This window comes from Mesocricetus auratus, unplaced genomic scaffold (assembly GCF_017639785.1).
Source record: "Mesocricetus auratus isolate SY011 unplaced genomic scaffold, BCM_Maur_2.0 Super-Scaffold_100045, whole genome shotgun sequence".
In the NCBI taxonomy this organism is placed as follows: domain Eukaryota; kingdom Metazoa; phylum Chordata; class Mammalia; order Rodentia; family Cricetidae; genus Mesocricetus; species Mesocricetus auratus.
Genome location: NW_024429222.1, coordinates 8,679,834 through 8,751,922, shown reverse-complemented (window position 1 = coordinate 8,751,922; position 72,089 = coordinate 8,679,834). Strand labels below are relative to the sequence as shown.

At 41.6% G+C, this 72,089-nt stretch overlaps 1 protein-coding gene across 1 annotated transcript; it reads right to left on the bottom strand.

Annotated features, from left to right (window-relative positions):
* Window positions 1-43,725: 43,725 nt before the first annotated feature.
* On the bottom strand, window positions 43,726-71,601 carry LOC101831681 (carboxylesterase 1F). The gene is made up of 14 exons (XM_040735305.1): window positions 71,488-71,601; window positions 69,141-69,345; window positions 66,790-66,934; window positions 64,372-64,505; window positions 62,057-62,210; window positions 60,152-60,256; window positions 59,406-59,510; window positions 56,486-56,524; window positions 54,097-54,237; window positions 52,756-52,836; window positions 52,414-52,561; window positions 44,506-44,637; window positions 44,327-44,399; window positions 43,726-44,081 (listed from the first exon to the last, which is right to left on the bottom strand). The coding sequence occupies exons 1-14, from the start codon at window positions 71,537-71,539 to the stop codon at window positions 43,910-43,912; spliced, it is 1,686 nt and encodes a 561-aa protein (XP_040591239.1). The 5' UTR covers window positions 71,540-71,601; the 3' UTR covers window positions 43,726-43,909.
* Window positions 71,602-72,089: the final 488 nt, after the last annotated feature.

Here is a 72,089-nt window from a genome sequence, read left to right as displayed (position 1 = left end):
AAGACTCTATTTCACTAAAACTAAAACTTGAGTCACACTGGTGAACCCACAACACACATGGATAGTAACATAACCCCAAAGGTCTGGATTGATGCTTTGACCTGGTCCCTCCCACCAGGCCACAAGACACTGGGATAGGTGTAAAGAAGGGAGACCAGGTAGACTGGATTCAGCCATTGCAGGTTTGGGACATCAAGGTCCAGTGGAGGATGAGGCAGCTTACGAGGGACCAACAGAAGGTGATGTAAAGTGCTCAGAGTTCTCCAGAAGAGAGAAAGTTGTGTTATGTATGCACCTGCCCCGACCTGCACCTGATCAAGGACTGTTTTATTGTCCTATTGAGAGGGCTAAGACACAGGCAGTCATAGACTCTGCATATACAGAAGGCTCATTTGTACAGTGAAATATAGGAAACCAAATGACTATGACTTTCACTTAACACATTTAAAATGTACTGTCATTTGAAGGGAAATTACAGACAATTTGATATTTCTCAAAGCCTCACTGTTTGTGACTTGGTTCTAAAACTGAAGTGTCTTGGTAAATGAAGGCCCTTCCTATGTTTCCCAGTTATAGGACACTTCTCCTTCTGGTCCATACACAGCCTGGTGTTTGTGGAGTAAACCTTTATATTTAAGTAACACTTGGTATGTGCCTTTTTGTTTTCATCCTTGAACTGAGGGTTTTCCAGTCAGAGGTGTGAGTGAGAAATCACTTGGGTAATTTCCTCAGGGATCACATTACTCAATGTAAATAATAAATCTCAGTAAATAACCTATGTCAGTTTCTTTTGACTCTTCACCATTGCAAAGAGAAAAACTTGGAATAATGTTAGTGTATTTGGAGTGAGCGCGCGGGTGGGTTTGAATGCAGAGTGTCTTGCACGATAGGCATGCACTCTACCACAGCATTATACATCTAGCCCTTTGTTATCATTGTGAAATGAATAATTTCACATTAAATAGAGCATTCCCAACAAAGATTTTACAATCTTATTCAATGGATCAAAATTTAGTAATCACTTCACCTGTGAACTTCTCACTGTCCAGCAGGGAACAGTATAACAATAGGTGAAATGCACTTTGTGACCTGCTCCAGGTCTGCTGTCTCTATCTTTTCCTTAATATCTTTACCTTCCCTTTCTCAGTCAACACCCACCCCCTTTCAGGGACGAATCAGACAAGTCGTCTAGATCCGACTGAAGTCCTACAAATATGTGTTACTAAACATTAGCCGTTTATCCTCATTGTTACTTTTCCTTAGCCCCTGGCACCCAGGATGACATTTTTATTTTGCCATTCATCTGAGATAGTTCCACTTTGGGGATATTACATATAACAGTGTTATTTTATAGAAGTTTTTGTATGGCTGGCATTTTTAATTATCTTGAATACATGCCTAGGTCTGGAGTGTTTGTACCCTGTGGTAAAAGACTACACTGAGCTTTTGAAGAACTACCAGACTGTGTCCCAAAGCAAACACCATCATCTATGACTTGCATTTTCCCTTCATGATACAACAAATCTGTATTTCCATGCCAGTACCTAGAGACTCTCATCTCAACTTTGAGTGAAAACTCCGGTGTACCAGACTATTTGAAATAAATCCCTCTGGTAGGGCATTTAGAAACATCATGAAAGAGGATTTGAACCACTTCCCTCAATCATAGTCACCCTGTAAAGGAGACCCTCTCAAGTGCACCCTCACACTGTACCCCTCTAGGGTGGAGCTCTAACACATATTTCAGTATCTGTCTTCTGTTCAGAGGGTTGTTTGAGAAAATGGTCTGTGTCTTGGAATCATCTTCCCATTCACAAACAGCTCTCATTTTGATAACTGTTTGTAATGTACATGAAATAATGGATAGACAGACAATTAGAGCCAAGGATTTGGGAAAATGCATACCATTTGCTGTAAAGAAATTAATTCTATATATAATGCTTGCTCTGTAACCTAGTGAGTTCCCTGACACTGGTTGTGTTTGTCACCAGGTGGATCCACTTGACCTAAATATGGAAAGCTTATTTAGACTTCATTAAGGAGTCTGGACTGAAATTAAGATCACTACCACACTTGAGAAGCTCTGAAAATATCAGGTTACAGAACTAAGAGGTGTGTTCTAAACTCTGTGACAAGCAGCTCTGGGATTGTGATGGACTCTAAGGATTCCTAACCTATTGTGGGGACTTCCAACAAAGCATTTACTCTTTTGAAGGCATTGGCCAGGCTTCTGGAAGCCCACAGAGCACTGAGGTGAGAGCATTGCAGGGAGAAATGTGTGAATAAAGAGTTGCTGGAAGAATTTCTGGCCCTGTAGAATCTGAGAGTTGGGTTGTGACTATTCAAATAAAAGAGAACAAACTGGAGGTGTGTGGATAGCCAATTTAATCAGAGTAAACAAGAGGTGTAGTTTAGAGATCTCACAGAGAGCCCTGGGAGCCTCTTAGAAGAGGGAGGAATTTTCTGTAAGCAAGGATTTTGTAATTGTGCTAAACAGCCAAGATTTCTGGGGGAGTCTGCAACACAGCAGTGGGACCTGTACTCCAGTACAGTCTCCTTTATTACAGACCAGGGTTGAAGACTTCACTGGATTGCAAGCCTGTTTTTCCAAGATGTGCCTTTGTGCTCTGATTCTGGTGTCTCTATCAGCCTCCGTGGCATTGGGTGAGTTCTTTTAAATACAAGGCAAGATATTAGCTACAGGTTGTGGTAGACCAAGATGTGTGTATATGAAAGGAAGACAGATCTAATTTGGGCAGGATTTTCACTCTCTCACCCTGTGTTCCCTTATGGAGTGACCCAGACCTGAGTTGGCCCTTGGCTGGGCACAGTGAGATTAGGAGAGTGTAATAACTCTGAGACCCAATAGCACCCGATGGTGCAGAAAGGCAAGGAGTCAAGTCCATGCCTCACAAAGAGGGACAAGAACATCTCATTTTTAATGGACTGTAGGGCAGATAAGATACATGTTTTTTAAAGTGTGTAGCATGGTGGTTGATGATAAAAGTATAAGAAATGCATGGATAAGTGGCTGGAGAGATGCTCAGAGGTTAAGAGCGCTATCTGTTCTTCCAGGGGTCCTGAGTTCAATTCCTAGCAACCACATGGTGGCTCACAGCCATCTGTAATGCAGCCTGGTGCCCTCTTCTGGCCTGGGCAGAACACTGTATACATAATAAATAAATAATTATTAAAAAGGAAAGTTCTAGCTACAGCAATAAGACAACAAAAGGAGATAAAGGGGATACAAATAGGAAAAGAAGAAGTCAAACTTTCACTATTTGCAGGTGATATGATAGTTTACATAAGTGACCCAAAAAACTCCGCAAGGTTACTCCTAGAGCGGGTAAACACCTTCAGCAATGTAGCAGGATACAAGGTAAACTAAAAAAAATCAGTGGCCCTATTATATACAGATGATGAAGTGACTGAAAAATAAATCAGAGAAACATCACCCTTACAATAGACATAAACAGCATCAAATATCTGGGGATAATGTTAACCAAGGAAGTGAAAGACCTGTATATCAAGAACTTTGTGTCTTTAAAGAAAGAAATCAAAGAAGATACCAGAAAATGGAAAGATCTCCCATGCTCTTGGATTGGTAGGATCAACATAATAAAAATGGCAATCTTGCCAAAAACAGTCTATGGCAATCTTGCCAAAAGCTGTCTACAGATTCAATGCAATCCTTATCAAAATTCCATCACAATTCTTCAAGGACCTGGAAAGAACATTAATCAACTTTATATGGAAAAACAAAAGGTCCAAGATAGCCAAAACAACCCTATACAATAAAGGAACTTCAGGAGGCATCACCATACCTGACTTCAAGCTCTATTATAGAGCTATAGTCCTGAAAACAGCTTGGTATTGGCACAAAAATAGGCAGGTAGACCAATGGAACTGAATGGAAAACCCTGATTTTAACCCACACACCTATGAACACTTGATTTTTGACAAAGAAGCTAAAACTGTACAATGGAAAAAAGAAAGCATCTTCAACAAATGGTGCTGGCATAACTGGGTACTGGCATGCAGAAGACTGCAGATAGATCCATGTTTATTGCCTTGTACAAAACTTTAGTCCAAATGGATCAAAGATCTCAACATAAATCCAGCCACACTGAAACTTTTAGAAGAGAAAGTGGGAGATACTCTTCAACGAGTTGGTACAAGAGACCACTTCCTAAACATAACACCAGTGGCACAGGCACTGAGATCGACAATTAACAAATGGGACCTTCTGAAACTAAAAAGTTTCTGTAAGGCAAAGGACACAGTCAACAAGACAAAAAGGCAGGCCACAGAATGGGAAAAGATATTCACTAACCCTACATCTGACAGAGGGCTAATCTCCAAAATTTACAAAGAACTCAAGAAACAAGTCTCCAAAACACCAAAGGATCCAATTAAAAGGTGGGCTACAGAACTAAATAGAGAATTCTCAATAGAGGAGGCTAAAATGGCCAAGAGACACTTAAGAAAGTGCTCAACATCCTTAGCCATCAGGGAAATGCAAATCAAAACAACTCTGAGACACCATCTTACTCCTGTCAGAATGGCTAAAATCAAAAACACCAAAGACAATTTATGCTGCAGAGGATATAGAGAGAGGGGAACACTCCTCCACTGCTGGTGGGAGTGCCGACTCATACAGCCTTTTTGGAAATCAGTATGGAGGTTCCTCAGGAAAATGGGAATTAATCTACCACTAGACCCAGCAATTCCACTCTTAGGCATATATCCAAATGAGGCAAATTCATACAACCAGGGCATCTGCTCCACTATGTTCTTAGCAGCATTATTTGTAACAGCCAGAACCTGGAAGCAACCTAGATGCCCCTCAACTGAAGGGTGGCTAGAGAAAATGTGGTACATTTATACAATGGAGTATTACTCAGCAGAAAAAAACAATGGAATCTTGAAATTCGCAGGTAAATGGATAGCACTGGAAGAAACCATCCTGAGTGAGGTAACCCAGTGGCAAAAAGACAAACATGGTATGTACTCACTCATATATGGATTTTAGACATGGATCAGGATAGTGCCAGTCTGCACTTCCACTGATAGAGAGTCTGGGAAACAGGAAAGAACCTAAAAGATATGCATATATGCATAGTACCCAAGAGAAGAGGATTGAGACAAGATCCTCTGAATGGATGGGGAACACGGCAAGGGGTGGGGGGGGAGTGGGAGCTGGGAAGAAGAGAGGGGGTGAAGAGGAAGAGAGTTGGTCATGGGGGAACAGGAAGTTGAGTGGGTGGGGGTAGAATACGGGGAAGAGGGAATAATAGGATAGAAGACAGATCAGGCACCAGAGTGACCTCGAGTGATCTAAAGGGATAACACCAATTGGCAAGCTAAGCAATAGTGGAGAGACCACCTCGAATGCCCATTCCTGATAATGAACTTGATGTCTATAACCATCCGGGAACCTTCATCTAGTGATTAATGGAAGCAGAGGCAAACACACAATCACTGAACTGAACCCAAGGAACCCAGTGACAGAGAGAGGAGTGATGGCAAATTGGCAAAGAATGGGCTGGCAAAACCAGCAGAGACAGCTGATCTGAACAGGGGAGAGCTCTTGGACCCCAGACCGACAATGGGGAGGCCAGCCTGGGACTGATCTGGACCCCCCAAATGTGAGTGTCAGCGAGAAGGCCTGAGCAACCTATGGGGCCCTGAGCTGTGGATCAGTGTCTATCCCTGGAATACAAACAGTCATGTTGTGCCTATAGCACAAAGAGGGATGCTGTCTCAGCCTGGATGCTTAGGGGAGTGCCTGGACCCTACCCAGAGTGAAATGACAGACTCTAGATATCTCCTATGTGGAAGGATTTGGCAATAGGGTGGGAAGGTGGGGGGAAGGGAAGTGCGGGAGGAGGGGAGGGAGAGGGAACTGGGATTGACATGTAAAACAAGCTATTTAAAATTAAAATAAAAATGATAAAAAAGAAATGCATGGATAAATAAGGATAGATGCCAAATTGAGTGGATTAAAAGAAAAGATATGATCAGTTCAACGCACCAGGATCTAATGACCATTGGAAAGACATTTGTTTTTAGGAGTTCTTATGGGAAGGTGTACAGAACTGGGTGAAGGGCAAAGGGAAAAATCAGGTAGGGAGTCTTGGCAAATTGCTCTTTAGGATCTCTTCTGAATGTAGAGGCGAAGCAGTGTAAGTAGGTGTAGGATTTGTTTGAATAGCAAGGGAAAGTAGGGAATGCTGGTTGCTTTGATTGTGTTGTGCAATATTCTAGGGGATGAAGTCAAAATAAGTGGTCCTTGCTATGAGGTCGGGATAAAGGAAATGCCAAGGATATTGACACTAGATTACATAGATGCTATGAATGACAGTTCCTACAGGGTAATGGGGTCCTAAAAGGGAAAGCATCAGATATACGAATTACATTTAAATTTAATATATGGTGTAGCATTGAGTCTCAATATACAGTCCTTCCATTTCATCAGCTGAGAATTTAGACTCACAAGAACATATACTCTCCCCAGAGTTATCTAGAAATTCATGATCTGATCTACCTCTGACCCATGAATCCAGCCTCATCTTTTTTTTAGTCATGAACTTCTCCACTTTTATTAATGTACATTAATTGTGCAAAACAAAGGGTTTCATTGTGACATTGTCATTCATCCGTACAATGTGATTTAACCAAACTCATCCCTATACCCTCTCTTATCACCACTAACCCTTCTTGTTGACCATTTTTCCAAATATTCTCCACTTTTTTGGGGGGCAGAAAAGTGTTTATTTCATTCACAGTTCCATGTACTGGTTCATCATAGAAATCAGTGAAGGCAAGGACTCAAGCTGGGCAGGAACCTGGAGGCAGGAGCTGATGCAGAGACCACAGAAGAATGCTGCTTACTAGCTGTGCATAATGCCATGTTCAGTCTGCTTTCTTTTTCCATATATTTTATTTAACTTTTTACACATGTCACTTTCAGTTCCCTCTCCCTCCCCTACTCCCCCATCCCCAATCCTCTCAACCCATCACCCCCACTCCATCACCTCCTCTGCTCCCCAGGGAGGGCAAGGGCCTCCATAAGGGATTTTCAGGGTCTGTCACATCATCCCGGGAAGGGACCAGGTTCTTCCTCATGTGTCCAGGCTGAGACAGCATCCCTCAACATGGTATGGGTTCCCAGAGTTCTTCTGTATGCCAGAAATAAATACTGCTCCACTCTCCCAGGTCCTACAGATTGCCAAGGCCTCCTCTCTGTCACCCAGGTTCAGTGGGAGAGTGTCTGGATCAGTCCCATGCTGGCCCCTCAGTCATCAGTCTGGGGTCCATGTGTTCCCCCTTGTTTAGGTCAGCTGCCTCTGTGGGTTTGCCAGCCTGACCTTGATTCCTTTGGCCATCGCTCTTCTTTGCAACTGGGTTCCAGGAGTTCAATTCAGCTCACAGCTGTGGGTGTCTGCCTCTGCCTCCATCAGCCACTGGATGAGAGTTCTAGAATGGCATATAAGGTAGTCATCATTCTCATTATCATGGGAGGCCATTTAAGGTAGCCTTAATGCCAGTTGGTGTCATTCTTGTAGATCTGTGAAGATCTCATTAGTGTCAGATCTCTCCTCCAAATTACACTGGCTCTCTCTTTTCTGGTATCTCCCATCCTTTTCTCCTCTATTCTTACCTTAGCTCAATATTCCTGCTTTCACATGTTCTCCTATCCCCTCCTCTTTTCTCCCTCTCTTTCTCCCATCTCCTTGTATCCTCTCCTTCACCCCCCCAATACAATTAGGAGATTGCATCCCCTAACCCTTCTCCAGATTACCATGCATATCTCTCTTAGGGTCCTCCCGCACTCCAGACTCTCTGGCAGTGGGTTTGTGGACTGGCAATGGCCTGCTCCATGTCTAAAATCCATATATGAGTGAGTACATTCCATGCTTGTCTTTTTGTGACTGGGTTACCTCACTCAGGGTGGTTTCTTCCAGTGCCATCCATTTGCCTATAAATTTCAAGATTCCATTTTTTTCTACTGAGTAGTACTCCATTATGCAAATGTACCACATTTTCTCTATCCACTCTTCAGTTGAGGGGCATCTAGGTTCTTTCCAGGTTCTGGAAATTAAAAATAATGCTGCTATGAACATAGTTGAGCAGATGTCCTTATTGTATGAGGGTACATCTTTTGGGTATATGCCTAAGAGTGGAATTGCTGGATCTTGTGGCAGACTGATTTCCATTTTTCTGAGGAATCTCCTTACTGATCTCTAAAGTGGCTGCAATAGTTGGCATTTTCACCAGCAGTGGAGGAGTGTTCTCCTTTCTCCACATCCTCTCCCGCATAAACTGTCATTAGTGTTCTTGATTTTAGCCATTCTGACAGGAGTGAGTTTGTATCTCAGAGTTGTTTTGATTTGCATTTCCCTAATGGCTAAAGATGTTGAGCACTTTCCCAAGTGTCTCTTGGCCATTTTGATTTCCTCTATTGAGAATTCTATATTTAGTTCTGTACCTCACTTTTGAATTGGATCCTTTGGTATTCTGGAGTCTTGTTTCTTGAGTTCTTTGTAAATTTTGGAGATCAGTCCTCTGTCAGATGTGGGGTTTGTGAATAACTTTTCCCATTCTGTGGACTGTCGTTTTGTCTTGTTGACAGTGTCCTTTGCCCTGCAGAAGCTCCTCAGCTTCAGGAAGTTCCATTTATTAATTGTTGATCTCAGTGTCTGTTCTACTGGTGTTATGTTCAGGAAGCAGTCTCCTGTACCAATTCATTCAAGGGTACTTCCCACTTTCTCCTCTAAGAGATTCAGTGTGGCTGGATTTATGTTGAGATCTTTGATCCATTTGGACTTAAGTTTTGTACACGGCAATAAACATGGATCTATCTGCAGTCTTCTGCATACCAGTACCCAGTTATGCCAGCACCATTTGTTGAAGATGCTTTCTTTTTTCCATTGTATGGTTTTAGCTTCTTTGTCAAGTATCAGGTTTTCAAAGGTGTGTGGGTTGATATCAGGGTCTTCGATTAGATTCCATTGGTCTACCTTTGTGCTTTTGTACCAATACCAAACTGTTTTCAGGACTACACCTCTATAATAGAGGTTGAAGTCAGGGATGGTGATGCCTCCAGAGGTTCCTTTATTGTACAGGGTTGTTTTGGCTATCATGGGTTTTTTGTTTTTCCATATGAAGTTAAGGATTGTCCTTTCAAGGTCAGTGAAAAATTGTGCTGGTATTTTGATAGGGATTGCATTGAATCTGTAGATTGCTTTTGGTAAGATTGCCATTTTTACTACATTGATCCTACCTATCCAAGAGCATGGGAGATCTTTTCATTTTCTGGTATCTTCTTTAATTTCTTTTTTTAAGACTCAAAGTTCTTGTTATACAGGTCTTTCACTTGTTTGGTTAGAGTTACCTATTGTAAAGGGTGATGTTTCTCTGATTTCTTTCTCATCCCCTTTATTGTCTATATATAGTAGGGCTACTGATTTTTTTTGAGTTAATTTTGCATCCTGCCACTTTGCTGAAGGTGTTTATCAGCTGTAGGAGTTCCCTGGTAGAATTCTTTGGTTCACTTACACAGACTATAATATCACCTGCAAATAGTGAAAGTTTGACTTCTTCCTTTCCAATTTGTATCCCCTTGATCTCCTTTTGTTGTCTTATTGCTCTAGCTAGAACTTCAAGTACAATATTGAAGAGATATGGAGAGTGGGCATCCTTGATTTTAGAGGAATTGCCTTTAGTTTCTCTTGATTTAGCTTGATGCTGGCTGTTGGTTTGCTGTATACAGCTTTTGTTATGTTTATGTATATTACTGTTATCCCTGATCTCTCCAAGGCCTTTATCATGACAGGTGTTCGATTTTGTCAAAGGCTTTTTCAGCATCTAGTAAGATGATCATGTGGTTGTTCTTTTTCAGATTGTTTATATGGTGGATTACATTGATGGACTTTCCTATGTTGAATCATCCCTGCATTCCTGGGATGAAGCCTACTTGATCATGGTGTGTGATTTTTCTGATGTGTTCTTGGATTCGATTTGCCAGTATTTTATTGAGTATTTTTGCATCAATGTTCATGAGTTGGTCTGTGATTCCCTATCTTGCTTGTGTCTTTGAGTGGTTTGGCTACTAATGTAATTGTAACCTCCTAAAAAGAATTTGGCAGTGATCCTTCTGCTTCTATTGTGTGGAAAAATTTGAAGAGTATTGGTATTAGTGCTTCCTGAATTTTTGGTAGAATTCTGCACTACAACCATCTGGCCCTGGACTTATCATGGTTGGAAGACTTTTTATGGCTGCTTCTATTTCTTGAGGGGATACAGATCTGTTTAAATTGTTTATCTCGAGGAAAGACATCAGCCCTTCCAAGCCCCAAACCCCAGCAAGTCCAGCATCAGGTGGAATTGGGTCTCCGGCGGGGACCCCCCCCGCCCAACACCCATCCCCTCGATCTTCCGGGGACACTCCTGGCATCCAGAAGACACGCCCACACAGGAAAGACATCAGCCCTTCCAGGACCCCAAACTCCAGGAGCCCAGCTTCAGGAAAGACATCAGCCCTTCCAGGCCCCAACCCCTGGCAACCCCAGCTTCATCTTAAGCTTCAGTGTGAGGTTCCCCATCTTCAGCTTCAGGAATGAAGGATACCAGTGGAAAGAGAAAGACCCCACCAGCACCCACTGGAAGAAGAGATGGGAAGAAGACAGAATAAGAGCTCACTCAGCAATAGAAAGACCAACATGACCCCACCAGAATCTAGGGATCCAACACCAGCAAGACCTGAAAAGCACTACATAGACAAAGCAGAGGAGGCAGGCCTTAAAAATTATTTCATGAAGATGCTAGAGACCCTCAAAGAAGAAACAAGGAAATTCCTTAAAGAAATAAAAGAAAAAACAAAAAAAATCCATGAAATGGGGGAAAAATTCAAGAAATAAACAAATCTCTCAAAGAATCTAAAGAGCACCAAGAAAAAACAACCAAAAAAATGAAGGAAACAACTCAAACAGTTGAAGTATTGAAAGCTGAAATAGAAACGATAAAGAAAACACAGAAGGAAGGGATGCTGGAAATAGAAAAGCTGGGTAAACAATCAGGAACTACAGATGCAAGTACAACCAATAGAATACAAGACATAGAAGAGAGAATCTCAGGTGTTGAAGACTCATTAGAGGATATAGAGTCATCAACCAAAGAAAATCTCAAAATCAACAAATCCTCAACACAAAATATCCAGGAAATATGGGACACCGTGAAGAAGCCAAACCTGAGAATAATAGGTATAGAAGAAGGTGAAGAAATACAACTCAAAGGTACAGAAAACATATTCAACAAAATCATAGAAGAAAACTTCCCTAACCTAAAGAAGGATATGCCTATGAAAATACAACAATCTTGCAGAACACCAAATAGGCTGGACCAGAAAAAGAAGTCACCTTGCCATATAATAATCAAAACATCAAACCTACAGAGTAAAGAGAAAATATTAACAGCAGCTAAAGAAAAAGGCCAAGTAACATACAAAGGCAGACCTATCCGAATTACACCTGACTTCTCAATGGAAACAGAGAAAGCCAGAAGATCCTGGACAGATGTCCTACAAACGCTAAGAGAACAAGGATGCCAGCCCAGACTACTATATCCAGCAAAGCTCTCAATTACCATAGATGGAGAAAACAAAATATTCCATGACAAAGCCAGATTTAAACAATATGTATCCATGAATCCAGCTCTGCAGAAAGTGCTAGAAGGAAAACCTAGGTCCAAGGAAGATAACTACACTCACAAAGACACAGGCAATATATAATCCCAATTTACAAAACACCAAAAGAAAAAGGGAGGAGAAACTACACAAAATAACTTCACTAACAATAAATCAAGGACAAACAAGAATCATCAATCAATGGTCATTAATATCCCTCAATATCAACAGCCTTAACTTGCCTGTAAAAAGACACAGACTAGCAGAATGGATACAAAGACAGAACCCTTCCTTCTGCTGTATACAAGAAACACATCTCAACATCAAAGACAGACGTTACCTTAGAGTAAAGGGTTGGGAAAAGATCTTCCAATCAAACGGTCCCAAGAAACAAGTGGGTGTAGCAATCCTAATATCTAACAAATTAGACTTCAAATTAAAATCAATCAAAAGAGATGAAGAATGACACTTCATATTCAACAAAGGAAAAGTACATCAAGATGAAGTCTCAATTTTAAACATCTACGCCCCAAATACAAAGGCACCTACATTCGTGAAAGAAACATTACTAAAGCTCAAAATGCACATAAAATCTCACACACTAATAGTAGGAGACTTCAACACTTTGCTCTCACCGCTAGATAGGACCTGCAGACAGAAACTTAACAAAGAAACAAAAGAACTAATAGAAGTTATGACCCAACTGGGTTTAACAGACATCTATAGAACATTCCACCCAAACACAAAGAGATAAACCTTCTTCTCGGTGCCACATGGAACCTTCTCTAAAATTGACCGCATAATAGGAAACATAGCAAATCTCCACAGACACAAAAAACTTGGAATAACCCCCTGTATCTTATCAGACCACCATGCATTAAAATTAGAATTCAACAATAGCACAAATCACAGAAACCCTACAAACTCATGGAAATTGAACAACGCACAATTGCACCATCCCTGGGTAAAGGAAGAAATAAAAAAGAAATTAAGACTTCCTCGAATTCAATGAGAATGGAGACACAACATACACATCTTATTGGACACTTTGAAAGCAGTGCTGAGAGGAAAGTTTATAGCACTAAGTGCCCATATTAAAAAACTGGAGAACAGTCATACTAGAGAATTAATAGCACAGCCCAATGTTCTAGAACAAAAAGAAGCAAACTCACCCAGGAGGCGCAGACGCCAGGAAATAATCAAATTGAGGGCTGAAATCAATCAAGTAGAAACCAGGAAAACACTGAGAAGAATCAATGAAACAAAGAGTTGGTTCTTTGAGAAAATCAACAAGATAGACAAACCTCTGTCCAACCTAACCAAAAGACAGAGAGAGAGTGTGCTAATTAACAAAATCAGAAATGAAAAAGGGGACATAACAACATACTGAGGAAATCCAGAGAATCATCAGGGCATACTTTGAAAATCTGTACTCCACAAAATTCGAAAAATTAAAGGAAATGGACAATTTCCTGGATAGATATCACTTGCCAAAACTAAATCAAGAACAGATAAACAATCTAAACAGACCTATAACCCTAATGAAATAGAAGTAGTCATCAAAAGTCTCCCAAACAAAAAAAGCCCAGGCCCAGATGGCTTCAGTGCAGAATTCTACCAGATTCAAAGAAGAGCTAATTCCAATACTCCTCAAAGTATTCCACACAATAGAAGCAGGAGGCTCACTGCCAAACTCTTTTTACGAGGCTCCAATTACCTTGATACCCAAGCCATACAAAGATACAACTAAGAAAGAGAACTATAGACCAATTTCCCTCATGAACATCGATGCAAAAATACTCAATAAAATACTAGCAAACAGGATTCAAGAACACATCAGAAAAATCATCCACCATGATCAAGTAGGCTTCATCCCAGGAATGCAGGGATGGTTCAACATTAGAAAATCTATCAATGTAATCCACCATATAAAAAAACTGTGAAAGAAAAACCACTTGATCATCTCACTAGATGCTGAAAAAGCCTTTGACAAAATCCAGCACCCTTTCATGATAAAGGTCCTAGAGAGATCAGGGGTAACAGGAACATACCTGAATATAATAAAAGCAATATACAGTAAACCAACAGGTAACATCAAACTAAATGGAGAGAAACTCAAAGCAATTCCTCTAAAATCAGGAACAAGACAAGGCTGTCCACTCTCTCAATATCTCTTCAATATTGTACTTGAAGTTCTAGCTACAGCAATAAGACAATAAAAGGAGATAAAGGGGATACAAATAGGAAAAGAAGAAGCCAAACTTTCACTATTTGCAGATGATATGATAGTTTACATAAGTGACCCAAAAAACTCCGCAAGGGAACTCCTAGAGCACATAAACACCTTCAGCAATGTGGCAGGATACAAGGGAAAGTCAAAAAAAATCAGTGGCCCTATTATATACAGATGACGAAGTGACTGAGAAAGAAATCAGAGAAACATCACCCTTTACAATAGACATAAACAGCATCAAATATCTGGGGATAATGTTTTTCTTTTTTCTTTCTTTTTTTTTTTTACAAGACAGGGTTTCTCTGTATTGTTTTGGAGGCTATCGGTCCAGCCTGGCCTCGAACACACAGAGATCTGCCTGCCTCTGCCTCCCGAGTGCTGGGATTAAAGGCGTATGCCACCACCGCCCGGCTCTGGGGATAATGTTAACCAAGGAAGTGAAAGACCTGTATATCAAGAACTTTGAGTCTTTAAAGAAACAAATCAAAGAAGATACCAGAAAATGGAAAGATCTCCCATGCTCTTGGATTGGTAGAATCAACATAATAAAAATGGCAATCTTGCCAAAAGCAGTCTACAGATTCAATGCAATCCCTATCAAAATTCCATCAAAATTCATCAAGGACCTGGAAAGAACATTAATCAACTTTATATGGAAAAACAAAAGGTCCAGGATAGCCAAAACAACCCTATACAATAAAGGAACTTCAGGAGGCATCACCATACCTGACTTCAAGCTCTATTATAGAGCTATAGTCCTGAAAACAGCTTGGTATTGGCACAAAAATAGGCAGGTAGACCAATGGAACTGAATGGAAAACCCTGATTTTAACCCACACACCTATGAACACTTGATTTTTGACAAAGAAGCTAAAACTGTACAATGGAAAAAAGAAAGCATCTTCAACAAATGGTGCTGGCATAACTGGGTACTGGTATGCAGAAGACTGCAGATAGATCCATGTTTATCGCCTTGTACAAAACTTATGTCCAAATGGATCAAAGATCTCAACATAAATCCAGCCACACTGAAACTTTTAGAAGAGAAAGTGGGAGATACTCTTCAACGAGTTGGTACAGGAGACCACTTCCTAAACATAACACCAGTGGCACAGGCACTGAGATCGACAATTAACAAATGGGACCTTCTGAAACTTAAAAGCTTCTGTAAGGCAAAGGACACATTCAACAAGACAAAAGGGCAGTCCACAGAATGGGAAAAGATATTCACTAACCCCATATCTGACAGAGAGCTAATCTCCAAAATTTACAAAGAACTCAAGAAACAAGTCTCCAAAACACCAAAGGATCCAATTAAAAGGTGGGCTACAGAACTAAATAGGGAATTCTCAATAGAGAGGCTAAAATGGCCAAGAGACACTTAAGAAAGTGCTCAACATCCTTAGCCATCAGGGAAATGCAAATCAAAACAACTCTGAGATAACATCTTACTATTGTCAGAATGGCTAAAATCAAAAACACCAATGACAATTTATGCTGCAGAGGATGTAGAGAGGGGGGAACACTCCTCCACTGCTGGTGGGAGTGCCAACTCATACAGCCTCTTTGGAAATCAGTATGGAGATTCCTCAGGAAAATGGGAATTAATCTACCACAAGACCCAGCAATTCCACTCTTAGGCATATATCCAAATGAGGCAAATTCATACAACAAGGGCATCTGCTCCACTATGTTCATAGCAGCATTATTTGTAATAGCCAGAACCTGGAAGCAATCTAGATGCCCCTCAACTGAAGGGTGGCTAGAGAAAATGTGGTACATTTACACAATGTAGTATTACTCAGCAGAAAAAAACAATGGAATCTTGAAATTCGCAGGTAAATGGATAGCACTGGAAGAAACCATCCTGAGTGAGGTAACCCAGTGGCAAAAAGACAAACATGGTATGTACTCACTCATATATGGATTTTAGACATGGATCAGGATAGTGCCAGTCTGCACTTCCACTGATAGAGAGTCTGGGAAACAGGAAAGAACCTAAAAGATATGCATATATGCATAGTACTCAAGAGAAGAGGATTGAGACAAGATCCTCTGAATGGATGGGGAACACGGCAAGGGGTGGGGGGGGAGTGGGAGCTGGGAAGAAGAGAGGGGGAGAAGAGGAAGAGAGAGTAGGTCATGGGTGAACAGGAAGTTTGAGTGGGTGGGGGTAGAATAGGGGGAAGAGGGAATCATAGGTTAGAAGACAGATCAGGCACCAGTGTGACCTCAAGTGATCTAAAGGGATAACACCAATTGTCAAGCTAAGCAATAGTGGAGAGACCACCTCGAATGCCCATTCCTGATAGTGAAATTGATGTCTATAACGATCCGGGAGCCTTCACCCAGTGACTGATGGAAGCAGAGGCAAACACACACAATTAAGCACTGAACTGAACCCAAGGTACCCAGTGACAGAGAGAGAGGAGTGATGAGAAAATTGGCAAAGAATGGGCTGGCACAGCCAGCAGAGACAGCTGATCTGAACAGGGGAGAACTCTTGGACCCCAGACCGACAGCAGGGAGGCCAGCATGGGACTGATCTGGACCCCCCCAAATGTGAGTGTCAGTGAGAATGCCTGGGCAACCTATGGGGCCCTGAGCAGTGGATCGGTGTCTATCCCTGGAATACAAACAGTCATCGTGTGCCCATAGCACAAAGAGGGATGCCCTCTCAGCCTGGGCTCTTAGGGGAGTGTCTGGACTCTACCCTGAGTGAAATGACAGACTCTAGATATCTCCTATGTGGAAGGAATTGGTGATAGGGTGGGAGGCTGGGGGTCAAGGGGAGGGAGGGAGGAAGGGAGGGAGAGGGAACTGAGATTGACATGTAAAACAAGCTATTTAAAATTAAAATAAAAAGTGATAATAAACAAACAATAAACCAAAAAAATTGTTTATCTCTTCCTGGTTTAATTTTGGTAAGTGATATCTGTCCAGAAAATCATCCATTTCCTTTAGATTTTCCAATTTAGTGGAGTACAGACTTTCAAAGTATGACCTGATGATTCTTTGGATTTCCCCAGTGTCTGTTGTTATGTCTCCTTTTTCATTTCTGATTTCATTAATTAGCATGTTCTCTATCTGTTTTTTAGTTAGGTTTGATAAAGTTTTGTCTATCTTGTTGATTTTCTCAAAGAACCAACTCTTTGTTTCATTGATTCTTTGTATTGTTTTCTTTGTTTCTACTTGATTTATTTCAGCTCTCAATTTGATTTCCTGATGTCTACTCCTCCTGGGTGAGTTTGCTTCTTTTGGTTCTAGAGCTTTCAGGTGCTCTGTTAATTCTCTAGTTTGGCAATTATCCAGTTTCTTCATGAGGGCACTTAGTGCTATGAATTTTCCTCTTAGAACTGCTTTCAAAGTTTCCTAAAGGTTTGGGTATGTTGTGCCTTCGTTTTCATTGAATTCTAGGAAGTCTTTTATTTCTTTCTTTATTTCTTCCTTTATCCAGGGGTGATGCAATTGAGCATTGGTCAGTTTCCATGAATTTGTGAGGTTTCTGTAATTTGTGTTGGCATTGAATTCTAATTTTAACCTGTGGTGGTCTGACAAGATATAGGGTGTTATTCCAATTTTTTGTTACTGCCAAGTATGTGGTTGATTTTAGAGAAAGTTCCATGTAGTGCTGTGAAGAAGGTATATTTGTTTTTTGTTTTGGTGGAATGGTCTATAAATGTCTGTTAAACTCAATTGGGTGATAACTTCTGTTAGTTGCATTGCTTCTTTGTTAAGTTTCTGTCTGGTGGACCTGTCCAGTGGTATGAGTGGGGTGTTGAAGTCTCCCACTATAAGTGGGTGGGGTTTAATGTGTGATTTGAGTTGTAGTAATATTTCTTTTATGAACATGGATGTCTTTATATTTGGGGCATAATGTTCAGAATTGAGACTTCTTCCTGATGGATTTTTCCTATGATGAATATGAAATGACTTTCTTCACTTCTTTTGATTAATTTTAGTTTGAAGTCTATTTTGTTAGATATTAGGATAGCTACACCTGCTTGCTTCTTATGTTCATTTGATTGGAAAGTCTTTTCTCAACCCTTAACCTTGAGGTAGTGTCTGTCTTTGAAATTGAGATGTGTTCCTTGTGTGAAGCAGAAGGATGGATTCTGCCTTCATATCCATTCTGTTAGCCTGTGTCTTTTTATAGGTGAGTTAAGACCATTGATATTCAGGGATATTAATGACCGCTGATTGTTGATTCTTGTTTGCTTTGGATCTGTTTTTGGTGGTGGTTTTATGTGTGAGTTTTTCTCCTATTTCTGATTTCTGGTAAAGTTAGATTATCTATTGCCCTTGTTATTTTGAGTGTAGTTAACTTCCTTGGGTCAGAGTTTTCCTTCTAGAACTTTCTGTAGGGTTGGATTTGTGGATACATATTGGATAAATCTGGTTTTGTCATGGAATATCTTGTTTTCTCCATCTAAAGTGACTGAAAGTTTTGCTGGGAATAGTAGTCTGGGCTGGGATCTGTGGTCTCTTGGTGTTTGTACAACATCTATCCAGATTTTCATAGCTTCCATGGAGAAGTCAGGTGTAATTCTGATAGGTTTGCCTTTATATGTTACTTGGCCTTTTTCCTTTGCTGCTTTTAGTATTCATTCTTTATTCTGTATGTTTGGTGGTTTGATTACTATGTGGTGAGGGCACTTTTTTTGGTGCATTCTATTTGGTGTTCAGTAAGCTTCTTGTCCTTTCTTTCTTTTTTTTTTTTTTTTTTTTGGTTTTACGAGACAGGGTTTCTCTGTATTGTTTTGGAGGCTGTCAGTCCAGCCCGGCCTCAAACTCACAAAGATCCGCCTGCCTCTGCCTCCCGAGTGCTGGGATTAAAGGCATGTGCCACCATTGCCCTGCTGCTTCTTGTCCTTTCATAGGCATCTCCTTCTTCAGGTTGGGAAAATTTTCTTCTATGATTTTGTTGAATATGTTTTCTGTACAATTAAGCTGTGCTTCTTTGCCTTCTTCTATACCTATTATTCTTAGATTTGGTCTTTTCACGGTGTCCCATATTTCCTGGATATTTTGTGTTAAGGATTTGTTAGATTTAAGACATTCTTTTGTCAATGAATCTATTTCCTCTAGTTTATCTTCAGTGTACCAGATTCTGTCTTCCATCACATATATTCTGTTAGTTATGATTTCATCTGTTGTTCCTGATTGTTTTTTCAGCCTTTCGAATTCCAGCATTACCTCAGTTTGTGTTTTTCTTATTGTCTCCATTTCGGTTTTCAGGTCTTGAACTGTTTGAATTTTTCCCTTTAGCTGTTTGTTTTTTCTTGGGTTTCCTTGCTTTCTTTAAGAGATTTGTTGATTTCTTGCATTTTTTGGTTTGTGTTTTCTTCCATTTCTTTAAGGTATTTTCTCATATCCTCTTTGAGGGCCTCTATCACTTTCAGGAGGTTGTTTTGAAGGTCATTCTTTTCTGTTCCATCTGTATTGAGATGTTCAGGTCTTGCTGGTGTAGTTTCTAGACCCTGGTGGTGCCATACTTGTTCCTCTGTTGTTAGCTGTGTTTATATATTGTCTTCTTCCCATCCTTTCTTTCAGTTGGAGCTCTTGGGGTCTCTTCCTTTCCTTAAGCACCGGGAAAGGACCAGAAGACACTGAAGACTGAGGTGTGGGCAGACTCAGGGTGGTCCTTCTGGGAGAGGCAGGTCTTCTCTAGGTGCAGAAAATGCCCAGGGAATCAGAGCCGGGGATGTAGGGAGTTGGGGCTCAGAGCAGGACCCCCACTCACCTTAAGCACCGGGAACGGATTCCAGCCTCATCTTTTCTTGAGCTTATATTTTCTGAGGACATAATATACTGAAAAAGGCCTGCACTGAGTAACAGTAAGAATGGAATATGAAGAAGAATGCTTCTGTGCTGCTGGTTACCTCAGCAATGCTACCCCAATTCCATCTTTTGAAGTTCATGCTTTCAAATACTGTCAAGTGGACATATTAACAGTACCTAGCAAGACTTTGGGAAATATTAAAGGAATTGAAATATACATTCGGCATATAAGAGATGTCCTGTGTGGCCATTCCATAAATGTAAGTGGTATCAACTGTTGGTAATATTATTTTCACCCAGTCTCATGATGACCAAACACACTTTACTCTGGCAGCTATCAGGAAAACTCATCACTAAACTAATCCCCCTCCATAATTAAGTTATTTGTAACCTGACACACAACAATTTTGCCAATCCCTCCTCTCCTACTGCCCTGGCTTCCATGGTGCATGTCCTGCTGACACCACTCTGATAGCTGCTCTCTCTCTAAGCTGTGTCCATGGTTGATTTCATCTTTGCATCTCTGTCTTCATTTACACCTCGTCTCCTACCATGGGGTCAATGTATCTCATGCTGTGTACTTGCACTCAAGTGCGTCATTCTACGTAACCTCTAGTATACAGATGACCAAACCCAGTGACATTTTCCTTTCTTGTTTGCTTCTGTTTGTCTTACTATTTATGTCAGGCTAGCCTAAACTTGAGGTGATCCTTGGACCTCAGTCTCAGTGAAAAGCATGTCCCCTCACACCTGGCTAGTGGCATCTTTTACCGAGATACTTCTCTCACTGTGTTCATGTCATAAGGGGCCAGCACCACTCACTCACACTTCAGTACACTTTTTACTTTACTTTAGCCCCCATGTCAAGGCAGGTGACAAGTTTCCTTTCCTCATCCATTTCTCCATATTTCTTCAGAGCAGTTTTTTCCTAATTATAAATGGGTCCAGGCCTCACAAATAGTCTTCATGTTTATGAAAAATATGAACATGCACTGATGCCATCTATGGGTCTCCTCATGTCTAGGTTCTGGTGACATGACCATAGTTAACACAATGACAAAAGGAGAAAAACATAGGATTGGCTTCTAATGACATCAGGCATGGCCCCAAGCTTGAAACTTGGATTTCCCCAAAGAGTTTACAGTGTTAATGGTTCTCATCTCTATAAAGCTCATCTTAGACTTTGGATGGGGTTATGTCCTGACAATCTAATGATCTTAAAGTAAAAACACATATTATTAGCTAAATGCCATTAAATCAAAGCAGCATAAATAGGGCATCAAATGTACATCTCTAGACTCCAATCTTCACTTGGTTTTATTTACCAATAAATTAGAATTAGAGTGACGAAAGGAGTTTTTGATAATGTTCATTGGCCACAATGATGCTTACTGGACCAAGAAAAATATGAAAACCTGCAAATATATAAAACTGGAAACAAGAATGGAATTTGGAGACATAACCAGCTTTAGAACCACCTCCAAAAACTCCAATCTGCTATAAATGTGTGTATACAAATCCAGATCCATACCCTTGTGTTTTAGGTGCAGTGGAATTCACCTTGTGGGGTTCTTGTGAGAATGTATGCAAAATGTTCACCTTCGAGAGTAATGCTCAAATGAAGTGATATTAAGTCATGAGCAGTCCACATATTATATTGACTGTTGTTTGGACACTGTGATAGTTAATGTCATTCTTGCTAGAATTCAGAATCATCTAGGAGATAAGGCTCTGAGCATGCATACAACGAAATCTCTAGATTAGGCTAATTGGAATGGGAAAACACCCCTTAACCATGTGTGGCTTTATTCCATATCCTTGTGTGCAGGACTGAGAAAATTGGTAAGTACATCTGAACATGTGCATTGCATTCATCTCTCCCTGCCTCTTACAGTGGATAAAACACACCCATCTCCTACTGCCATGCCATCCCTCAGGACGGCGCCCTCCAAAAGTGGTCAGAATAAACCTTTAACATCTTTTGTTGCTTTTGTCAGGATATTACATCACAAAATCAAGATAAGAAGCAGGGCAGCAGTGGCACATGACTTTAATCCAGCACTCTGGAAGCAGAGGCAGGTGGATCTCTGAGATATGAAGGCAGTCTGGTCTACAGAGTGAATTCCAGGACAGCCAGGACTCTTACCCAGAGTCCTGTCCTGAAAAACAAAAATAAACAAATAAATAAAGTAAAAAAAATCAAGATAAGTTCGGGATACAGATGCCATAATGAAATCTAAGATATTCTCTTATGTTTAAAATGTTTTCTGTAGAGGAGACAGAAGTATTGCCATGATTTCAGGACAGCTGGAACACGTAGCAAGACTCTCAAAACAAGAACCCTAACAGACTAGCTAACTTGAAAAGATTATAATGGTGATACCATGTTCTTGGTGTGTCCAAAGACTGACATCTTACCATTGTTGGTGATGTAGACATTGGCTTCCCATGGTACCCAGGTTGTTGTCAAACCTCTGTCAGGAAGCCATATAGTTTGAACGTTAGTCCTCTGATGGTTTCAGTGAGAATGGTCCCATTAGGCTCTTCCTGTTGAATGCTTGTTCTGTTTTTCACCTTTCTGTCTGTTTTGGTTCTTACCTCAACATTGAAGCTCTCAGCTGCTGTTCCAGCCCCATGCCTGCCTGACAAAATGCTAGGTATCTCCAGTAAAATGCTTTCTTTTATACATTGCCTTGGTCCTTTTCACCTTCCTAGCAATAGAAGAATAACTGAGAAAAGCCTATACCAGAGTTCCTCCTGTTAAATAATTTTAAAAAATTATCTTAATAATAAAGTGTCCTATTGCAGGGTTCTTGGGACTTACACATTATGAAGAAGATAAAACTGAGGATTGGGTAGGAACAATGAATTTTATTTATTTATTTTTTTAAAAATGCCAGGGAACCAAATGTACCCGTTTATTGTCCCTGTAGTTTCTTTTTTTTTCTTTTATAATTTTTTTATTATATTTTATTTTCCAGTTTAAATTTAGATAAGAAACGAGGTTGCTTCACAAGTCAGTTCCAGGACCCTCTCCCTTTCCCTCCCCTCCTCCCGTGCCCTCCCGCCAACCCCCCCATCCCCTCATTCCACCAGGGAGGGTGAGGCCCTCCATGGGGGTGTCCATAGTCTGTCATTTCATATAGGGCAGGGCCTAGACCATTCCCCAAGAGTTCAGGGTGAGAGTGCACCTCACATTGTTCTATGGGAGTCCAAAGTCCGTGTGTATACTTGGGATGGGTACTGATCTGCTGCCTAAGGCTCAATAGATTCCCTAGGCCTCCTCACTGACACCCAGCCTCAGGGGGTCTTGATCAGTGTCATGCTGGATTCCCAGGCTGATGCCTGGGATTCAAGAGTTAACCTTTGTCTGGTCAGCTGTTTCTGGGGGTTAAACCAGCCCAGTCTTAATCCCTTTGATCATCAGTCCTCCCTCTCTGTTACTGGCTTTCTTGAGTTCAGCTCAGTACTCAACCAAGGGAGTCTGCCTGTTCTTCGATCAGTCACTAAATGAAGTTTCTGTTTCCCAGACTCTCTGGCCATAGGATTGTAGGCTGGCACTCCCCATATCTATGTCTAAAATTCATATATGAGAGAGTACATGCCATGTTTCTCTTTTTGTGACTGGGTTACCTCACTCAGGATGGTTTCTTCTAGTGTCATCCATTTGCCTGCGAATCTCATGATTCCGTTATTTTTTTCTGCTGAATAGTACTCCATTGTGTAGATGTACCACATTTTCTCTATCCACTCTTCAGTTGAGGGACATCTAGGTTGCTTCCAAGTTCTGGCTATTACAAATAAAGCTGCTATGAACATAGTGGAACAGACATCTTTGTTGTATGAAGGGGCATCTTTTGGATATATGCCTAAGAGTGGAGTTGCTGGGTCTTGTGGTAGGTTTATTCCCATTTTTCTGAGGAATCTCCATACTGATTTCCAAAGTGGCTGAACCAGTTGGGACTCCCACCAGCAATGGAGGAGTGTCCCCCTTTCACCACATCCTCTCCAGCATAAATTGTCATTGGTGTTTTTGATTTTAGCCATTCTGACAGGAGTAAGATGGTATCTCAGAGTTGTTTTGATTTGCATTTCCCAGATGGCTAAGGATGTTGAGCACTTTCTCAAGTGCCTCTCAGCCATTTTAGACTCCTCTATTGAAAACTCTCTATTTAGTTCTGCAGCCCACTTTTTAATAGGGTCCTTTGGTGTTTTGGAGACTTGCTTCTTGAGTTCTTTGTAAATTTTGGAGATCAACCCTCTGTCAGATGTGGGATTAGTGAATATTTTTTCCCATTTTGTGGGCTGCCGTTTTGTCTTGCTGACTGTGTCCTTTGCCTTACAGAAGCTTCTCAGTTTCAGGAGGTCCCATTTATTAATTGTTGATCTCACTGTCTGTGCTACTGGTGTTATGTTCAGGAAGCTGTCTCCTGTACCAATTCGTTCAAGGGTACCACCCACTTTCTCTTCTAAGAGGTTCAGTGTGGCTGTATTTATGTTGAGGTCTTTGATCCATTTGGACTTAAGTTTTGTGCATGGCGATAAACATGGGTCGATCCGCATTCTTCTACATGCCAGTCTCCAATTATGCCAGCACCATTTGTTGAAGATGCTTTCTTTATTCCATTGTATATTTTTAGCTTCTTTGTCAAAGATCAGATGTTTGTACGTGTGTGGGTTAATACCCGGGTTTTCAATTCGATTCCATTGGTCTACCTGTCTATTTTTGTGCCAATACCAAGCTGTTTTCAGGACTATAGCTCTGTAATAGAGCTTGAGGTCAGGGATGGTGATGCCTCCGGACGTTGCCTTGTTGAGCAGGGTTGTTTTGGCTATCCTGGGTCTTTTGTTTTTCCATACAAAATTGATTATTGTTCTTTCAAGGTCTGTCAAGAATTGTGCTGGGATTTTAAAGGGGATTGCATTGAATCTGTAGATTGCTTTTGGCAGGATTGCCATTTTTACTACATTGATGCTACCTATCCAAGAGCATGGGAGATCTTTCCATTTTCTGAGGGCTTCTTTAATTTCTTTCTTTAAAGATTCAAAGTTCTTACGATACAGGTCTTTCACTTGTTTGGTTAGCGTTACCCCAAGGTATTTTATGTTGTTTGTGGCAATTGTAAAGGGTGATGTTTCTCTGATTTCTCTTTCAGCCCTTTTATCATCTGTATATAGTAGGGCTACTGACTTTCTTGAGTTGATCTTGTAACCTGCCACTTTGCTGAAGGTGTTAATCAGCTGTAAGAGTTCCCTGGTAGAGTTCTTTGGGTCATTGATGTAAACTATCATATCGTCTGCAAACAGTGAAAGTTTGACTTCTTCCTTCCCAATTTGTATCCCCTTGATCCCCCTTTGTTGTCGTATGGCTATAGCTAGAACTTCAAGTACCATGTTGAAAAGGTATGGAGAGAGTGGACAGCCTTGTTTTGTTCCTGATTTTAGAGGAATTGCGTTGAGTTTCTGTCCATTTAGTTTGATGTTGGCTGTTGGTTTACTGTATATGGCTTTTATTATGTTTAAGTATGTCCCTGTTATCCCAGATCTCTCCAAGACCTTTATCATGAAGGGGTGTTGGATTTTGTCAAAGGCTTTTTCAGCATCTAGTGAGATGATCATGTGATTTTTGTTTTTCAGCTTGTTTATGTGGTGGATTACGTTGATGGATTTTCGTATGTTGAACCATCCCTGCATCCCTGGGATGAAACCTACTTGATCGTGGTGAATGATTGTTTTGATGTGTTCTTGGATCCGATTTGCCAGTATTTTATTGAGTATTTTTGCATCAATGTTCATGAGGGATATTGGTCTGAAGTTCTCTTTCTTGGTTGTATCTTTGTGTGGCTTGGGGATCAAGGTTATTGAAGCCTCATAGAAAGAGTTTGGCAAAGACCCTTCTGCTTCTATTGTGTGGAACACTTTGAGAAGAATTGGTATAAGCTGTTCTTTGAATTTGTGGTAGAATTCTGCACTGAGGCCATCTGGACCTGGACTTTTTTTGGTTGGGAGACTTTTGATGACAGCTTCTATTTCCATAGGGGTTATAGGTCTATTTAAATTGCTTATCTGTTCTTGATTTAGTTTTGGCAAATGATAGCTGTCCAGGAAGTCATCCATTTCCTTTAAATTTTCAAATTTTGTGGAGTACAGGTTTTCAAAGTATGACCTAATGATTCTCTGGATTTCCTCAGAGTCTGTTGTTATATCCCCCTTTTCATTTCTGATTTTGTTAATTTGCTTGTTCACTCTCTGCTGTTTGGTAAGTTTGGCCAAAGGTTTGTCTATCTTGTTGATTTTCTCAAAGAACCAACTCTTTGTTGCATTGATTCTTTGTATTGTTTTCCTTGTTTCTACTTTATTGATTTCAGGCCTCAATTTGATTATTTCCTGGCGTCTACTCCTCCTGGGGGAGTTTGCTTCTTTGTGTTCTAGAGCTTTCAGCTGTGATGTTAATTCTCTGGTATAACTGTTCTCCTGTTTCTTCATGTGAGCACTTAGTGCTATGAACTTCCCCCGTAGCACTGCTTTCAAAGTGTCCCATAGGTTTGGGTATGTTGTGTCTTCATTCTCATTGAATTCGAGGAAGTCTTTAATTTCTTTTTTTATTTCCTCTTTGACCCAGGGATGGTGCAGTTGAGCATTATTCAATTTCCATGAGTTTGTAGGTTTTCTGCAATTTGTGTTGCTGTTGAATTCTAATTTTAAAGCATGGTGGTCTGATAAGATGCATGGAGTTATTCCAATTTTTTTGTAGCTGCTGAGGTTTGATATGTTGCCAAGTATGTGGTCGATTTTTGAGAAGGTTCCATGTGGTGGTGAGAAGAAGGTATATTCTTTTTTATGTGGATGAAATGTTCTATAGATATCTGTTAATCCCAGTTGGGTCATTACTTCTATTAGACCCTTTGCTTCTTTCTTGAGTTTCTGTCTGTTATTCCTGTCTAGTGGTGAGAGTGGTGTGTTGAAATCTCCCACTATAACTGTGTGGGGCTTTAGATGAGATTTAAGTTCTAATAATGTTTCTTTAACGAATGTGGATGCCTTTGTATTTGGGGCATAGATGTTCAGGATAGACACTTCATCTTGGTGGGTTTCACCTGTGATGAGTATGTAATGACCTCCTTCATCTCTTTTGATTGATTTTATTTTAAAGTCTAGTTTGTTAGATATTAGGATTGCTACCCCTGCTTTTTTCTTGGGTCCATTTGATTGAAAATTTTTTTTCCCAACCTTTAACTCTCAGGTAATGTCTGTCTTTGAGGGTGAGGCGTGTTTCTTGTATGAAGCAGAAGGAAGGGTTCTGTCTTCGAATCCATTCTGCTAATCTGTGTCTTTTTATGGGTGAGTTAAGGCCATTAATATTGAGGGATGTTAATGACCATTGATTGCTCATCCTTCTTCGATTTGCGATGGTTGTTGGTCGTGTAATTATGTGTGGAATTTCACCCCTTTGTTCTTTTGGCTGTTGGTAGAGAGGGATTCTCTAATGCTTATGTTTTTCTGGTTGTAGTTAGCTTCCTTGGGTTGGAGTTTTCCTTCCAAAATTTTCTGTAGGGCTGGGTTAGTGGACACATATTGCTTGAATCTAGTTTTGTCATGGAATATCTTGTTTTCACCATCTATAGTGATTGAGAGCTTTGTCGGGTATAATAGTCTGGGCTGGCATCCATGGTCTCTTAGTGTAGGTTGAATATCTATCCAGGACCTTCTGGCTTTCAGAGTTTTCATGGAGAAATCAGGTGTAATTCTGATAGGTCTGCCTTTATATGTTACTTGACCTTTTTCCTTAGCTGCTCTTAATATTCTTTCTTTATTCTGTATGTTTGGGGTCTTGATTATTATGTGGCGAGGGGATTTTTTTTGTGTGGTCCACTCTATTTGGTGTTCTGTAGGCTTCTTGTACCTTCATTGGCATGTCTTTCTTAAGGTTGGGAAAGTTTTCTTCTATGATTTTGTTGAATATGCCTTCTGCCCCTTTGAGGTGGATTTCTTCTCCTTCTTCTATACCTATTATTCTTAGGTTTGGTCTTTTCATGGTGTCCCATATTTCCTGGATGTTTTGTGTTAAGGATTTGTTGGATTTAAGGTTTTCTTTGGTTGATAAATCCATTTCTCCTAGTGTATCTTCAACACTTGAGATTCTCTCTTCCATCTCTTCTATTCTGTTGGTAATGCTTGTATTGGTAGTGCCTGACTGTTTGTCCAGCTTTTCTGTTTTCTGCCTTTCTTCAGATTGTGTTTTTTTTAATGTCTCTATTTCAGTTTTCAACCCTTGCAGTGTTTGCATTGCTTCTTGCAATTTTCTGTTTATCTTTTCGTCCGTTTGTTGTCTTTTTTTTTTGTTTTTTGTTTTTGTTTTTTCTTCCATTTCTTGCATTTTTTCTTCATTTCTTCTTCCATCTCCTGCCTTTTTTGGTTTGTTTTTTTCTTCCAATTCTTGCATTTTTTGGTTTGTTTTTTCTTCCATTTCTTGCATTTTTTGGTTTGTTTTTTCCTTCCATTTCTTTGAGGGATTTTCCTATATCCTCTTTTAGGGCCTCTATCATTTTCATGAAAGTTCTTTTAAGGTCGTTCTCTTCTGCTTCGTTCGCATTGGAATGTTGGGGTCTTGATGGTGTGGAGTCTCTGGAATCTGGTGGTGTCATATTTGTTTTTTTGTTGCTGACTGTGTTTTTGTATTGTCTCTTTCCCATCTCTTCTTCTAGTGGGTGCAGAAAGAGCCCCTTACTGGTCTGGGGACCAGAGTTCCCTTTTGGTGGGTGCTAGCAAGTCCAATAATCTGGTGGTTCTTCTATTCCTTGTCCAAATGCTGGTCCCGTGAGTGGAGAAGAACAGGAATCTGGGGTGCTTAGCCTCCTACCTGGTCCCCTGGACCCTATGCTGGGTCCTGTTGTACCTGATCCGGAACAGCTACTCCCCTGGTCTCCCTGCCTCCTCTGGTTTCCTGGTCTCGTTTGTGGGGGAGAAGATCTGGAGTCTGGGGTGCTTGGCTCCCGCTGGGATTGGGAGCTCTGTGCAGTTCCCAGGCGATCTGCAGGCACTGGAACACAGGCCGGGAAGCCAGCCTGTTTACCTGATGCTGCCGGAGGAACAGCTGCTTCCCTGGACTCCCAGCCTCCTCTCGTTTCCTGGTCTCATTGGTGGGAGAGCCAATGAATTTTATTTTGATTTATTTTTTTACTATGGAGGCAGTGTGGCTCAGAATCACTTCTGTTTGGAGATCAAGGTCTAGACTCAGGCAACAATTCATTTCTAGTCTTTTAGTCTCTTCTGCCACATAGATTTTCCTCAGTTACAAATATACAATAAACTTCAACAGCTCCATGGATGATACGAATCCCAGTTAGATTTGAAGCAATCTCATTAAATGTGACTCTGATTGTCAACCACGTGGTCTTCCTGCCTCTGCTCTCACTCTACACAGACTGACCTGTCCCTCTGCCCTGCCAGTTATCATGACAATGTACACACCTAAGCATGGCTCTTCTCTACCCCAAAGGCTCCCTGCTGTTCAAGTACTGTGTCCAGTAGCTCAGCGTGGCACTCCCAGTTGGCTCTGACCTTCCTGTCTAGCTTCTGCATTGAACATTCTGGAGCTCACTGTGTACTGTTTCCTTAGTCAGACGCACCTGCAGTCAGGAAAGCCTAGACCTGAGCCCTAAACCCTTAGAGTCAGAAAATCACAGCCTAATCTCCTGTGCAGAAAAGCAGAATCAAATCCTTTGGGCTGGAGCTCAGCTGGAGAGGCTTAGCTGGAAGGCACTACATCCTGGGTCTCGACTCCAGAAGTGCAGGAAACTAGGTGTGGGGCAACTGCCTATAACCTCAGCATTCAGGGGCTAGAAACAGGGACATCAGGAGTTCAAAGCCGTCCTCATCTACATAGGAGATTTTAAGCCAGCTTGGGCTACATTGTCACAAATAAATAAATAATGAACACAAGTTCAAAGCCAGACTTGCTTACATGACTCCCTGTGGCCAAAATAACCAAGCCTTCTTCTTCCATGGTATTCTGGTACAGAATGGAACATTGCTAAAATTTAAATTGAAACAATATTTAAAATGCCCACTCATTGAATAGATATGACTCCTGTATATGTTTAAGATTTTTAAATTATTTTTGATCTTCTAGTATACCTAATATGTTTATTGACCTCTGTAAGTTTATTTGCAGTTACCCAGAATAAAATAGCTCTTTTTTTCTGGAACTTTTCTTTTCCTTCAAACTCAGATCATCAACTACTTACTCTTCAACTCTTAATCTCAGTAACTGGGGGGTATGGTTCATAAAGCCCTTCATTTATGATGCCGTTGGTTAATTTTCCATCACTGCAAACTACCAACCAGTTGTAGTACTATTCTTCTATGATGTCTTACTGTCCTATCTGACTGATGTACATAGCCCAATTTTCCTTCCCTCCATCTTCTCAAGCTGTACACTTGGATGAGAAAACTTTCCCTATAGTATAGTCACACTGCCTGTAATTACTGAGAACTGATTCCCTCACGTTAGTGTGTGTTTGGTCAGCACTAAAAAGGAATGTTCATCTCTGACTACAGGAGTGAATGCTCAGTGTATAAAAGTCTCTATGAACTTAAAATGTCCAAGTGGAAACATTTTGCATTTGATATGGCATTGCCTCATTATTTTGATAAACCGAGCCTAGAGCTTTTGAGAAATATTTGAGAGGAACCAGAAAAAGTCCTAGTGGTTACACAGAGCTGGATGAAAGCCAGCACCATCCTAAGTGTGACTGATTCCTATCATGATTCTGTCAGATTCCCAGTCATCCTTGTGTATGATCTGGGTCTAGGATGGAGACAGTGATGGTGTTCAAGGTGTTTTTCTCCCTGTCTCAACTATAGAGCTTCATTTACTTTTGATTTTTAACAGGCAGATCTTTCATAATCCTGGGGTCCAACACTTTATATACCATCTGGGTTACAATAAACTCTGAAGTTCAACCCAAAGACCCCAGCTAAACCCATTTGGAAGGCTGGAAGGAGGTCTGTCTCCAGGTTGTGAGGGGTCTCCAGATGTAGACCACCATGTTGAGTCCCAGTGCAACAAGGCATAGGGAGTACCACCCAGGGCATCACAAGAGTCATCCATCTCCAGGTATAGTCCATAGTGGGTACCAGGATGAAATCTGAGAGGGGTTCAGCCTAGAAGCACAGACCCCTTGAGCAACAGGCCCCCACCCCGTCTAAATCCTCTTGGTCAGTAGCAGCCATTCTCCATGAAATGCTACCAGATGTCCAGCTCAGGAGAAGGAACCGGCAATCTTCAGGTGGGGTCACTGCTCTGGGTGTGCATTTTGTAGCTGCTGCTCAAGCTCAGTAGCAGCCAATGGTCAATGAAGAAGAGAGCCAGGGCATCTCGTGACCAAGACAGCTAAAAACTCATGTGCTTCCATTTGCCAATGCTGAACCCAGTGATTCTGAGTGATGCTGTCACCCATTGAGTGTCAACAAAGGAACTTGCATGGAAACTGTCATACCCTCAGCCTACAGGGCAATGACAGCAGTGGAAGATTCCAGTTGGGGCGTGAACAGATAGTAGACAGCAGCAGTCAGTGTCGACCACTGAGCAGGACTCAAGAGTGGTGCACAGAGCTGCTGCGGTCTCCACATGCTCCCTGTGGTGCTAGAGGAAGCAGCTGGGAGATCTACCCTCCACTTGCTTGCCTATGTTTGTTGCTGGCCTTACAATGGCAATGACTAAAGCCACAAGTGTGAACTACAGCTGGCTAGAGCAGGCTGATAAATGATTCTGAATCATTTCCATTACAGGTGATTTTTTTTTACCTTCATACACTGAGCCCAATACTCCAGGGGTATTGTTCTTTCTTCATATATGACATTTGCCTAGTAACAATGACATTTACCCCAGAATTCCTGGGTTAGTGTTTTGATCTGACAAAATACCTCAAAATCCTAGATTTTATCTCTGTGAGTGCCTGGAGATTTTTGAGAACAAGACTACCTGGGACTGCCCTCTTCTCTGGTAATAAAATGTAATTTCATGTGTGAGGCTCTGATTCATTTAGTTCCATGATTCCTGTAGGCTTTTCTTAGTCCTTAGGGTCTTTGACTTTACTTGAAGAGGACAGGAACAATCACATCAATTTCTCTATAAAATGTTCAATCTTTTCACATCTTTTTCTGATGAAGATGGAATCACCTTTGCTTTTAACATTTTCCATAGGAATTGAGATCTTGGCAAATAAAATTGTAATTCAATAAAGAATACAGAAAAACAAAACCGTAGTCAGATCAATATAGAAGAAATTGTGAAATGAAGTGGGAGTTATTCAAAGAGATTTAAAAAAACAGTTTAGTTGGAAACAAAACATACCAAGTCACCATTGAAAGTCATGTGTTAACTTAGAATAGAGTCTTGCTATTTTGCAATACTAGTGAGCATCTCAAACAGAATCAATAGAGCACTTGGTGAGGAGGAAGCAAAAGGATGGAAAGTTCAAGGTCAGCCTTACATGAAAGACCTTGTTTCTTGTGTGTTTGTTTGTTTGTTTTTTAAGAAATAAAGGAGGGACAGGTAAAGAAGGGGAGTAGAAGGAAGGAAGAAACAAGGAGTAAAGGAAGGAAAATGAAGGGAAAATGAGACATACTGATTTGAAAGAAAAAAATTAATATTTCTGGCCATTTAGAAAGTAAACCTGTTGGATAAGCATATGAAATTCCAACAGTTAATGTCCACTTATTATCATCACTAGCAAATGAGCAGTGAAGAGATTGAGTTGGCTAATAGGAACTTTAGGGATTACCTGAGGGTCCCACTGAGACATATAAGTAATTCTGTAGAAATGGAGTCACCTAAGTGGAAACCTGGAGCAAAAAGAGGTGTGTTTTATGTGGTGACATTAGGGAGACATGTTGATTTAAATTACACATGTTAGGTGTCCAGAATGAACAGCTGTTCTCTGCAGCATCTCCTAGAAAGGGAACCAAACCCTAAGCTCCACCTTTCTCTCAATGGGACATATACAGGAAGGACCAGGAAAATCTGTTTTACCTTGGGCACTTGCTACCTAATATACACAAATTACATTACAGTACCATTGGAATGTAAGGGAACACCAATTTAAATTGATACATCCAGTGTCCCCAGAGGGACACCAGGATAGCTACACTTTACTTGAGGCCTCTCCTCTATAGAGGCTGTCTCACAAGGACAGCGAGGACACCCACTAGTTTGTGGAGATCCCTGAGAAAGTACGATTTTCCAAATCTGCACTGTACTTAGTTAACATCGGGGCCTGTTTGGGTACTCACTGAAAGAAAGACGCAGCTGTTTGCCAGAACTCAGAACTCCATTCTAGATTAGCCACAACCCGTGATGGATTTCTCACAAGTGATATTCTACAGTTGGAAGGATAATTATGTCTGGCTCCAGGTTTGCTGTTTCCAAGGACCACTTAGAGCTCTCTATTCAGTTGAGTAGCCATCCCAACATCAACATCTACTGAAAATGTTAACTCTATTGAGTATGCATGTGTCAAGTGAGCTGAGTCTTCTGTTGAGTAAAGACAAAGTTCACATTAAAAAATTAGAGTAAATTGATACGTCTCCATGTCATGTCATGAGATTTAAGGGGTAATTAAAAATTGCTCTTATTCCTAGTGTGGTCATGGGAGCTGCTTTATTGTTCCTATATAACCTGGAATGGGAAAGGACAAATGTTTCAATTAGGAGATAAAAATTTCCAGTTGGTAGGGACTTTTTTTTTATAAACCCAGTAAACTAAATGATGTAGGGAGGGCACGTGACAGACATATGATTGTATAATTAACTATAGCAACCTGGAGACTAGAATCAGGGTTCATCTCCTTTGATGAGTGATGGTGTCTACAGGTTCCTAACAAAGTACATGAGGGCAGAATACTCACCTACTGAAAATTTGTTCAATGAAGGACTCACAGTTGAACCAAAGAAATTAAAACCTCAAATTATTAAATCATCTGTAACTGGGATTCTTTGTCTTCTTTGCCAAGATCGCTTCAACGGACCCCAGTACTCAGAGAACAGCTTCAGGTGGTGGCCTTTAGTATCAAGAGACATAGCTTTGTGAATGTGCATACTCTGCTTGCAGTTTTGCTGAAAATAATTGCACCCACCACAATGAGTCCCTTTACCTAACTAGCTTTCCTGACTAAAGTACACTAAGGAAAAGTCCTGGAGACGGTCTTGAGCAAAGCATGACTCTGAAACACAATGACATTTAGAAGACATTAGAGGCTGGGAATCCCCAGCTCCAACTGTTTGTTTCAATTGCTTTGCTCCCTCCTGAGTTGACCAGGAAGAGTCAAACTATTTCAATCTTATGCTGGTCTTTCTCACTTTTCTTTTGCCTACCATGCTCCTCTTCCTCCTCCTTTTTTACTGTCCATCTTCTACTTGTAGACAGGTGGCCTGCAACACATTGACTTTCAACCTTTTACCTTCACCTCCCAAGTACTGAGATTACAGGTAAGAGAGATATTAATGACCAGTTATTGTTAATTCCTGTTATATTTGATTTTGTTGGTGGTGGTGGTAGTGTTTGTGTATTTCCCTTTTTTGGGGTTTGCTGGTGTGAGGTTATTTGTTACCTGTGTTTTTTATGGGTGCAACCAACTTCCTTGCATTGGAGTTTTCCTACCAGTACGTTCTGTGAATAAATATTTAAATTTAGTTTTGTCATGGAATGACCTGTTTTCTCCATCTGTGGTGATTGAAAGCTTTGCTGGGTATAGTAGTCTGGGATGGCATCTGTGGTCTCTTAGTTTCTGCAGAACATTTATCCAGGTCCTTCTGATATGAGAATTTCCATTGAGAATTTGGGTGTAATTTTGATAGGCTTCCCTGTATATGTTACTTGGCCTTTTTTCCTTTATAGCTCTTAATATTCCTTCTTTGTTCTGTATAGTTAGTGTTTTGATTATTGTATGGTAAGGAGACTTTTTTTATACAGTTTATCTGGTGTACTGTAAGCTTCTTGAATCTTCATAGACATATCCTTCTTTAAGTTGGAAATTTTTCTCCTACGATTTTATTGAATATATTTTCTGTGCCTTTGAGCTAAAATTCTTCTTCTTTCACTATTATTCTTAGGTTTTGTGTTTTCATGGTATCCCAGATTTCCTAGATGATTTCTGTTAAGAATTTATTGGATTTAGCATTTTCTTTGACCTTTGGATCTACTTCCCCTAACATATCTTCAGTGCCTGAGATTCTGTCTTCCATCACTTGCATTCTGTTCATTATGCTTGGATCTGTAGTTCCTGTTTGTTTACCCAGATTTTATTTTTCAGAATTCCCTCAGTTTGTGTTTCTTTATTGTTTCTACTTAAATTTTCAACTTTTGAACTGTTTCCTTCACTTGTTTGATTGTTTCTTCTTGGATTTCTTTAAGGGATTTATTGACTTCTTCTAATTTTTATTTGTCTTTTCCTCCATGTTTAAGGTAATTCTTCATTTCCTCTTTAAGGGCCTCTATCATCTTCATAAAGTTATTTTATTGGAGATAGGAAGAGCTATTTTAATTTTCTTTTTAAATCTTCCAAAAGCATTATTTTTATCCAAATCTAAGTTATAAAAAGGAACATTAGAATCAGAAAAACTAGAAGAAAAGATAGAGCAGACAATCAAATGCATGAAAAAGGAAACTTGTGAGACACAGTTTATGAGCTTATTAATATTAATTTGAAACCTGTGCCTCTGGAAAAAAACTTTATTCAATTATTTTTAGCGATCACATCTAACTGTTCCAATACCCTGATTTTTTTAAGGATGCCAAATCAAAAATACTTTAAAAACAGCTGTGTTCAGCTGTAAATTCCCTCCTAAGCTCAGACCATAATTCTTGTATTTTATTTGAGAAGAACTGTTTCAGAAAGCATGAAATGCACATTTTTGAAGCTTTTTTTTTTTTTGGTTTTTCGAGACAGGGTTTCTCTGTATTGTTTTCGAGGCTGTCAGTCCAGCCTGGCCTCGAACTCACAGAGATCCGCCTGCCTCTTCCTCCAGAGTGCTGGGATTAAAGGCGTGCGGAAGCTTTTTTTTTTAACTTAGTGCAGAATTTTAAGAACTGTCAGTAAGAACTTAATGCAGGTAATTAAAAGTGAGACACTAACTCCCTGTCAACTACTGAAGTCTGTTTCTTCTCTGGTTCACCTCCCCCCCCCCCACTCCAAGTGTTCCACACATTGATCCTTAAATATACTTCTAAGCAAAACAAGAGCTTTGTTTACAGTCGTTAGATTTTGCTGTTCTGAGTTCTATTCTGAAACTCAAACCCTAACTGCCATAGTAGCCTTGTCATGCACAGTTGCATGCAAGTCTTCAAAGCTGCAGCAATGAGGCCCTATCCACCCCCAGCTCAGGAGAAACACCATTGGCTACACCCACATAGCAACAAATCTGCCTCAGGCTAATCGGGAAATGTTGAAAGGAGCCCTAGATATCTACATATCTATGTATCTCATCCTGACTCCCTGAGGTCTCCAGATGCAGATCTTCACAGCTTAGCTTCTCCAGACAGAAGCTTTGCAGTTTCATCACCAGACCCATGTTACCAGCAATTTTCAGTTTACCTTGAAAGAAGGGAAGAAAGGAAGCTGAAGCTTTTCTTGAGGGAAGCCTTTCTTGGGGAGCTTTCTTGGGGCCTGCTTAAAGTTTTCTTTGCACCACCTACTGGTCTCTGTGTCATCAATACTGACACCCTCTGCACATTCTCAGGTATGGGCAGTGCAGCGGGCATGGCATCTAGCAACACTGAATTCACAATAGAAGCACGAAGAAATCAACGGTTGGGTGAATGGATTTTTATCCTCACCTCCTTGTCTAATGTTAGAAATCATGTGTAGGGACCATGTCAGTCCAAATTGCAAAATCTCCCTCTTGTACACCTTGACTCCAAGCGATGGTGCTCCTGGGAGACAGGAAGACTTCTACATCCAAGGTGGCATATTCCAAGGTTTGCTACTTTCCCAACAGCCCCTTCCTGACTTTTGGCTTACAAATGGAAGCTTGCTCTGTCTTGGGCCTATCATTCATGTAGGAAATGCTGATTCACTGTTTCATAAATAAGTGCCAAAGGCAGTTACTGATGGAAATGACCTACAATAAAACCAAGAAATATTGTCAGAAGGAAAGGTGCAACTGAGATTACCCCAGGCTCCTCCCATCACAGCTTTATCACAGGTGAGAAGGTGTTATCACAGGTACTGTGGATAAAAGAGTAGCACACTGACTGCCATGACTAGCCCATATCAAAAAGCACATGTTCAAAGATCAAAAGACTCAGGCTATTGCCCTGTATACTGGCAGCATGCCCCAGCTTTCCCCATCAGAGTCCCAGTTTCCCCTTAAGGAAATAATCACACAGGTTGTTATGTTTTCTGTGTTTTCCCCCCCATTTTAAAATTTAAATTAGAAACAAGCTTCTTTTGCATGTCAATCCCAGCTTCCTCTCCCTCCCCTTCTCCACTACCCCTCACCAACTCCCTATCCCATCCCCCTTTCCGCTCCACAGGGAAGTTGAGGCCTTCCACTGGGATCTTCAAAGTCTGTCACATCATTTGCAGCAGGGCCTAGACCTTCCCCCATGTATCTAGGCTGAGAGAGTATCCCTCTATGTGGAGTGGGCCCCCAAAGTCCATTCGTATACTAGGGATAAATACTGCTCCACTACCAGCGGCCCCATAGATTAACCAGACCTCCAAACTGACATCCTAGTTCAAGGAGTCTGGAATAGCCCTCTCCTGGTTTCCTAGCTGTCAGCCTGGGATCCATGATCCCCCCTTGTTCAGGTCAACTCTTTCTGTGGGTTTCACCAGCCTGGTCTTGACCCTTTGTTCATCACTCCTCCCTGTCTGCAACTGGATTCTAGAGTTCAGCTCAGTGTTTAGCTGTTGGTGTCTGCCTCTGCTTCTCTCAACTACTGGATGAAGGCTCTAGGATGGCATATAAAGTAGTCATCAATCTCATTATCGGAGAAGGGCATTTAAGGTAACCTCTCCACTGTTGCTTAGATTATTATTTGAGGTCAACCTTGTAGATCTCTGGCCATTTCCCTAGTGCCAGATTTCTCTTTAAACCTATAATGGTTCCCTCTATTATGGTGTCTCTTGTCTTTCTCTCCTCTATTCTTTCCCTGACTCGATCTTCCTGCTCTCTCCTGTTCTCCTCTCCCCTCCCTTTCACCCTTTCTCTGTCTTCACTCCCTCTCCCTTCCCATCAATGGTTTTCTGTGTTTTTTATAGCTTAAGATCATTGAAATGATGTCTTAGCCACTCTGGGATCAGGTTCTCTCCCTCTAGCATCTGAGACTAGACACCATTGTCCTTGGTAGTGTGAGAAAGCTGGGAAGAGAAAAATATGTGTCTCAGAAGCAAGACAGTTTCCACCCACATCAGCTCCAGACATCTACTGTTGCTTCCACACAGAGGAAAGTGAGACACACTGAGGATACACAACTGGCCAAAGATGCTAAGACAGGAAGAGAGTACTCATAATTCCATGTCCATTATAAGCAGCATCCCAGAGCCTTCATCAATGAGAAGGCCAAGCATCATTGGACCTAGTGTATAGAAGAGGACACCCCAGTCTCAGGTGCCAGGAGGACACAGCTGCATAATGGCAAAAACGGAGTTAGCAAGGATGACTTCCACATCTCTATTCTGACCAGTTTCTTAGATCAGAGAGGATAGGAGAAGTAATATTTATCAAACTAGAAATAGAAATTCAAGGTTCAAAATGTGTAAAGTCTCCACCTTCACCAGCATTTACAGGTATGCTGAGCAAAGTGATGATTTTTGTTGTTATGACTGTTACATGATCATTTTGTTTGTTCAGTAAACAAGTTCAAATAAGGACAAGAAGTGGGGAAGCTCTGCTTGGTCCAGAGATGCAAGCATGGTTCAACAAGTCAAGATGAATTCATGAAATAGAGAATATGAACTGAATAAAAAGTAAAAATAAAATGATCGCGTTGGCACAGAAAACATTTTAGACGGAACAACACTGTTCTTGAGCTGAAAAGCCTTGAGCCCCCTGATCACCCCACTCAGATCTTTGGCATTTCCTTCAGTCCATGGAGACTTAGCCTGGCTGGCATGGGTGGGTTGACACAATTTTATATGCATGTTATATTGTCTTTTATATTTATATTATATAAGGAACTCAAAACTGTACAGCATTGAGGAATAAAAATAGATGTACTTTTGATTTTATTGAACCCATTCTTTCTATTTCTGCTTGAGGAATCTAAAGGTGTTCAGCTAATCTAGTATTGTTACAGGAAATGAAGCTCTCGAGAAACCAGGCAATGTACGATCAGAAGACTCAGTTGTTTTAGGCTAGTTGAACCAGCTGAGTAAGTGCCCTGAAGTTCTGCTCAGCATCCAGCATCATTAGAATTTCAGCACTGGTTATTTTAACTGGCACAGTGCTTTTGGATTTAATGACTGTGGTCTGTAAGGCCATCTGCAGGTAGTCCTTTAGTCTTATTGTCTCCAAGGAGAGCTCCTCTTGGGGAAGCATGTTAACAGAAGCAAATCCAATAAGGTGTAAAAGGAACCTTCTGCAATGTTTATGCTTTCTTTAGATGGTCTGTGAATAGCTGTCGCACCTGCTGTGCGGCCTGCATCCGAGAATGTAGCGAGGTGGTCGGGATAGATGACACAGAGACCGGTCGGTTGTTTTAAGAAAACTTTATGCTTCCCAAGTCAGCTTAGGAGGGAGACCCCAGTCTGCTTAGGAGAGCTCTCAGGCGAAATCTCAGGAGAAGTCTCTCTAAGAAAAAGGAGCTTCCCTTTTTAAGGACTTTTGCCATCCATTTACATACCATTCTTTCCACTTCTCACCCTCCTGGCTGGTGGTTTAATCTCCGGCCCCAGAATCGGGGAGACACCACAGGGGACAGGAAGAGGCATCTAGCCACAGGAGGTGTGGAAGGCATGGTATTTCAGTGAGCCAGCCCTATCTGAGCCCTATCAAGCTTTAAAGCACTGAATTGTTTTCAGTAAACAATACATAGATGCCTGCTCCCAGGCCAAAGGGGAAGTGGGTTTCTGCTCAAGGTCTGGTGTCCCCACAAATAGCCTCATCTAAGAATAAATGTTAACAAACCCAGTATTTGAACAGGCTCAGTGCTGGCAATCATTGCTGCAGTAAGTTTATGACGGCAATAGTTATGTCATGCTCAGAAGACAGTACTTCACAATCCTACTCACCACTATCTGGTGTTCTTTCCACCTCCTGTTTGGTGATGGTCCTTGAGACTTGGAGGGAGTCCCGTTTAGGAGGCAACTTTACCAGGCAATTATTCTTGAAAAACCACAAGTCTCTACATTCAGCACCATTTTCTACAATAATAAGCTTTTGTTATTGGGGCTGAAAGTAAGATTTCTCTTTGGGTTTAAACAGTAATATTAAGAAAGCAGTTTGATGTCATCTCTATTTATCAAGACAACAGGAGAAAGTGCCCCTGCTTGGGCCAGTGACTTCCCAGCCATAGGCTTGTGATCAGGGGTACAGTACCAGGCATGAATTCTCTCTTACGGAGCAAGCCTCAAACAGAAACAGAGAATGGTGGTTACTCCTGGTTCACTTTTGCACTAGTAGACACATCTTTCATGAAGATCAGTATTGCAGCAAGCAATGACTACACATAGATCTTTCCATTCATGAGTTGTTTTCCCCAAGTTATCCCATAGCGCTTTTTTTTGGCACTATGAGAGTTAAGCAGTGCAGAAGTTTCCAGTTGAATTTGTTTCATTTATCTCTGTCCTAAAACCAAGGTATGGGGTATTGTCACAAATAGGATCTTAATCCCAAGAACTTTGAATCTTTAAAGAAAGAAATCAAAGAAGACCTCAGAAAATGGAAAGGTCGCCCATGCTCTTGGATAGGTAGGATCAATGTAGTAAAAATGGCAATCCTGCCAAAAGCAATCTACAGATTCAATGCAATCCTCCTCATTAAAATCCCAGCAAAATTCTTCACAGACCTTGAAAGAAAAATAATCAATTTTATATGGAAAAACAAAAGACCCAGAATAGCCAAAACAACCCTGTTCAACAAGGCAACATCTGGAGGCATCACCATCCCTGACCTCAAGCTCTGTTATAGAGATATAGTCCTGAAAACAGCTTGGTATTGGCACAAAAATAGACAGGTAGACCAATGGAATTGAATTGAAAACCCAGATATTAACCCACACACGTCTGAACATATGATCTTTGACAAAGAAGCTAAAAATATACAATGGAATAAAGAAAGCATCTTCAACAAATGGTGCTGGCATAACTGGAGGCTAGCATGTAGAAGAATGCGGATCGATCCATGTTTATCACCATGCACAAAACTTAAGTCCAAATGGAGGAAAGACCTCAACATAAATCCAGCCACACTGAACCTCTTAGAAGAGAAAGTGGGTGGTACAGGAGACAGCTTCCTAAACATAACACCACTAGCACAGACAGTGAGATCAACAATTAATAAATGGGACTTCCTGAAACTGAGAAGCTTCTGTAAGGTAAAGGACACAGTCAGCAAGACAAAAAGGCAGCCCACAGAATGGGAAAAAATATTCACTAATCCCACATCTGACAGAGGGTTGATCTCCAAAATTTACAAAGAACTCAAGAAGCAAGTCTCCAAAACACCAAAGGATCCAATTAAAAGGTGGGGTACAGAACTAAATAGGGAATTCTCAATAGAGGAGGCTAAAGTGGCCAAGAGACACTTAAGAAAGTGCTCAACATCCTTAGCCATCCGGGAAATGCAAATCAAAACAACTCTGAGATACCATCTCACTCCTGTCAGAATGGCTAAAATCAAAAACACCAATGACAATTTATGCTGGAGAGGATGTGGTGAAAGGGGGACACTCCTCCATTGCTGGTGGGAGTGCCAACTGGTTCAGCCACTTTGGAAGTCAGTGTGGAGATTCCTCAGAAAAATGGGAATAAACCTACCACAAGATCCAGCAACTCCACTCTTAGGCATATATCCAAAAGATGCCCATTCATACAACAAGGATTTCTGTTCCACTATGTTCATAGCAGCTTTATTTGTAATAGCCAGAACTTGGAAGCAACCTAGATGTCCCTCAACCGAAGAGTGGATAAAGAAAATGTGGTACATTTACACAATGGAGTACTATTCAGCAGAAAAAAACAATGGAATCCTGAGATTTGCAGGCAAATGGATGACACTAGGAGAAACCATCCTGAGTGAGGTAACAGTCACAAAAAGAGAAACATGGCATGTACTCTCTCATATATGGATTTTAGACATAGATATGGGGAGTGCCAGCCTACAATCCCATGGCCAGGGAGTCTGGGAAACAGAACCTTCGTTCAGTGGCTGATGGAAGAAGAGGCAGACTCCCTCGGTTAAGTACTGAGCTGAACTCAAGAAAGCCAGAAACAGAGAGGGAGGACTGATGACCAAAGGGATTAAGACTGGGCTGGTTTAACCCCCAGAAACAGCTGACCTGAGAAAGGTTAACTCTTGAATCCCAGGCATCAGCCTGGGAATCCAGCATGACACTGATCAAGACCCCCTGAATATGGGTGTCAGTGAGGAGGCCTAGGTAATCTATTGAGCCTTGGGCAGTAGATCAGTACTCATCCCGAGTATACACACGGACTTTGGACTCCCATCCAACAATGTGAGATGCACTCTCACCCTGAACTCTTGTGGGAGGGTCTAGGGCCTGCCCTGGGTGAAATGACAGACTATGGACACCCCCATGGAGGGCCTCACCCTCCCTGGGGAAATATGGGGATAATGGGGGGGAAGGGGAGGGCACAGGAGGAGGGGAGGGAAAGGGAGAGGGACCTGGAACTGACTTGTGAAGCAATCTTGTTTCTAATCTAAATTTAAACTGAAAAATAAATAAATAAATGAAGAAAAGAAAAAAATAGTTCATTCTTTTAGGCATTCCTGAGAAATATCAGTAGCCTCTATTGTTTTGGAAGTCTCCAGAACCATCCTAACAAGCAAATCATGGAGAACTATCCCATACCTCTAACTGAGATTTTTATTATGTATTCTGGGATTGGCATTATTCATCCATGCAAAGGTACTTCTATTCAAATTCTGTTTTTTAATTGTAGTTTTTAAGTTTAGATTAGTAGATTTCTAAATGATCTTTGCCTACATTCTTAGTTATGGTTACCTTTATTCACAGCCTCCCTTTTTATTGTCTTCTTCAACTCCCATCTTTAGATATGCCCTGTGAGTCTGCCCTCCTAGATCTCTCCTACTTGAATCATTGCCTCTTGTGACTCAAAGGTGTCATCCAGGAGTGTGTTCCACAATCCGGTTTCAGCCTTAAATTCAGGGGAATACCATGTCTCTGATTATTGAACATATGGTGATTTGTTCCTCCTTGGTGATTTGTCCATCACTAACAGAAATGATTACTAATAGGTTAGCTGTTACTACTTTTCAATACATATATTTTTGTCTATGTCCTAAGCTGCAGTAGGTCATTACCCTGGAGGAAATAATGCTTGTTGATTTTTCTCAAGTGGTTGAAAGATTTTGTTCTTCAGAGTACATGTCTGAGCAGGACCGCATGCCTACATGGCTGGAGATGGACTTCTAAGGTGTTTAACATGCCTCTAATTTTCCCCCATGAGCACCTGGCTGTATACATAGAAAAGTCTGTAGTTGGTATAAAATCCTCCTTCAATATGCAGTTCCTAGGGCATTCAAACTGTGACATTAGCTCACACTTGACATATAGAACTTTAGTAAATGGTAGTATCATTCTCCTCCATGTTGGATGACATCTCGTAGCTAGAGGTGTAAAGCAATTCTAAATTCACAGCCTGTTTTTCCTACATGTTTCTTTTCTCTTTGCTTTCAAGGTAACTACTCTCTATGGCACCACTTGGGAAACATCTTTATGAATTCTCTCTCTCTTCCTCTTTCCCTCCCTTTCCCTGCTCTCTCTCTCTTCCTGGGGGTACATGACTTTATGGTCAGTCCAAAACACAGATACTTATTTGACCTTAAAAAGAACATTTATTCTCAAAATTGAGGCCACAAGTACAAACATTTCCCTTCCGGCCTCTCTCCATCTCTCTGAAAAAATCCCCATGGTCCTCCAAGATCCATCAAAATTTACAAACACCTTTAGCGAAAGAACATCTTGGCTTCTCTGATCTGAGGTTGGCAGATCCTTGCATTCACAGCTCATTGTGCTCTGGCCGGGGTTGTTTCTTGGCCAGGATCTCAGTCCAGAAATCCACTTCTTCCCCTTTCAGTCTCTGGGCTTGCTGGGTGGTGGCCCCAATCTGCAGGTAACCTTCCTTCTGGTCATACTCTGGCCAGTGGGGTAGTCCTTCACCATTAGGGTTCCTGGGAACAGAATCGAACAGAATTCCTCAAAGCAACTCTGTGATACCCCACTTTTTTTTAATGATGTGTATAGTGATTACCGGGTTATCTGTTCCCCACCACTACAAAAGATGGGGAGAACCTGTAAGAGCAAAGCTTTGGAGTGATTGGATTTGAGTCACTTTAGAAACTGTCTTTCTTCCCAGTGAGTATGTGAAAATTTCATCTTGCCCACCACCCCAGTCCCATCTTTACCATGACCTCACCCATTCCGAGCAAAGTTGGCCCAGAATTTCATTATCATCTTGCTGAGGTTGGTCTCCTCTTCAGAGGCACCATCTGTGAGGAATAAAAAAAGAAAGGAGAGAAAGGTTTAAAACATGTCACCACTAAAAGCATAGCTGGACCTCATAATTCTACCCTCATACTAGCCACGAGTCATTACCTCTTAAAATGGGGGCACCGAAGACAGAGTATACTTCATCTCCATGGTCTCCAACTACATTTTTGGGTCTCATGTGTGATGAGAAGCTTGGGTGGTACTGAAACTCATACATGTAAGTAGGAGCTCCAGTATCTGTGAAGACATGGATTCATAACAACTCATGTTATTTGACATATACCCAGATAGAATCAAGACTCCTCCTGCCTTTAAAGGAAAGACCTGGTCATAAGCACTTCAGATAACCAGCTTCAAGAAGGATCCTTGGTTTGCTTATATGTACATAGCTAATAAATAAAAGTTGTGTTTGAGTCTTACAGTAAGCAATTCAAATGAGTGTATACAATGAACCTGGTAAATATATAGTAATGATAACAGTCTAGTTTGGTGTTTTGTGGGAGTTCTAACAGTGGGAGCAAGTGTGTCTCTGACTCTTTTGCTTGCTCTTGGGTCTCTTTTCCTCCCATTGGGTTGCTTTATCTAGCCTAGGTATGAATGCTTTTGTCTTGTTTTATTGTGTCTTGTTTTATCCCCTTTGGTTGTTGTGTCCTGGAGGCTTGCTCTTTTCTGAAGGGAGATGGAAGGGTAGTGGATCTGAGGGAGAGGGAAGATATGGGATGATCTGAGAGGACTAGAGGGAGGGGAAATTGTGACCAGGGTATAATGTCTGAGAGAAGAATCTATTTTCAATATAGAAGAGGCACAAAAGCAAAGCAAAAAGGACTCAAGTTATTCCACTATGGAGAATCATCAAGCCACAAGGGAGGAGAGCCAGATAGGTAGAAAAAATGAGTATTTGAGAAACAACAATAAATCCTAAGAAAATAGCAATATTGATTTTTGCATAGCAATAATTTCCTCCAATATAAATAGATTATACTCTCCTAAGAAAGGCAGAGACTTTTGTCACTTATAAAGCCTTATATCTTCTGAAGGTGAAGGAACAGAAGAGATACTATACACACATAGAAACTATCAGAGAAGAGACATAGCTATGGTTATATGAGATTATAAACTGTAAAAGTAGAGAAATAAAGACACTGCATGTTGAATTCATTGGTGAGTTCATCAAGAGAGAATAACAATTGTATATATATATACATATATATATTCACCCAATATCAGAGCATCTATATATATAGGGCATGCATCAAATGATCTTAGGTAATATGAAGATCACATGCAATACCAGGAAGAGGCTTCAGTATCCCCACCTTTAAAAATGGTCACATCATTCACCTAGAAATTTCATATGGAAATAGTCCTGGTATAACACACAAATATTCCAACCAAAATGAAGATAATGTGCCATATAATGCTAGCAGAAGTCTCATTCTTTTTCAAGTTCCATAGAACATTCTTCAGAAATACATTTCATGTGAAGGCACAAGAAAAATTCTTCATCAAATTTAACAGCAATGAAATTATAGCAAGTATTTTTTTTCTGAATAGACTAGAATGATGGGGGATGTCCTTTTGTATATATGTTCCTCTTATTGGTTGGTGAATAAAACACTGTTTGTCCAATAGCAAGGCAGGAAGCATAGGCAGAGCAACCAGACGAGGAGAAGGTTGGGGAAAGGAAGGCAGAGGGAGGCTGTGAGGAGACACCATGTAGACACCAAATGAGTAACAGGTCCGGTAAGCCAAGACCACGTGAAAATACATAGATTAATAGGAATAGGTGAATAATTGAGACAGAGCTAGCCAATAAGAAGCCCTATCCATCAGCCAACAGTTTTATTTGGGGCAAAGCAGCTGTGGGACCAGGTGGGACAGAAACCTCCATCTTTGCTAGAGAAAACCTAAATCAACAGTAGGAGGAATTTTAGATTGGAAATTGCAGGAATACAAATATGATTTGAACATATTCTGGGAATTCATAAATTTAGTTAAAAGTAAATTTAGTTAGAAGTAACAAACAGCTACAGATACAAAGAGTTCAAAGAAACAGTGGAAGTTTATACTAAAAGAAACTAGAACAAACTAAGACAAAAGTCAGGGAAGTGTGCAAATAAAGAGCAAATCAGAAATAACTTATGAAGATTTGGTAAATATCTTATCAATAGAGTCCTGGCCTAGCAAACTGGCAGACCTAGGTTCAACCCCCTGCTCCACAGGGATCTGCACATACACACACACACACACACACACACACACACACACACACACACACACACACACACGGCGGGAGAGGGAGAGAAAGAGGGGGGGTGGGGAGAGAGAGAGAGAGAGAAACACACAGAAAGGAAAGAAATTTGTGAAACTATAAAAATGTACAAAAGGTTGCCTGCTTTTGCTTCTTGTTGTACCAGAAGAAGAATAAGCCTGGGTAGAACTCTGTGATCTAAGAGAAGTGACAGGAAAAGACTTACAACCTTCCTTCTCCTATATAACAGAGCCATAAGAACATTGAGATTACAGAGACAATGGTGCCCTAATCACCTTCCTGAACAGCACCCCATAGAGCCTATTAGAGCAATCTCATTTAAAATCCAAGTGACAGACATTCTTCACCTAAACAGAGAAAGCCATGTTTACTTTGAAGTACAACAGACCCTGGATAGCCAAAGCAATACTGAGAAGTAGGAATACTGCTGCAGGAGGTATCACCATATCTGATTTCAAACTATACTTCAGATCCTTAGGATTAAAAACAGCATGGTATTGGTGCAGAAAAAGATACACAAATGAATAGGGTAGAATAGAGGACCCAGATACAAAACCACATGGCTAACAGAAATGCCAAAAATACATATTAGGCAAAAGATAGCATCCTTATGTTAGGAAAGACAAATATGTCTATGTAGAAGAATGAAGCTCAATCCTTACTTCTCAACTTGCAAGAAACCAACTACCAATGGGTGGAGGCCTTTAACATAAGATTTGAAACTGTAAAACTGCTAGAGGAAAAAGTCAGGAGTATGTGTCAAGACATATGCACAGGACTTTCTGAATAGGACTGTGACTGTTGAGAGAATAAACCTAGTAATCAACAAATCGTACTTAGTAAACTTTAAAAAAGGTTTTGTATAGCAAAGGGAACTCAGTCAACTGAGTTTCAAGCAGCCTACATGATGAAGGAAACTCTGTCATTTATATCTGATACAGGATTAGTACAAAGTTACAAGAAGCTGAACATCAAGAAAATAAACAATGTAACAAAATATAGGTCATGGAAATGATACAAGGATTTCAAAATGAGAAGTACAAATGGCTAAAACTATTTTCTATAATGGTGAACATTATTAGCATCAGGAAAATCAAATTCAAATTCAAGTTATTTTTAGATTCCCTGTTGCCACAATCAGAATGATTACTATCAAAAAAGAAAACAAACAAACAAACAACACCCTCAAAAAACAAATGTCAATAAATGCTGATGGAAATATAGGGAAAGGTAACTCTTATCCATTGTTGGTGGGAGTGCAAATTGGTTCAACCACCATGAATATTTGTGTGGAGGATTCTCAAAAAGCTAAAACTAGAAGTACCATGTAGCCTTCCTGGATATATACTCCCAAGCAACTCTAAAGGCTCCTCTAGAGTTATTTGCAATCCTTGTTCATTGCTATTCTCTCTATTCCAAATTACTAGAAATGGAATCAGCCTAGACATCCATCAACTTAAGAAAGAATAATGAAAATGCAGTACACACACAATGGGCTTTTATTAAGCTATAAAGAATATAAAATTATGGAATTGGTAGGAAAAAGAATGTAACTGAAAACGTTATACCAAGTGAAATAATTCAGGTTCAGTCAGACAAATACTGTGTTCTCTTTTGTGTATGGATCCTAGATTCAAATTTCTAGGGTTTTTGCATTTGAAGGGACTATACAAGTCAGGAAGCTTTAAAAGGCACAGGGAGGTTAAGGAGAAAATGTGTTAAGGAGTTAGGGGATGCTAGAACACATTACATGAAAAAAGGGAGTGGAATGCTGAAGGTTTAAGTAGAGACAAGAGAGAGAGGAGATGGGAAAGGGAGAAGTGAGTGAGAGCTGGTTGACCAAAATTAAAGATGTATGAAAAACCCTTAAGAAACCCACTGCTTTTTAAACTAATTTGAAAATGTAAGCTCTTTGAATGAGGAGATTGAGCCCTCCATGAGTGAACAATCCGTTCCCTCTCCCAGAAGATATGAGCTACTAAAAGAAAGTTACAGTGCCAGGAATGGGATACCATCCTATGATTTCCTGAGCAGAGAAGTCCCAGAGCACCTCCCTCACACACTACAAACAACATAGATTATTGCCACTTTTCTTTGTTGCCCCACAAAACTAGATATTAGGAATCTTTTGCTGATCATGTAGCACATTTTGGTTGTAGGACAGAAAAATCAAGTTGAAGTTGACTTGAAAATACTCTCCTTCCGGCTAGTTTATGTATTGTTGGAAGGTGCAATCTAGGCCTCTGGGATACAGGGAATCATTAATGGTATTACCTAGCATTGAACTCTGTTTACTTTATTTAAAAGATTTTTTAAAATTTTACATACCAATCAAAGTTCCCCCTTCCTCCCCTTCTTTGGCTCACCCCTCCCCCACCCAAGTCACTCCTCAGAGAGAGAGAGAGAGAGAGAGAGAGAGAGAGAGAGAGAGAGAGAGAGAGAGAGAGAGAGTAAGGCCTCCTATAGTGAGTCAACAAAGCCTGGCAGGAACAAAACCCCTCTCCCTTTATCAAGGCTGAGTAAGGTATCCCTCTATAGGGAATGGGCTCCAAAAGTCAGTTCATGCACTAGGGATGGAACCTGGTCCCCCTGCCAGGGGTCCCACAAACTGCCTAAGACTCACCACTGTCACCCACATGCAGAGGGCCTAGTTAGTTCCCCTGCAGGTTCTCCAACAGTCAGTCCTTGAGCTCCCACTAGCTCTGGTCAGCTGACTCTGTGGGTTCACCCATCATGATCTTGACCCCTTTGCTCATAAAAATCCCTCCTCCCTTTCTTCAATTGGACTCCAGGAGTTTAGTCCAGAGCTGAACTGTGGATCTCTGCATCTGCTTTCATCAGTTACTGGATAGATTATCTCTGATGACAATTAGGGCAGTCATCAATCTGATTACAGTACATGGCCAGGTCAGGCACCCTCTCCACTAGGAGTCTTAGTTGAGGTCATCTTTGTGGATTCCCTAAACTCATAATCTCTCCCTCTATAAAGGTGTCTCTTTCCTTACTCTCCCTTTCTGTCCTTACCCCAACTGGTCCATTCTGTTCCCTCATGTTCTCTTCTCATACCTTTTTACTGACCCCCTGGTGTTCCTAGTTTACCCAGGAGATCTTATCTATTTCCCCTTCCTAGGGTGATCCATGCATGACCCTCTTAGGGTTTTCCTTGTTACCTAGCTTCTCTGGGATTGTGGACTGTAGTCTGGTTATCTTTTGTTTTTTATTTAATATCCACTTCTGAGTGAGTACATACTGTGTTTATCATCACTCAGGATTTTTTTTCTAGTTCCATGCATTTGCCTGCAAACTTCATGAAGTCATTTTTTTCCCCAGCTGGTATTACTCCATTATGCAAACGTAACACATTTTCTTTATCTATTCTTCACTTGAGGGGCATCTGGGTTGTTTCCGGGTTCTGGCTATTATGAATAATGCCAGGCAAGATGTGGTTGATGGTGCAACAGTGGTTGTAGGACTGTGTAGCTTGCTGATTGGACTTGCTGCTTGTTCCACACGAGAGAGAATTACTTTCTGGCTCTATTAAACTGGTTGAAAGTCCGTGGATGAGGAAATCATGTGACTTTGGGGAGAACTTATTGCTGTTTTTGTTTCCTCATTTTTTCCTAACTAGGCACATTGTCAAACTGTTTTCCAAATATTTATACTCAAAGAGGAGAGCTAGTGTGCTCCATAACTGCACTACCATTACCCTGTGTCAAGGCACAGGTGACACCAAGGAAAGGTAGGTAGAAAGACTGTAAGTGCTGGAGGATGAGGAAGAGTGCCATGAAAATGCTGACTTCTAGGCATGACATGCTTTGCATTCATGACTCATTGAACTATGGTCGCTTGCACCAGACCTGCTAAAATGATCAGTCAGCCAAAGTAAGCTAAGATGAGGAGAAACAGCCTCCCTTAGAAAAGGGACCCCCCAAATGGCTATTCAATACCAGGTGGTTAGTCTTGAAATCACATCCATAAAGGTAGCATTATATGGACTGTCCAGGGTACATTCACAATGCATTTTAGTAATATATATTTGGACAATTAAAGAAAATGAAGCCATGTGTTCTGAGAGTCACAACATTTAGAAAGGAATTGGAAACCATTTTCCTGCCAAATTCCTTCAAAAGTCAGAGAACATATAGCTCCACCCCCATGAGGACAGAATCACAAAAGGCATGGAAATCAAACAAGCTCATTACAGGAAAATATAGCGGCACCAATGTCCTTCATAAACACAGACAGAAAAAAATACACAATAGGATCCCAGCAGGCCAAATCCAACCGCACCCAGACTCGTGGTTCAGAGTCAGTTTCATGAGTGAAATACAGGGAACACCATATTATAGAAGGAAGGACACCCGGCCGTGATACAGGCCTAGCTGACATGCCATGCTGTGCTGGAGCCCAGGGAGGCCTGCCTGTTTCTGAATGGAGGAAGAGGAGGCATGGAGGGGATGGGGGTAGATGGGAAGGGGTGTTGGGGTGGGGTATGGGGGACTGGGAGGAGAGGAGGGAGGGGAACTGCAACTGGTGTTTAAGATAGATGAAAAATGTTATTTGCATAAAATTTTGAAAAAAGATTTGAAGTTTCAAAAAAACTGCAAGTCATGGGGATTCTTGCAGATGAGCTAAATGCCTTTTACATTGTGAAATGATTTATATCATGAGCGTTTGTCGCATGGGGATAGAATGCCATGCTTTGTGTAAGCGTCCCCACATACAGTTAAGTCTAGTTTTCCAGCGGATGGTGCTGTTTTGAAAGGAGATGGGAGTTTACGGGACTCACCCTGCAGGAACTAGGTTTCTGGGGTGGGTCCTTGGGATTCTCTGTCTTTGCTGACCACTTCCTGAATCTCTCTTCCTCTTTGCTTTGTGTGTGCCATGAGGTGGCCTAGTTTGCTCTACCGTGCTCCCCAGAGTGATGTTCAGGGCAACCTCAGGGATACATCGCTGGAGCTGCCCACCACACAGTTAAACAATGCAAACAATTCTTTCCCCTCTTACCGTGTTAATGTCAGATATTTTGTCACAGTGACAACAGAGTTGTTGCATGCTGCATATCCACTACCAAACTCTCCTCCTGGCCTCCTGGCTTGAGCAAACTTCCTGACCTCACACTGATTCACTGCTCCACTGTGCAGCAACTGTTTTAGAAACAACTCAATGATGTGACATTTGCCTCTATTCCACATCTCAGCAGATGTACTTGAGTCTCCTGGTACCCCTGTCAGGGCAGGGAAGCCTGAGTTCTACCTCCAGCCCCGGTGACTCTGCTTCATGGTTTACTCTGATCACTATAACTACTCAACAAACAGATCAAAGCACAAACTGTTCAACTAACAAGTGAGTACGGTGGGTAAATACCCCCTTTCTGTGCTCTGGAATAATCCTGAGACCTGACATATGATCCTCCCCTAAGGATCCCACAGTTCCTGCTGCCCACAGTGGGCATGTGCCTGGCAGAGCATTATTGATGGCCTTCATCTCTTCCTGTGTCAGCCCTCACATCCCTGGTGTTGTTTTCTGGTATTAAGTACCAAAGTAATACTTGCATTTTCCCCTCTTCCTCAGAGTCTGTTACTTGAAAAACAAAACTGAACAGAACTTTTGCTGAATAAAACTTTGCACACTGACCATGATAAGTTCCCACATCTGTCTATCCTTCCTAGGAAGTGTGCAGGTTAGGACCAAAGTGGGAGAATCTTTGTCTTTCTTCCAATCTAACATCTGGGACTCACCTCTGTGGCCACGGGACACAATCACTGATGGGATACCAAATGTTATATCCCCAATGATCTCTAGGACTCCGTCTCTGATTTTGAGTGGCTCGTTGCTACCTCTTACATACTTCTCAATGGCATCTGGAACTGCATCCTCATTTATGCCCTGAAATGGATGATAAAAGCAATCACCAACCTCTCCAGCCAAATGATGCTGCATTGAATCTGACCTTCCCATGGGCTGTGCAAACCCTTCCTGGGGTGGTACAGTGGGAGACATCGGGTTGATCCATAATTTGAGTCAATCCCTCAAAGACTCTGCATTTCTCAGTCCGTGGCCACAAATCCCTAGGTGCTTACAAAATGGGGAGTGAACTTCTGCAGGAGAGCTATGGCCATCTTCTTGTCCCATTTTACATCACTTTGTGGAAATCCCATCATCTGTTTAAAAAAAAAAGTTAAGCATTTGTGAGCCACCAGGAATGAACAGAAAGAGACAGCCAGGAAAACCATCCTGCCCACTCTGGCATGAAGGAACTAGCTGTTCATGAGGGGGTATGGGTCTTCCACGAGTTCGAGAAAAAGAAGTCAATGAAGCAAGCAGATTTACACAGGCCCACTGTCCCACTGTCCCCTGTCCCCCCTTGTCCCCAAGACGCAGTGTCTGAATCAACAGCTGTATCTGTGCTCTCGCTGATCTCTGAAATCTATCTGCAGAGAAAGAGAGCTGCATGACTCTCAGATTGGATTGATTCTGTTCAGGCAGGGTAAGGCACATCCTAAAGAACCCCACAAAATGCCTACCTGAGAAAGTCCAATGCTTTCACATGAAATTACTCTTTCCTCCAGCAGAGCAACAACAAAACACTCATGAGAAGTCTGGCCCCTGAAGGGAACCCTTTCTTGAAGTTGTTTCTATACAAAATCCTCTTCAGTCATTCAACCAGTTAATCAATTATTTCTTTCATTTTTGAAATGTATAACATCAAAACAAAACTTTTAACTCAAGAGCATAAAGGTAAATTTTAAAATATGATCAACAATTTTGGATAAATGTTGAGGAAGCTATCTATTGGTCTCTCCTTCAGTCCCTGGGAAAGACAGGGACATGACTCCATTAAAGTTCTTACTTCAACCTGGACCTCTGCTTCCTGTCACCAAGAGGAGTCTCTTTCTGCTTGGGCTGTAGGCATGTGGACTTACCTCCATCACACCACAATATCTTGCAGTATTCTCAACAGTCTGGAAACATCACCAGCCTTGAGTTCAGGCAATGTTTTATCATTCTATCTTTGCTATCCTATTACTGAATAAAACACAACCTTTACTATTAGTGAGTGTTTTATTCCGTGATAGAAAGCAATTTTCTCTGAATAGTGGCAATAAGCCACTGTGAGTTCCTGTGGCGACCTATAGGACCCGAGAGTCCAGGCTGCACAATGGTTATGCCAATGAAGTCCAACCAGGCTGAGAATTTCAGAATTCATTAAGAAAAAACAAGGAGTAATCGGTATAGTGTTCATAAGCCTGGGCATCTCAGTTGGACCATGCCAGAAAATATTTCCTTGGATGAATTTACTATAGCAATGGGAACAGCTCACTATACAGTTCAGGCCTTAAAGACAGAATTCAGAGAACACAGTGAAGGCATGATAGTGGTGGGTGCAGGAGTATCTGCCTACAGGGTCCATTTATGCTCACTGTTGGTAGAAGCCAGCCGAACTCTTGCTTGTTGATTCCCACAATGTAGGGCACAGTGTTAAAATTCTTCTCAGCTAGGATCGCTTCTGGTGCCTTTGGCAGCAGCACTCCGTCAAGCACCGTTGGTACAAAAGGATGGTTCTGGGGAAGAGAGCAGCACAGTGTCATAGATCACCAGCATCTCCTGATCTGCCTGCCTAAGGCTACAGCTGAAACACAGACCCCATGACTGCAGCTGAAACACACACGCCATGACTGGGGGCAGCGGCCACACAATCAGTGTCCTCAGGTGGTCTATGAACCACAGAGACGAGATTTTCAGCATTTGTGAGTGATGAGGTTAATAGAAATAGGGAAGCAAAGGATGGGAAGAATTTTCACTAAATATGTATCACATAGAAAATACTTCAAATTTATAAACATATACATAATAACTTTAATCACTCACATTCCATAGAATTGATTTTCACTAGTCATAATAGTTATGTCTATACAGTTTTCCTGAATGCTGGATTGGTGAGTCCTGGGCCTCTGTTGCAGTGGAATTCTAGAGCTAGGTTCTTGGGAATCACTCGTCACAATATTGTCATCTTCCTTATATGTGGGCCACTGTAACTGGAGGTTTCTCTGCTGCCCACCAGTTCCCAGATAACCACTCTGAGGCTTAATATTAATTGCAAACTGTTAGGCAGACTTCTTACTGCCAAGCTCTACATATATAAGTCAATCCAGTTCTATTAATCTGTGCATCGCCATGTGGCCTGTGGCTTACTGGTAATGCTCTGACATTTTATTTCTCCAGAGGCTGCTGACGTCTTCCCAACTCCATAATCTTTCTCCCTCTCTTTCTGCTTGGATTTTCCACCCAGCTGTATTCTGCCCTTCCATAGGCCAAAGCAGCTTCTTTACTAGCCATGCTAATAAAATGCCTTCACAGCATACAGAGGGGACTTCCACATCAAGTCACAGTTTAAAGACACATTATATAGCATAGATTTCTGAAGTGTAGGATTTATTTAAACTATAATAAAGCACCATATGAGCATGGATTACTACTTTATCAACCCTGGGTAATAAGACACTAACTTTCTTCAGCGTCAGTGCCAAACTCTCTGCAGTTTCTTATTGCCGTGTGGATGCTAAATATGGGGAATCCACACATTTACACGCTTTACTATCATTTCCACAGTTTCATCCTGCACTTTAGGTATCCCATGACCATTTCCCAAAATGACCAACTGGAAAACAAACAGATCCCCTCCCCATCTCTTAGGTGTACTATATTGTTGACCCAACAATGACTTCATGGTCAAGAGGATCATATCCAATGGAGAAGACCGTAGCCAAGAACAGAGATGTTGCTATTTGGGGATAAACCCAGGCCTGTTGAATTTCTAGCTTGAAGAAATGAATGTCCTGAAGCAAGACTAGAGAGAAGGGCAGTCACAGAGTGACATCCCAACACGTCCTTATTTCCATGTTTATTTTGAAGCTGTAAGGAAATGGAGGTGCTGTACTTTGGATCTTAAGTGTCCTTAAAGACTAATGTGTTGTTGACTTGGTCTCCAGTCTGTACTACCAGTGAGAGGTGGTGTATCCTTTAGGAAATGGAGTCAAATAGGAGGTCAGGATACAAGAGTGTCACTTTCCTACTTCCCACTTGGTTTGCTTTAACTCTGTCCCTATTTTCCACTGTCTTTTTAAACTTAACTCTGATTGCAACTAGACATAACTTAGTTTACTAGTTTATTTTGCCACACTTTGCCCCGAAAGCTGGAATTCTTTGTGTGGGACAGACCTATTTCTGCTTCAATGCTGCATCCATCTCTGAAACCATAACCTGTCACATAGTAGTAGCTTCTTTTAAAAATGCTGAAGGTCTGAAAGAATTGAGATTCTTTAAATTCCATAGACATTTGAGGTGTACCCTGGGATTCCACGGAGGGACTAGAGAACAGGGCTGTAAATTTAGCAGACCTGAAGTAAGAAGTAAGAAGATGGAAAAATCATGGATGTCTCTACTAGAGTTATCAGGGTACAAGAAAGAGTGTAACATCTTCATCCTATGGTTCTCCTAGGATTTTTGTTTTGCTTAACAATGTTTTCCATGATCCATAGTTAGTCAATTTAGCTTTCTGGCAGCACAGCCTCTTTTATAGCGCCTTCTAGTGCAAGAATTGCTGTTAAGAAGATGATACAGGTTGCTGGTTAGGAGGAGGAGTAGTGCCAGCCTTGTTTCTGATCCTCTTGACTCTTAACCCATAAGTGATTTTTACTGCTGTAGACCTCAACATTACACATACATAAGAAAGAACTGTGATTCCACACACAGAAGCTCTTTTAATCACTACCTAACACTGGTAGACTCTAAACCTTGAAACATCCTTACCTCTTTGGTGTCACCTTGTACATTGATATTAAACAGATTCTGTGGAGGCAAAGAAAGAGATTATGGTTAGAAGTCTTCCTGGAGTAAAGGCACATCTCCCACTCTGTTCTGTGGTGATATATTTATGATCCTAATGAAGCATGTCTGGAGATCAGAATGCAAAGCTAGTCACAGCCATAGAGGCCAGGCAGTGGTGGCACACACCTTTGGACTCAGGAGACAGAAGTAAATGGATCTCTGTGAGTTCAAAACCACCTCGGGCTACATGAGAGTGAATCACTTTAAAAGAGAAACAGAGCTCACACCTTTAATCCCAGCACTAGAGAGTATATAAGGAGATCCGTGAGTCTGAGGAGCACTACAGTTTGGAGATGTAATCAGAAAACACAATCACTCCTTCAGTCTGAGCACTGGCAGAGGTGAGAACTCTCTAGTGGTTGGCTACTTTGCTTACATGAACTTCAGTTTGAACCTCAATTGTTGTCTGTGTGTTTACATTATTCATGCTACACTGTTCTCCCAGTCTCTTCTCAAGCAGGGTAAGAGAACCCTGCATGACATTGTCTCAGTACAGGTGAGTTGTGGGGCAGAATGAGGGAGGGCAGCAATAGGAACTACCAAGTGCTAGGACCCAGAGTCAGAGTTACTGAGGCTCTGAGAGGATGCCTGCCTCTGTATCAGGATCCTCCTTCAGCCCTCCCAAATCTCTCCTTCCAGGTAACAACACCCCAAAGTTTCTGTTGAGAAAATGTGTGGACAAGGTGACATCAGTGGCAGGATGTTTTGACTTCAACAGGAAACTAAGCTGGATGGATGATGGATGGACAGGATGAGTTCTGTACTCCCTCCCCTTTTGCTATTCTTACTTAATGAGTTCACCATGGGCGCTGGATCTCTATGCCTCAGAACATAGAGTATAACACAAAGATGGATACCTGACACTGCTGGTCAAACAGACTTTAAACCTAAACCAGTGTTAATCTGCAGGATTAGATAGTTTCTAAGCTATTAGAGGGTATGAGTGTTGATTGTTGTTTTGTTTAATTTCACCAGGAGGCAAACATGTTTCAGAGTGAAGTCAACAAATCATTAGGAACCTGAGATGCGGATTATTATTATTTTAGGAGCACCTGGACCAAGCTGTGTTCTTAGGTTTGAGTCCTTTGAAAGATTATAACAACCCACTCCTTTTCCTGTTCAAGGCTTCTTCTAACTAGGTTTGCTTGAGATAGAAAATCCCAACTCCTGTAAGCCCACTGACTCTCATTCCAGCCCACCAAGATTGAAGGGGTTGTGGATGTTACTTCAGATAATGGGTCTGATTTATTTGTGAGTAATGGTTATATTATTAAATGATCCTTATCACCTTTGCATTGAACAATGGTCCCAGATAGCACTATTTTGGTAAATGCTTGAAACTTTGAGAAATGGGGCTAACTAGTACAAAAGGAAGTGGCTGAACTATACATAGCTTGCTTAATCAGTTATAAATGAGTCATTGCTTGAGGATGAGGAAAATGTTTAACTACTTATGGGCTTCTAAGAAAAACATAACTTGTGATCTCAGTGTGATTTCTTATAACATAAAGATTTTAATTTGGTTTTGGAAAATACATAACTTATGGTTGTGAGGTAATGTTTTGCACAGAAATATTTGTATTAGGAGGTACAAAAGAGATAAGAAAAATAAGAGATACAGGAAAAGGAGAAATATGAAGGGAAACATCAAGAATGTAAAGGGATGAGATCAGGGAAAATGGAGAAAGGGCAACAACTGGAAAGAAAAAGAAAACAGGGTAAAAGAACAGAACAGAAAAGGAACACAGTCAGAAGAACAACCAGCAGAGAGAGAAATAAAATGAAGAATTAAGCTTTGGCTCTCAGATAAAGTTCCAGTGTGTGTCTGTGCCTCTCTGTTCCAGGAGTTTGGCTATCCACATCTCCTCTCCAGGTTCTCTGACCTGCGTAAAGCCTGCTGTGCTGCTATGGACTGGGCCCCTGGGTGGCTAATGATAATTGCCACCATAATAATAATAATACATCTCAAAATATCACTCTCTCTGAGAGGTATCAACTTGCTAGCTATAATGAGTGTTCTTTCTCTCTGTGTTCCTCATTTTTTGTTTGACCTACTCTGACACTAATCTTCCTAGCAGTTGTCATGGAAGGCTGGATCAATAAATAGATATAAAGATGGATAGAATTGTTCATTATATTCACTATTGATTCAGATGGAAGCATGGAGAAAAATGTAAAAGCTAGCAGGGAACTGATAGACAGTAATTGCTTTGGGAGAACTGGATAAAAAAGTGCATACATGTTGGCTGGATGACGCATGGATAATGAACAGATTGCCATAGATACATGAACAGTTATATATAGGTTAATTGTATATTGATAAAATCATTTCAAAGAATTGAATATGTGTATGTATGTATGAATGAATGGATGATGAATGAATAGACAGGTTTGGCTATTCATGAAACATAATCTTGGAAAATTATGTGTGAGTACTACTTTGGATACAGTCTCAATTTTCCAAGAAAAATTCTGAAATGTTTCTGAAAACTTTACTTAATAACCACATTCTCAAAACCCAAGATACCATTAACTTTTGGAAACATGGAATGTTTAATATCGCAAAACACAACAGAAAGGAAGAATGGTGGAATATTAAATTTAGAAAGAACTAGGAGAATATTTTGAAAAATTTTACCATATTGTTATTGAATTTCTTTTAAATTAGAAGCTTCTAATGATAAAAAAGAGAGCTTTAAACAGCTACTTAGGATCAGGTGGTTGACACTGCTCTCAAGAGATGAGAAACTATGTCAAGCACAATTTGGAGCTAAAGAACAGTTGAATAAACGAATCCTGGAACCAAGCACCTGGAGCACATACCATTGGAAAACACACCCACCATTTTCTGCATGACCTCCAAGAGCTCATCCTCTGTCTTCTGGCGCAGACAGTGAACAATGACAGCAGATGTGGTGGTTTTGCACCCAGCAATAACAGCAACTTTCTGCATGAGACAACAGGCAAACACAGAGGTCAAGAACAACGTTAGTATCCACCATTGGTGTAGACAGTGGGTTCTATCCTAAGCCCCATTTCTACAGACAGACAAGTGATCCTGAAAACACTGCAGACCAGAACACTTGGGGTCTAGGATCCACAAAATGTTGCCCCTGCTATAATTTGTAAGGGGTGGCATGAACACATCTGAGTCTGTTACCTTAACTTTTAAAATAGCCACAATATTGGAGAAGTGTATTGTCTTAAGAGACGCCAAGTGCAGTGGATGGAGGGCTAGGAATCCATGATTCCACCATCCACTTCAGATTCACTTCCTCCATTTACTTGGCATTTGGCATCTAGTTTCCAGTGCCTATTACATAAGAAGAGCTAATATGTGTGGCATGCTTCAGAGGACACCCTGTCTTCCCACACAACCCATGCAGATTGCAAGGCATCTGAATAGCAGGACTCACAGGAAGAAACTTCAGAACCTGTGGAGTATAGTTTAGATGGAACCCTAGAAGGGATTTCTGTCCAGCTATCTTCACTTCAGAAATCCCTTGAGCACATAGCTGAATCCTACAACCAGAAAGACCCCTGAAGACTCCAGGAAAGAGTATGGCCGTTTTCCAGGGTGGGACATACCTCAGTGACTGTCCTGGGGTCCTTGGTAAACAAGCCAGGAACAAGGATCACACCACTCTCAGAAATGGCCCTGTGGAAGAGGTTCTTGGCCAAGGGAGACAACATCTAGAGACAAGAGGAGAGTTTATGATCACAGGAGAGGTCCCATGACCCATTTGCCCTCTGAATGTTTCTCTTCCCTGGTCATTCTTAGAGGCTCTGGCACTCAGTAGACACGACACCACTTCATCTGTCTGTTCTATCTCTCAGTCCTTTCTCAGGTCTGGGATTCCACAAAGAAACTCAATTGAGTAGAACGAGGACACAGAGTGAGAAACGGTAGAGGAAGTGTGTGGCAAGTGCCTATGGCGACAAAAAACACTTGATGGACATTTTAGAAATTCCTAGTTACAGATTCTGTCTGAGAAATTCTTTTATTCTGAATTTATGGTGAACACTGCTGTGTAAGATAAAAAGATCCAAGGATACAGCTCAGTGGAGGAGCTGCCTGTGGGTCAGGCTAACACAAAAGACGTAAGAAGGAGAAGGAAGAAGTGGGGAGAAGGGGGAAATAGCTGCACCATCATGGAAACAATGGTAAATACTTCAAGGCAATAGCATTGCAGTATTAGATAAATAATCAATTCATGGCTCCCCATGGAACTTTGTGCAATTATGAATGATAATGCTATGTGCATGTTTAATGATTTCGGAGATATTCATGCCATACTGCATTTTAAAGAATAGCTTCGTTATAGAAACAGCATAAGATTGTAAGAGTCAGAGAATGCTTAGAAACATGATAAATAAATGATAGATGAATAGATAGACAATAGACATACTCTGAGGAAACAAGAGATATAGGTAGGACAAGATATCCACGGTGAACGTATAAGAGTCATAGGACTAGGGATGACATTTTTTTCTTCTTAATATTAATCTGCAATGTTTCTTTCTTCAGACTATGTGTATGTAAAGTGAAATGCAATAACTAAACTAATATTCTGTTCAACTCTAGGAGTTTCATATAGCTACCAAAACTTTCTATAACTTCTCCTTAACTCCCATTATTCATATAAGCAATTTTATTTTTATAACTTAATTTGACTGTGTCCCACACGTGCTACCCACTCTTTCCTGTCTCACTTTCATGCATCCTTCCTCTCACTACTGTCTACAAAAGAACTCACTCCTCTGCTCCAGATTCTGCTGCTGCCATGCTAGTCATGGACAAACTCGGAGGCCACTACAGAGAGGATTCTGCCTGATGTCCACACTTGAGAACCCAAATATATAGATCTACCTTGGATCCAAACAACTGCTTCTTTCTATTTGTAGTTTATAATCAACCCAAGTCCCAGCCCTACTAAGAAGCCATGGTTATTGATAGCGACTGATATAACAGGAGTCAGTGTTCTGTAAGAGTGGGGACCTGGTGGGTAGAACACTCTCCAGCGAAGGCCACACCCAAGGGTATATGGACAACATAAACTGTACTTGATGAGTTTAAAACAAAAAGAGGCACAAAGTTAAATGGGAGGGAGGGGCACATGGATATGGCAGATGACAGGGAAAGAATGAATAGCATCAAAAAGCATTGCATGAAATTCTCAAAGATCTGTAACAGAAACATGACAAGGCCAAAGCCTTCTGTGTAAAATGAGATGCAACCTGCTTCTTAAATAAACGTGTTTTAAATGCTTGAAAGAAATGTGATTGATAGAGGGGAAAGGAAATCAGCGAAGTGGCTACAGTTATCACTGCTCCAAGCTAGAACTGGAAGGGAGCTTTCAAGGAACCATCAATATTGTACAGTGAGTAAACTGGACACTGAGTCCAGGTTTGGGGTTTTGAAAGCGACCAACTGATTTCTAACAGGTCCCACCAGCAAGCCTCGACACGAGGGCTGGTGCTGGGGACACTTACAAGAACAGAGACACTTTCAGCTCCTGCTGACTCTCCAAAGATGGTGACAGAACCTGGGTCTCCTCCAAAATTGGCAATGTTGTCCTGAACCCAGCGCAGTGCAGCCACCTGGTCCAAATGGCCCCAGTTTCCCCGGCTGTGTTCATCCCCTGTGCTGCAAGAGACAAAGAAGGTATACATTGCATGGCTGGGATTTTAGGACCACAGGTGTATTGGGGTCCTTTTCAGCTTTCCAGAATCCAGGTGAACTCGCATCCCTGACATTGGAATTTTCACCTGCATGAGGCTCTCGTACATTATTCCAACAATTAACTACTCACTAGGGATCTAACATATATCTAAGGGCTACAAAACATCTTGAAACAAAACAAAAGCAAAAATTATGGCAACACTCTGTTACAGATCAGAGCACAAAGTAACAAATAATATGTCAATATAGTGCCAGCAATGGGGAAAAGAAATTCAGGTAAAGAAAGAAGCAAGGGTAGGTCTGGAATACCCTGTAGACTCATCACCAGAGGAACCCTCTTTGAGTTGGTGGCATTTGACAGAGCTCTAAGTACAATGAGCACCAGGGCCTTGTAAATATCCAAAGAAGAATTTCAGTTAAGATGAGGAGCAGGTGTAAAGGTCTTGGGATTGGGAGAAAAAAACATTCATGCAGCTTCTGTGAGACCCAGGCAGAGCCACTGTTGTGAGATTTGGCAAGGCTTCTATGTCACTGAAATTCATGTATTACACAAAGGCATGACATGGCCCAATCATTCACTGTTTCACCAAGTATTCTGCCCACATATGCAGCACCATCATGGAAAAGTGCAAGTTTGAATGAAATGTTGGTTATAACATTAACTCACCCCTAACCAGTTCCACAGAAAGGCTTTGAAAGGTGAAAAATGTGGATCCAAAGCAGTAGGATTCTGAGCATATTTTAAAGATAGCGTTATGAGGATTTGTTGCCTTCCTGGAAAAATGGTGTGAGCAAAAAGAAGAGTCCGGCATGTATGAAAGGCCCGTATTGTGAACAAATGGGTGCTTGGAGCAGTCAGCAGCTATGTAGGATCCTGTGGGAAACAGGTGAGGGTTTGATGAAAGAATGGTCAGTGCGTATTAAGGGGCTCAGCTTCTCCCTGCTAGGTGTGAGAACTCTATGGGTGTCTACAGAAGAGCAGGAGGTAGGTGAAAGGAGGATGTAGGATTTAAAGGCAAATTGGGAATTACAAATAGTGTGGAACTCAGGGTATTGAGAGAGAAAGAGAGAGAGAGAGAGAGAGAGAGAGAGAGAGAGAGAGAGAGAGAGAGAGAGAGAGAGAGAGAGAGAGAGAGAGGAGGAGGAGGAGGAGGAGGAGGAGGAGTTGGGCAAGGCCAGGGCAAGGAAGCATCTCACTGTGGTTATTATATGTTATTAGCTATATGAGCTAGGTTGAGCACTGTTTAGGTTGCAGTAGCTTCTAGGCCCACTTGGCTTCATGGTCACCTGAAATCTTTCCTGCAGAACCACTAGCTGAGATCCCTTCATGAACCCACTCCTTCCCTGCTTCCCTGTGAGGAAATGCATAGTGTCCAAGTGCTGTGCTGTGGTGCTGATTGCTGCCACAGAGGAATGCAGAGTGCTGATGAAATACAGGTGACCATTTCAAAGACAGCAACATGAAGACTGGGTTTTTCAGAATAAACAGGACTTTGTTTCATGGAGTAGGTGTTTAGGAAGAGATCCTAGAAGCAAGAGCAGTGTGGCTGAGGAGATAAGGCCCGGTAATGAAGGACTGAACCACCATCATGGAAAAATTTATCAAACATCCCTGTTCAGGGCAAAATTACTAAAACTGGATTCTGGCATCTTTGCTTCTGCAGGGTTGATGGTCTGAATACAGTCTTTTCTACAAGTGGGGGGTTTGATAAGTAATGTGCCTGGTTTATTCAATGATAGAATTTGTAGATGGTGAAGTCTTTTATTGGGCACACTGTATTTTTCAGCTATCTGTTTGATCAAGGGAATCATTGATATCCTGAGAAAGGAAGTTGTTACCGAAAGAGCAAGACTGCCTTCCCATTTTCTCGGACGTTATGCCTTGCCATGTAGTTGTCTGTTTATTCCACAGACTCAATTTCTGTTCTTCCACCATGATGCATTGTAGCCTAGGAACCCTGACCATACCCAAGTCTGATGAAATGATTCAGTTCTTGGTTTCTAGTCACCCAAACACTGGCCTAAAAAAGTAAGATCTCCATGTCATCCACAAATTTCAAATACACTGCTATAGAGCTGATCAATCAGAAGCCAATGTGCAAAGAGGAGTATCCACAAACCCTACCTGAAGAATCCCCAGATGCTCAGGCGGTACTGAATGGCTACCACCACCACATTTTCATGGGCAGAGAGGGCCAATCCATCATAGGTTGATGCACCGCCCAATATCAGTCCACCTCCATGGATCCACACCATCACCTAGGTGGCAAGAAAAGAACCATACTTGGCATAGAAATAGAATTAGGAAGGAGCTCAGAAGACATCTGGTTTGATTTTTGTGGCCTGGCCCACTATGGTTACAGAATAGTATTGTACTTCTTTCTCAACTTGCCTTGCTAGAAGCCAGGATGATACCTCATTTAATGTCCCTACTTTTCTCTTTAGACCTGTGTGCCATGTCTCCCCAGGGCCACTCTAACTGAGAGCATCATCATGGGAATGACAGAGGTCAATGATGTCATCTGTTTCCCAGCATGCTGACATCGTGATACTTGGTCCATTCAGGCAGCTGAGTCTTTTAGCTTCATTTCTATTAACCATGACGTGTCTATAAACTCATCTCCAGGCCCCTGGTTAGTACCCTATCCTGTCACTTGAGTGCACTACATTTCCACCACAGTCCTCCACATCTTGCTAAACCCACTTTACAGCCTCCCTCTCCATGAAGTCTTCAGCCATCTAACTATTAAGAGTGTCTACTCTACACCGGACTCTTTTATGCAGCTTCAGGCTGAGGAGGGATACAATAACTGTTAATTTAAGGCTTCAGGATTTAAAGAACTTACATTCCACAGAACTGGGAGAAAAGAAACTTGAAATCTTATACAACACTGCTAACAAACAGGAAAGAGAAACAAGGATTATTTGAGCACAGTAAAATGATTATTCTCTATGATAATAGGAAAAGCTGAGGCATCTCTGCTGTGATCCCACAGCTAATGAAAGGTGGAAGCAGGACTTGAGCAGCCAACTGGCCTCGGCTCACAGCTGAGCTGCTCACCAGTGCAGTTCATGGTCACAGATCAATGACCTGGGCTAAGAGCTCAGCCCTCCCATAGCTCTGACAACTGTCAGTGCTGCTGTGTCCTCCACTAGGACTAAGACATAGCCCAGAAGCCACTGCAGACAGTTTACAACATGTAAGGTACAAAGAGACAAGGAAGGCAGGCGATTCCTGCTCTTTCAGCAAGTGGAAGTGTACAGAAAATCTATGCTCAGATCCCATGCTTCTAGAGCCTTTGTACATAGCTAGACAGTCCTTTGCTTTCCAAGGTCCAAGAGCTTCTGTTTATCCTCCAGTTGGGGTCTCTACCACCTACATAGAGGGTCTGAATCAGATCATCTTAAAGGCTGAGCCTGCAGGGTAGCCAGGGCTGTGTTGAAGACACCTGTTATCCCAGGTGTCTGTGCAGACCAGATGACCGATCCTTGAAGGAAGGCTATGCATAATGGTTCCTGTCCTTGCTTCTCCTGATCCAAAGTCTGGCTGTGTAGACAGAGTTGAGAATAGAAGCTGAAAAATGGGTGGGAGTGAGATTTGTTCTCACCTCCTCATGCAATGCAAACATGTTCAGGGTCAAATACTGCTCTGATGACTTCTGTTTCTTCCTTTACTTCTGAGTTTCATCCCAGGTGCTCCCAGGAGAGTGAGTAGGTGCTCACACCCTATCTTATGCACATCAACGATCATGTCTTTACAGAACTTCTCTCCAAGAGTGTGTGGTCTATAACTGGCAGCATGCCCTACTTCTTCCTTTATTTCAATGGAAAATGCTGACTCACTAGGCCATCAGCACATGCCAAAGGCAGCCAGGGAGAGGAATGAGCTAAAATCAAAACACAGGTGATTGGCAAAGGGCATGGAAAGTGCTTATGAGGTTGCCAAGACTCCTCCCTCCACACAGCCATCATGGGCCATGAGTTTCCACCTGGACGTTGTCACAGGTAATGCGAGGAGAAAGGTAGCACAAATTCCCTTGGCAGCCCCTGCCTAGGAGCACAGGTGTAGAGACAGAAGATCCAAGCTCTTGTCCCGTGATCCTTTCCTTCTGTGCACCCTCCATTGCCTATCTGAGCCTCAGTTTCTCTATCTGTATACAGAGGCTTGGGCCCTTCATTTTCCTCTAAGATTCCTTCTGTCACTCACATCATTGTAAATCGTGTCTCAGCTGCTCTGGAGACCAGATTTGTCATCTAATAACCAGCAGCAGTCATTTTGAGAATCTTCTATTTGCGTGAGAGAATGTGAAAAACTTAAACTGTGCATTCCAGATATATAGCAATTCCACCAAAATAAGAATCTTTGGGAGAAATGAAGTGATGCATTAGCATATTTTTTGTGGTGAAAGGAGGCTCTTGGTTCCTGACCTGGTCCTGGCTTGTCTACCCATGCATCTAGCTGCAAGGATCCCCTTCCAGTCCCACTGAAGGCCTGGATGCTGTAGCACACAGGACTAGACAGACCAGTAGTCTCCTTTCTTACCGGCAACCTGCTGCTCCTTGTCAAGTCAGCAGGAGTGTAAATATTCAGGTAGAGGCAGTCTTCAGAAAACTGCAGAGGGATTTTCTCCTTTCTGTTGGTTATGAGGTCATTGGTCCTCTGCCCTCTCACTGCGTCTTGGGAGCACCTGGAGGAGACAGTGGACACTGGAAATTCCAACATATAGAAGCTGGAAATGCCACCTGGGTCTCTACATTGCACAGGAAGTTTGATCTAGTAAAGGCAGCTGCGTTCACAGGACTAGAATCTGGTGTAATTAATAAGAGGAACTTTATGCATAAATAGTGGGAACCCAGAGATCCCCAACCCAGTAAAGGAACAAATACCTGGCATCTCCCCTATTCCTGGAGCCTTTGGGAAAATGGAGAAGATATTCACAGGCTGATCTACCTGGGATATGATAAACTCACTAGAGTCTGCTCAGTGCCTGCCCTTGTCTAGGCCTAGTGCCGTGGGTTGAGGTGTGACCCTGATCTTTCATTAGGTGACCTTCTGCTAGTCTCTCTGAGGCATCTGTAAATCCAAGAACTTCCACTGATAACTGTTTAGCCTGTTGCAAGTTACGGGTGATGTCTTTACGGGATGATCTCAATGTCTTGCATTCTAGTCACTAATATGCTGGACAATATTGGCTGAGTACCTTTCCTGCTTTTTGCAGAAAAGTTCCTGGTCCAAGTAAAGCCAATGCTATCTCTAAAGCTCTCTGTCAGCCTCCTATGAAAGAATAACTAACTGTTGGCTTCTTTATGAGAGATCATAAAGCACAAAGAATAACTGTTGGCTTCCCTAATGAGAGATCATGAAGGGCCAGTGTAGAATAGAAATAGAATTAGTGGAAATTGCTGAGTCATCCTGGAGTCCCAGACACTGGTTCATTTTTTCAAAATGCAACCATGCAATCAACAGCTTGATGCATGATAATTATGACCAAAATTTCAATTAATGTGTTAACATATGACCTCAAATCTCCAGATGCAAATAATAACAATAATAATAATAATGATGATAATAATAATAATAGCAGGCTCACATAGCAATTATGGCCTGGTTTGACTGACAGATATCTGTGAGGTGGTTTTTCTGTCTGATTTGGTAATTTGACTTCTATCAAAAGAGCAGGCATGTTCTCACCCCTGTTTGGAAGTCACTGCATGAAATGTGCACAAGGTCTAAACATGCAGCCCTCATTTTTCTGCTTTTGTTGCTCTTTTCCTTGTCATTCTGGTTAGCTGTGTCCCTGTCGGTGATCTTCCAGCTGCCTCTTGAGTTCAAGGCCGGCAACATGACTGATTGCTTTCTTTCATTTTTTGCAGTTTCTTTTTTTATTATTTATTTTTTACATTCCAATCCCAGTTCCTCCTTCCTCCTCTCCTTCCAATTCCCCCATCCACCCCTCCTCCCATCTGTTCCTTGAAGAGGGTAAGGCCTCCCATAGGAAGTCTACTAAGTCTCATCAACTCACTGAGGCAGAGTCAAAGCACCTCTATGTCTAGGTTGAGCAAGGTATCTCTTCATATAGAATGAGCTCCCTAAGTCAGTTTGTGTATTAGAGTTAGATCTTGGACCCACTGCCAGTGGCCTCATATATTGTCCCAGTCACACCAGTGTCACCTATTTTAAGGGAGCCTAGTTTGGTCTTGTGCAGGTTCCCCATTTGTCAGACCTGAATCAGTGATTTCTCACTAGCTCAGGTCAGCTGTTTGTGTGGGTTTCCATAACATGGTCTTGACTCTTTTGTTAGATTGTGCTCCAGGATGTTGGCCCATTGGTTAGTTGTGGATTTCTGCATCTGCTTCCATCTATTTCTGGAAGAGGGTTCTAGCTTCTCTGGGGTTGTGAATTGTAGACTGGGTATCTTTTGCCTTATATATGGTATCCACTTATGAGTGAATATATACTATATTTGTCTTTTTTGGTTTTGGGTTACCCCACTCAGGATGTTTTTTTTTCTAGTTCTGTCCATTTGCCTGCAAATTTTAGGATGTAGTTGTTTCGTACCTCTGTGTAATACACCATTGTGTAAATATACCACATTTTCTTTATCCTCTCTTCAGTTGAAGGGAATCTAGCTTCAGACACTGGTTTTAATTTCCCTCATATACTAACTTATTTAATCTTTGGATTAGTACTTCTTTTACCCAGTTCTGTTTATATTGTCAGTTTAGAGAGGGTGACAAACAGATGATTCTAGAGAAGAATGAAAAATCTGTAATGTTTCTAAAGTAATCTTGAGGATTCCAGAAGGCTATTGGACCAGTGGTTGGCTCCCACCTGCATCACTCTAAAACATAAGCTCTCACTCAAGTAGACCCAGGCCCACCCCAGTGGCTTACATAGGGGGGTAGGAGGTGGCATTCTTCACGAAGCTCCAGGGCTCTGCAGGTTGTGGTGGAGCAAACCTCAGGGATCCAAGAGGAGGCTTGGCAAAGGGGACTCCCAGGAAGACAGCCACAGGCTGTGGGAAGCCTTCTAAGCTCACATACTTCCCCAGGACTTTGCCATGAACAGTGTCCACCACGGGTGGTGAGGATGGGTGCCCTGTGGACCATGGAGAAGTAAAAGAACACATCAGAGTGACAAGGTCAGTCCTGGGTTCCATGAGGGTTCCCCATTTTCTAAGCACATGACCTTGAATAAGTTACCTAAATACCGATGCGTACCATTTGCTTCTGAAGTGAAATTAAGATGAGGAACACTTACCTCAGAGGGTTGAGTCTAAATCACACTGGAGTGGGAGGTGGAAAAGCATGCTGCCAAAGTCACAGTGGGAAAGAAACTGCTAGCACAAACAGAGCCTTTGGTCTCCTTCTGAGAAACCTGTGTCCATCAGGTCCCTGATGCTGAGTGCATGCCGGAGTCAGGGAGGAACAAAGGGCCTCTGTCTCTAGAGGAAGACAAAGTGGCCCCTGTCTCAGGAAGGTGGCCATATTGAAAGACCTCAATATTTGGGAGGCTGGGGCAGGGGATCACCTTAAGTTCTAGATCAGCGTGGGCTACATAGCAAGTTAAAACAGGCTGAACTGCAGAGTGAGACAAAGATAAACCAACAAGAATGGCACTGCTTGTCATCATCTCAAAACGGGAAGAGTCTGTGGCATGCGTGTATGAGACTCCACTGTAGGCGTGTAAAGCAAGAGAAAGAGCCATGATTACAGACAGACACAGCCAGAGCTGATAAGAACACCCACCAGAGTGGTGGTCAGAGATGGGCATGGACTTTGGAAGTCTAAGAAGACAAGGAGACGAGGAGTTGAAAAGAGGGATGGGAGAGATGTGAGCTTCAGAAGTGAAAGAGGGTAAAGTCTGATCACAAATGCTCAGTCATGGCTGAATTATCTCTGAACTATCTCCCAGATCATCGAGAGCAGGTGATAGGGTGGGGGTGGGGGAGAATGAGAACGTTACCAAGAGCAGTTATGACTTGCATCATCTAAATTGCACACATATGTGATACCTACTGTTTACCAGATGTACATCCCTGTTTCTTGGCAGTATTCATAACAAGAGTCTTTCTAGGTAACTATTGATATGCCATTTAACTTGGAGGCATCCTGTGTGAACTTCCTAAAGATAGAAAGAGTGGCATTGCCAGGGTAACCAACATCAAATGAATGCTCTGCTCCATATCTGAGTCATTCTTTACTCTGTTTTCCACTCAGTTCCAGGCCTCTCTCAGAGTCACATGTTCAGATAGATGAGGCTTTTGGGGTGCTTACTCCTGAACACTGACTCAGGACTCAAGATCTAGAGACAGCCCAGGATCTGATTTTCCAGGCAAACTTGGAAGCACACACATCCCTGTGAGCCCCTTTTCTCAGTCAATAAAATGTTCCAGATACATGTTAAAATCAATGCTATAGCCACACAGTAACCATTGTGTGTCTGATGCTGATGAGGCCATCATGCCCTGTGGGAACTGTCACTCTCAGGGTCTGTCCATTACAGAGTCATGGTCCTAAACTTGCTTTACTCAGATTTGATAGTGTGGACCACTGTCCACCTGTCCCCCGGCCTCATCACCCAGAGCCTGGCATCAGACAGCCAAGATGGGCACTGTTCTCTAGCATGCCTTGAAACGCTAACAGAAGAGGCACTGGCTGAAGCCATGAGCCTCCTCACTGACCTGGCACTTCCTGTGTCCCCACCCCCAGTTCTATGTTGGGAACAATGAATAACACCATGTCTTTCAATGACTATTGGTTCCTGATGTATTATCTTGACCATATCTCATATTATCTATTAATATATCACATACTTATGTATTTGTAGAAAATATGCATGGAGGGCAAACCACATATAAAGGCATGAAGGCAAGCCCTACTGCAAATGTGCATCTCCTTAAGAAGTTTAGAAATGAAGCCACCTAATCCTCTCTGAGGTCCAGTGAAGTAAGGAAACCTATTTCACCTGATTGGAGTTGTGCACAAACTCCGTTTGTGTTAGAGTTGGCTCCTTGTCTTTCTGTATCTTCTGTACAGTGTGCTGCTGGGTCTCAGGGATTTTATCCTCTCCTGACCTCAGTATGTCCTGTGCCGTGGTCTGGCCACTTGAAGGCAAGCCCAAGCAGGAAGACTGTATTATCCTGTAGAACTGAATCGGTCTGTGTTGTTTCTGCTCTATGCACAACTCTGCAAATATTTGAAACCTTGTCCCCACAAATCTTATTTCAAAAGTACTCACCCCAAACCACACAGGTTGCTTGCAACACCAAGAACAGAGTTCGGAGACACATCCTGCAGGGGACAGGCTCCCAGGTCAATAGAGTTTCTGACTCTGATCTGCAAGGAAGGGGAGTGAATGGTCCTGCCCACATACTGGAAACCTGCCAGGGCACCCTGCCCACAAAGCTCAGTTACACAGTGCAGACCAACCAAAACATTCTTCCTCTTCCAAAGAGCTCTCTGAGATTTTCATGGGATCCCTGAGCCACCACCTTTATTCCGAAATTTACCCTGCTTTATCTGAACACCAACTCACACACCATTTGCCCTCTTTTATCTAAACAATCATCCCTGAACTCTCAGATTATAGACGGTACCTGGAAATGCAACTCATAGCTTCTCACAAAAACCTCTCTCCTGATAGCACTCACTTCAGGGCCCCATGAGTTCTCAAACTCAAGCAAAGACCTTGAGGTGGCTTAAAGCTTTAGTGGGTGGATGGGAGAGGGGGTTTGCAACAGGCTGAAAATGTTTGGAGACCCTCAGCTCCCTACAACTCCTCACCAAGGAGATCTGAGCTCATCTCCCAGCTTCCCTTTCCTCGAGTTTGGGCTCTTGTGT

Bases quoted from the DNA above. Each gene is read 5' to 3' on its own strand.
- LOC101831681 (XM_040735305.1), bottom strand. From the start codon at position 71,539: ATGTGTCTCCGAACTCTGTTCTTGGTGTTGCAAGCAACCTGTGTGGTT. The intron at 54,238-56,485 runs GTAAGGATGTTT...TCTCTTCCCCAG, and splicing joins TACAAGGTGACACCAAAGAG to AACCATCCTTTTGTACCAAC. The intron at 44,638-52,413 runs GTGAGTCCCAGA...ATGTCTTCACAG, and splicing joins TGTGTCCCGTGGCCACAGAG to ATACTGGAGCTCCTACTTAC.